Source organism: Lolium perenne, chromosome 2 (assembly GCF_019359855.2).
Source record: "Lolium perenne isolate Kyuss_39 chromosome 2, Kyuss_2.0, whole genome shotgun sequence".
Classification (NCBI taxonomy): Eukaryota; Viridiplantae; Streptophyta; class Magnoliopsida; order Poales; family Poaceae; genus Lolium; species Lolium perenne.
The window spans coordinates 26,010,826-26,082,759 of NC_067245.2; the positions used below are offsets into that span (position 1 = coordinate 26,010,826).

General features: G+C 43.6%; 5 protein-coding genes across 5 annotated transcripts in view; 4 read left to right on the forward strand and 1 right to left on the reverse strand.

The window, feature by feature from the left end:
• Positions 1-9,592: 9,592 nt before the first annotated feature.
• On the forward strand, positions 9,593-12,254 carry LOC127331527 (large ribosomal subunit protein eL19y). Its single transcript, XM_051357702.2, has 5 exons — positions 9,593-9,763; positions 10,959-11,081; positions 11,167-11,480; positions 11,891-11,952; positions 12,038-12,254. Exons 1-5 carry the CDS (start codon positions 9,652-9,654, stop codon positions 12,060-12,062), a joined length of 636 nt encoding a protein of 211 aa, XP_051213662.1. The 5' UTR covers positions 9,593-9,651; the 3' UTR covers positions 12,063-12,254.
• Positions 12,255-16,204: 3,950 nt separating this feature from the next.
• Positions 16,205-16,654, forward strand: LOC127328298 (RING-H2 finger protein ATL80-like). The gene has a single exon (XM_051354908.1). It carries the CDS (start codon positions 16,205-16,207, stop codon positions 16,652-16,654), a length of 450 nt encoding a protein of 149 aa, XP_051210868.1.
• Positions 16,655-24,985: 8,331 nt separating this feature from the next.
• Positions 24,986-26,053, reverse strand: LOC127331528 (uncharacterized). Its single transcript, XM_051357703.2, has one exon. The coding sequence runs from the start codon at positions 25,940-25,942 to the stop codon at positions 25,172-25,174; it is 771 nt and encodes a 256-aa protein (XP_051213663.1). The 5' UTR covers positions 25,943-26,053; the 3' UTR covers positions 24,986-25,171.
• A 23,378-nt stretch (positions 26,054-49,431) lies between these two features.
• On the forward strand, positions 49,432-51,822 carry LOC127331529 (uncharacterized). The gene has a single exon (XM_071825922.1). It carries the CDS (start codon positions 49,956-49,958, stop codon positions 50,919-50,921), a length of 966 nt encoding a protein of 321 aa, XP_071682023.1. The 5' UTR covers positions 49,432-49,955; the 3' UTR covers positions 50,922-51,822.
• A 16,111-nt stretch (positions 51,823-67,933) lies between these two features.
• The window catches only part of LOC127331532 (pectinesterase), a 6,957-nt gene continuing 2,956 nt past the window's right edge, over positions 67,934-71,934 (forward strand). Inside the window, exon 1 of the mRNA XM_051357706.2 lies at positions 67,934-69,025. Within this exon, the coding sequence (XP_051213666.1) occupies positions 68,050-69,025 (976 nt within the window). The 5' untranslated portion in view covers positions 67,934-68,049. The remainder of the gene's footprint in view (positions 69,026-71,934) is intronic.

The following is a 71,934-nucleotide window of genomic DNA, read 5'->3' on the forward strand; positions in this document are numbered from 1 at the left end:
CCACACCACAAGGCGGCGCGGGCCAGACCCTGGCCGCGCCGGCCTAGGGTGTGGTGCCCCCAGGTGCCCCCCTACGCCGCCTCTTCGCCTATAAAATCTCTTTCGACCTAAAAACACCGTACCAATTGACGAAACTCCAGAAAGACTCCAGGGGCGCCGCCGCCATCGCGAAACTCCAATTCGGGGACAGAAGTCTCTGTTCCGGCACCCTGCCGGGACGGGGAAGTGCCCCCGGAAGCCATCTCCATCAACGCCATCGCCTCCATCATGCTCCGTGAGTAGTTCCCCCATGGACTACGGGTTCTAGCAGTAGCTAGTCGGTATTCTCTCCTCCATGTACTTCAATACAATGATCTCATGAGCTGCCTTACATGATTGAGATCCATCTGATGTAATCGGTGTTGTGTTTGTTGGGATCCGACGGATGATACATTATGATTAGTCTATCTATAAAGTTTGTGAAGTTATTGTTGCTGCAATCTTGTTATTCTTAATGCTTGTCACTAGGGCCCGAGTGGCATGATCTTAGATTTGAGCTCTATATGTATTGCTTAGATTGTATCTACAAGTTGTATGCACATGTCACTGTCCGGAACCAAAGGCCCCGAAGTGACAAGAATCGGGACAACCGGAGGGGATGGCGGTGATGTGAGGGACACATGTTTTCACGGAGTGTTAATGCTTTGCTCCGGTGCTCTATTAAAAGGAGTACCTTAATATCCAGTAGATTCCCTTGAGGCCCGGCTGCCACCGGCTGGTAGGACAAAAGATGTTGTGCAAGTTTCTCATTGCGAGCACGTACGACTATGATTGGAAAACATGCCTACATAATTAATAAGCTGGATGTTCTAACTTAATGCTTTGAATCCTATCAATTGCCCAACTGTAATTTGTTCACCCAACACTTGTCACTTGTTATTGGAGAGTTACCACTAGTGTAGATCGCTGGGAACCCCGGTCCATCTCTCATCATTATATACTTGTTCTCTATGTCATTGGAAGTAGTATCAACTATCTTCTGGTGCCATCGCTCTCATATTGCTATTCTTTGCTGCCGTATTCTGTTACCTCTTGCTCTCATATTACTGCTACTTTCACATCACCCCTGTTACTAGTGCTTTTCCAGGTGCAGCTGAATTGACAACTCAGTTGTTAAGGCTTATAAGTATTATTTACCTCCCCTTGTGTCGAATCAATAAATTTGGGTTATACTACCCTCGAAGACTATCGCGATCCCCTATACTTGTGGGTCATCACAATGCAACAAAACTAAGATAAGGAGAGGTTGCTACAGTAGTAACAACTTCCAAGACTCAAATATAAAATAAAAGTGCAGTAGTAAAATCATGGGTTGTCTCCCATAAGCGCTTTTCTTTAACGCCTTTCAGCTAGGCGCAGAAAGTGTGTATCAAGTATTATCAAGAGACGAAGCATCTACAGCGGGGTTTGGAGTTTTCTCAACCATGCATTGTATTTTGTATACATAAGGTTCAGAGGCTCCCTTTTCATTAGTCTTGGGCTTGCTACTCTCATCAAACAAATTTTCAGGAACAAGCCAAGCATAATTATCATCTAGAGCTTCATGCATTGCTAGGAGCTTACAAGGTATTGGTGCTTTAATCTCCCCACCATCATTAACATTATTAGTGTACTTAATTCTATCCATATCCATCTTTTCAAGTGTTCTTTTAAAATCGGTGAACATACCAAGCCTCTTATGCTTAATAAAAACTTTTCTAGCTTCTTTGGCTATATCCTCAAATTCTCGCACAAGGACTTTTAAAACAAAATCTCTCTTTTCTCCCCTCTCCATATCAGAAAGTGTAAGAAACATGTGTTGTATCATGGGGTTGAGACTAATAAATCTAGTTTCCATCATGCGTACCAAACAGACAGAGGCATCTTCATAAGTAGGGACAGCTTTTGCCAGGGGTATATCTTCAAGATCTTCGTGCATACTAACATGGGTGAAAAATTCTTCTATATTATCTCTTCCAATTATAGACCCTTGTCCCACTGGTATATCTTTTAAAGTAAAATTAGGAGGAAACATGATGAAATAAGTAAAGTAAATGCAAGTAACTAATTTTTTTGTGTTTTTAATATGGAGAATGCAAACAAGACAATAAATAAAGTAAAACTAGCAACTAATTTTTTTTGTATTTTGATTTAGTGCAGCAAACAAAGTAGTAAATAAAATAAAGCAAGACAAAAACAAAGTAAAGAGATTGGAGGTGGAGACTCCCCTTGCAGCGTGTCTTGATCTCCCCGGCAACGGCGCCAGAAATTTAGCTTGACACGCGTACAGCACGCGACCGTTGAGAACCCCAAGTGGAAGGTGTGATGCGTACAGCAGTAAGTTTCCCTCAGTTAGAAACCAAGGTTTATCGAACCAGTAGGAGTCAAGAAGCACGTTGAAGGTTGATGGCGGCGAAGTGTAGTGCGGCGCAACACCAGGGATTCCGTCGCCAACGTGGAACCTGCACAACACAACCAAATTACTTTGCCCCAACGTGAAAGTGAGGTTATCAATCTCACCGGCTTGCTGTAATAAAGGATTAGATGTATAGTGTGGATGATGATTGTTTGCAGAAAACAGTAGAACAAGTATTGCAGTAGATTGTATTCGATTAAAAGAATGGACCGGGGTCCACAGTTCACTAGAGGCGTCTCTCCGATAAGAATAAGCATGTTGGGTGAACAAATTACAGTTGGGCAATTGACAAATAAAGAGGGCATGACCATGCACATACATGATATGATGAGTATAGTGAGATTTAATTGGGCATTACGACAAAGTACATAGACCGCTATCCAGCATGCATCTATGCCTAAAAAGTCCACCTTCAGGTTATCATCCGAACCCCTTCCAGTATTAAGTTGAAAACAACAGACAATTGTATTAAGTATTGTGCGTAATGTAATCAATAACTACATCCTCGGACATAGCATCAATGTTTTATCCCTAGTGGCAACAGCACATCCACAACCTTAGGGGTTTCTGTCACTCCCCTAGATTCAATAGAGACATGAACCCACTATCGAGCATAAATACTCCCTCTTGGAGTTACAAGCATCAACTTGGCCAAAGCCTCTACTAGTAACTGAGAGCATGCAAGATCATAAACAACACATAGATAGATTGATAATCAACATAACATAGTATTCTCTATCCATCGGATCCCAACAAACACAACATATAGCATTACAGATAGATGATCTTGATCATGTTAGGCAGCTCACAAGACCCGACAATGAAGCATAATGAGGAGAAGACAACCATCTAGCTACTGCTATGGACCCATAGTCCAGGGGTGAACTACTCACACATCACTCCGGAGGCGACCATGGCGGTGAAGAGTCCTCCGGGAGATGATTCCCCTCTCCGGCAGGGTGCCGAAGGCGATCTCCTGAATCCCCCGAGATGGGATTGGCGGCGGCGGCGTCTCTGGAAGGTTTTCCGTATCGTGGCTCTCGGTACTGGCGTCTCGGCGTTGATTTCGTCCAATTCCGAGAATATTTCTTTACTAGGATTTCTGAAACCAAAAACAGCAGAAAATAGCAACTGGCTCTTCGGCATCTCGTTAATAGGTTAGTGCCGGAAAATGCATAAATATGACATAAAGTATGCATAAAACATGTAGGTATCATCAATAAAGTGGCATGGAACATAAGAAATTATCGATACGTTGGAGACGTATCAATGACCAATACTGGTTTATTCCACTCTTTTGTGTATCTGTGTATACATGGTTGTGCATATGGTGAACAGAACCATCTGGTTTGTTCATGATTATGGTAATACCTCACTCCAGCTCCTAGAAAATGGTTTTGGTGTAGAGGTTTTGCTTCAGGAAATTGAGCAAGGCTTGCCATGCTCCTCCTGCTGGCTTGGCCTAATTGATTTCTGTTGGTTTTTGGGAGAGGTTGAACAACTCTGCCTGTTTTTCCTGTTCGTGCTGTTCTTGTTGTTCTTACCCTTGGAGACTCTGTCGATGATTTGCTAGGGTTTGGCTTGAAAAAGGTTATATATGGCCCTCTCCTTGCTCTCTTGGTCGACAGTAGTGCCTGGCACCATTTTGGTGACTCCTCTGGCTGTGTGTGCTGGTGTGCATGCACACAGTCTTGTGAGCTTCCTGTGTGTGTGTGGGGCTTGAAATTTGGGCTTTGGCATGCTCAGCTCGGCAGAGTTGAGATTATCCTCTCCATTTTCTCATTTCTACACTAACCTACCAGCCACTTGGCCTAATTCTTGTTTATCTGTGTTGTTTTTCTTTCCAGGGATTGAATAGATGATCCAGTGATGATTATTCAAGTGGTGATCAAGAAGTTCTTGAAGACTTTAGCTAGTAGTTTAGCCAATTGCATATCTTTGTAATTTTCATTTTCTATTTTCCATTTATTCAATTTCTGTAATGTATTGTAATATTCATAATCCAATTAGAATATTGTAAATGACAATGTATATTGTGTGATAATCAATAAAGCTCAATGTTTTCTCTAATGAGATTTTCTTATCATTTCTATTGTTTCAATTTCTCATTTACTTAATTATTTATTGAATTATCCATAATTGGATTGTAATATTCATAATGATGTTTGAATTTTGAAATTCAAACACAACATGTTACAATTCAATCATACAACTTAAGTTGAGTTGTAATTTGTTCCCCTCTCTTCTCGAAAACCCTAACTGAGTTAATTGAGGTCCAAGTTTATCGCACTCTCGAAACCCTAACCCTGTCTGGTGTCGAGAGAGAAACTTGTCCCCCTTCGATGCCGTTTTTCTTTAAAAGCGCGAAATTTCCCCAGTTTTTACGATGCTATGCACATCCCTTTCTAGATTCTACCCCTCGTTCGTCTCTAAACCTGGGATATTACAGGGCGGTCCTCTCGCCAGCGTCGGGATGGAGCAGAATTCGTTGCAGTAGCAAGGAAGGGGAAAAACTCGCGGCAATAGTGGAGGCAGTGGAGGAGCTGATCCTCTCGCCAGCGACAGGGAGGCAATGGAGGGGATGGTCGACGTGGCTCGACGAGGGAAAGAGAAGACAGTGGCGGAGGTTGAAAGTGTGATGTGTCCGGTTCGTGCTGTCATTTGTTTTCTTCCCATAATCCATAGTAGGGCATACACCTCTCATTTATTTTCTTCTCTACAGTGTGACAAAGAGTGAGCTACTTCATCAATTTATACACTTCTCAGTAGGCAACGAGATACATATTAGATTTGCTTTGGTCCAGCTAGCATTAGAATTATATTAGGATTTTAAACATTACACTTGCTTTTAAATTTTAAAATCTTCTAATATCTTTTTTCATGACTATTTTAAATTGGTTATTTTGAAAAAAAATCAACATTTTCTCAACAAATTGCATCATGCAAATTCCGTAATGACTTAAGTCATCTACGGTGTGTGGATGTTAAACTTGACGAAATATAGGACGAGAGATACTTTCTTCATATTTTTGAACATGTATTTACTTAGGTAATAGGATACTTATTTCATACTAAATTGTGATTGGAAAAAACAACTCTACCTACTACTTATTACTACTCCACCGATCTAAACTAATTTACTTTATTTTGTTTAGATACAGATATAACTAGATGTTTTTATTGACTAGATACATCTGTATCTAAACAAAGTGAAGTCAATTAATTTGAAGTACTATTTGTCAAATTCATATGTCATATTTCAAGACAATGTTTATTTCATTCGAGCTAAAATTTAAACATTTGTTTGTGGATCGTGCGATTGCATGCACACGCTTACACCGTTAGGCCATATAACTTATTTAAGTAGTTAATTAAACCACACATAGGTAAAAGGTAAAAAAAATCAATTTGATTGAAGACAAGTAAGATTCAAAAGACATGTATTATTACATTTATGAATATTAAAATATTGTGTGGACTAATCAGAAAAAATAAGTATTTCTTCAGTTATGATGGCCCAAAATACATGTGTGGAACTTACCATCGAAGAGTAACATGAAGACCTAGAACTTAGAATATCGCTGCACAACAATAATATCTTTTATTGCGTTTGGTATTATCATGTTATAGCACATTATGATATCCCTGATTTATTTTAAATTTTTATAGTGAGCTGTGAATTATATATGTGTATCGAGAAATAAAATTTAAGAACCCGTTGCAACGCACGGGCATTTGTACTAGTAGAGTGTAAAGGGCAAGAAATATGTGTGTCGAGATTGAGGGCAACCGATAAATACAAGCATTTTTTTCGCAATAATCCTAGGATGTGCCATGGCCCAGTTCGGTCCTTGCATATATAGCCCCATACGTGATACTCTACATGCTCCTAGAAGTTGAATAGGATAATCGGACGAAAATGATTTAAGATACTACTCACAATAACTACAGTATGAACGTCTTACATACTTATAAGTAGTTGTACTATATTTGTGTTTTTCTATACCAATTAGTGGTTTCATTTGCAACATATCACTACTGCATGCACTAGAGATAGTACACACACAAATCATATTCACATATAGAAATGAACATGAAAAAAATTCTATGGCATTTACATTTATACTTTATGTTCTTTTTTGTACATGCATGATGTCAAACATTTTTTCCATTAGTTACAAGAAACTTGAGATGATGGTAGAATATATGAAGAAATATTACCGCATGCCCCTATGCGATTAGGAGCCGAACACACTAACACATATTGCTTCACTATGTCTTTTTTTGGGGAAGCATGCACGCCACTTAATCTTGCAGATATGGCATCCTATAAAATGGACACCAAACTTCAACCTAACTGATGATGGACGATCATGATCATAAGGTGTCGGAACCGCCACGACATAGACAATGATGATCATAGTGTTGTGATGCACCTGGGTGTAATGCAAGAAAATTATCCTGCTTTAAATTTATCGATATGTATGATTCGAGAATATTTGGTAACCTCTAGAAGACAACATTAATTGTCTTGGTGAGTGGTGAGAATGAGCTAACGTAAAATATTCTGCGTTTTTTTAGGCAAAACATACTTATATTAACGAACAAGCAAGCCGCCTCATTAAAAACCTTCCAGTCCCCTTCGGTACCCTGGTAAGAAAAAGAGTGGGTCAGAAACTTGCTGCTATCACATCACAGTACAATTAAATCGTTTGCCAAGAGGCTCAAAAGAAAATCAGGCGGATCCTCAAACCAGGTAACTACCTAAGGCCCCTCCGCTTTACAAGCCAAAGTATGAGCTACTACATTACTTTCCCTAGGACAATTAGAGACTTTAACACGAGTAAAATTACGATCTAAGAAGGAGCAATGTTCATAAATTGCTGTTGCGCTACCAATGGAGTTTCCTCCCTTTTGTATCATGTCGACAACATCCATGCAGTCACTTTTTGACCTCAATACTATTGCAGCCGACTTGACATGCGAGAATAAGTCCCACCCGAAGGGCAATTGCTTCTGCTATCGCTGCATCAGCAACATGCGGTATGGTACTGCAACACCCTACCAGGAATATACCTTGGTCATCTCTAATGACGGCTCGTGTAGCCCCTGAGAAGCTCTCCAGAGAAAACGCGGCGTCAATGTTCAATTTCACATAATCCTCCGCTGGTTTTATCCAACCATGACGTCTAATTCTTGGGTTCCTTTAGCTTGCTCCGAAATAGTTCAGGGAAAGTGCAAGAATCGCCTGGCTCGTTCTTGCCGGTTTTTGAACATTCTCATTTCTTGTAATTTTCCGTCTCTCCCGCCACATGTACCAGCATGCTGAAACAATCAGTTCCTTAAGTCCAAGATCAGGAACAACTCTTGACATACTGTCTCTTTTTGTCAAAATGTATTCTAAGGCTACAAATCCTTCTCGTCAGCCATACATGCTTTAGAGATTATCTCCATTACACCTAGAATTTCCCAAATTTCAGTATCTCTTGGACACTCAAAGAAAGCATGTTTTGTGGTCTCACACCCTACTCTGCAAACAGGACAAAGGCTTGACATGATGATGTGCCTATTTATATACAATTACAAGGAATAGTACCATGCATAAGCCTACATGCAAAGATTTTGATTTCCGCAGAAACTTTAAGTTTCCAAACTTGTGCCTAGAGTGGGTTTATATCAGAAGCCCCGGTCCACTGGTTCTGATTAGTTTCCTTCCATGTTGATGATCCCCTTCACAGTGATAAGCTGAGTGAACTGAAAAAATTCCATTCTTAGTATAATTTAAAGATACAAAATCTTCCATCATGCCTGTTGCGAGAGGGATTTTCAAAAATTTGTTCACATCCACCGAGTAGAACAGTGATCTCAACATCGGTTCATCCCATCATCTATTAACTGAGTCGATAAGTTGTGAAACTTTGGTATAGGCTTATTCCATATGTTTATTTCTTCTCCATTACTAACCCGCCACACATATCCTTTTTTAAAAGTCTAGATCCGTGCCCAAATACTTTGCCAAGTATAAGAAGATCCTTTTTTTTAATTCTGCATTCAACAAATCTCCGGTATGGTAGTACTTTGCCGTGAGCACTTGGGCACATAGGGATTCTGGTCCGCAAAGTAGACGCCAACATTGCTTGGCTAACATTGCCAGGTTAAAACAGTGTAGATCTCTAAATCTCATACCTCCTTTTTTTCTTCAGCACACACATTTTCCACCAAGCGAACTAATGCATATGTTTCTGGACATCGTCATCTCCCCACCGGTAACGGGTCATAACATCTGTTATCCCTTTTATTACTTGTTTGGGGAGCTTGAACACTGACATAGCATTCACATGGATGGCTGGGGCCACTGCTTCTAAGAGTACCTCTTTACCACCGTAAGACAAAAGCTTTTCCTTAAAACCCTTCGATCTTTCCAGGACTCTCTCAATAAGATGTATAAAACAATCTGATCTATCAACTCCAATTTGTGAACCAACCTGTGGTTGGATGGTTAGGAGGGCAGTGACACCCCCAGCTCACTAGAGTTCAAATCCCAGATTTGACACTTTGGTGTCTCATAAAGGCGGAAAATTCTTCAGTGAGAGGCGATGTTCCCATCGACAGCGAGACGCCTGTGGTGACTTCGTTAATCTCAAGACCCGTCGAATCAGTTCTTCAACACAGTCTCTTGGAGGTGCTCATAGGGGTAGGGTGTGCGTGTATGCGTTTATAGGGGTGAGTGTGTGCGCGTATATATGAGCGTCTTTGATTGTACTATGTTTCGTAAAAAAAAACTCTAATTTGGGTTGGCAGACCCAAGTAGGTATAGTAATAGCTTATGTGAGAATATTCAGTTCTAAACATATTGCTTCCCTCATCTCAACAGTTGTACATAGGCTGAAAAAGATACTCGACGCTTCACTCGCCAACTGTCCTGACGTTTCTACGTTTTTTTTTTCATTTAGCATATCTGCAGAATGGAAAAAAGAAAAGTTCCTCTCAACAAGGAAGTTGGAGAATGGCGACATCCTTATTAGTGGGCCTAATAATCTTTAGCCCGTCGGCCCCAAAGATAGAGCGAAACGGCCCACACAACAAAGGCCCGGCCCAACTTGAGAGCCAGGGAAACCCTAATTCCCCTGGAACTATAAGGCGCCGCCGTGCGCCGCATTTGCAAACCCTTGCGCCACAACCACACGGCAAGGTAAGGGAGAGCGGCGGCGGCGGAGATGGTGTCGCTGAAGCTGCAGAAGCGCCTGGCCTCGAGCGTCCTCAAGTGCGGCAAGGGCAAGGTCTGGCTCGACCCCAATGAGGTCAATGAGATCTCGATGGCCAACTCCAGTAAGACCCTCGCTCATATCTCCTATCCTTCTCGCTTATCATGTAGATTCCGTAGATTTGTCATCGAGGTAGTTGTATCGGCGTACTTTGGTCGAAGTCGGTTGATCGATGCTTAGTTTGCTCTGCTATTACATCTTATATGAACGGCGGGTTGCCAGGATTAGTGTTCTTCGTGTAGCAGATAACTCTATGTTCTTCGTGACAGGATTAGTGTTCTCATGGGCCGTGTTTGCTATGAGCTGTGATATTGAGATTCATCCCTCCCTCTATGATTGTTTTTAGTGTTAATTAGTCGGCAATTTTTGTAGATGTCTGCGCACGCGGTTCTTAATGCTGTTAATCACCTGGATTGAGTTGCCGAGCATGCTTAGGTAGATTTTTTTTATCTAGCTTAGGCGTCTGACACTTAAATTGGCTTGCTTTTGGTCTTTATTGCTGGTGTCCATAATACAAAACCATCCTGGAACCGTTCGTGCTTAGTATATTTATTACTTGTGTACACACTTCTATAGCATGCGTCTTTCTGGTCTTTCCTCATGCAGATAATAAGTTTCCTGCGTTTTATATGATATGCTATTTAATGTATCATCCTTGCACAATCATCAAATTGCTCCCAGTTACATGGGTAACTGTTACGATGTGTTTGCAACTTTTGTTGCAAGTCCATATTTCTTAGAGAGATCATTTCTGCACTGCTCTATGCTTGCATGCATAGTTGTTACATAGGTTGCCAAAACTTCTACACCAGTAGTTAAAAACCTGATCTATAGAAGTGGGCTGGCAAAAAATTTGTCCACACATATCGGGTTTTCACTAGTAAGTTGCTCCATTAGCTTAACCAGTATAACCTCTTGGAAACTGTATGCACATTGAAGCTAGTTGAGTTTTGCTGGTTTTGGTATTGTTTTACATTAACACATGACTATTATGATTGTCAATCACTCAGTTTGTATTGGTAAATGTCTAGTTCACAAACACTTTGAATTTCAGTGTGTCTCAATAACAGCTACTCTGGTGCCTGTTTGGTGTTTCTTTGTGATATGCATTCCTCTTATGCTCCCATTTGCTATGTGTGCACTTCTTACCTGTTTGCTATTCCTGCCTTCTGCAGTGTGAAATCATTTGTTGTTATGGTCAATCCATTTGTGCTTCTAATTTGCAGTATGCTGATGTGTTACTTGACCAAAACTTGCAGGGCAGAACATCCGGAAGTTGGTCAAGGATGGTTTCATTATCAGGAAGCCTCAGAAGATCCACTCCAGGTCTCGTGCAAGGAGGGCAAATGAGGCCAAGCAGAAGGGACGTCACTCAGGATATGGTTTGTAGCCCCAACTTTAATGTGCTTTATGGTCATCATGTTTGGAAATTATGTGTTGTAATATGTATGGAACCTTTCTGTACAGGTAAGCGCAGGGGTACCAGGGAGGCTAGGCTCCCCACCAAGATCCTGTGGATGCGGAGGATGCGCATCCTGAGGCGTCTTCTGCGCAAGTACCGTGAGGCGAAGAAGATCGACAAGCACATGTACCATGAAATGTACCTGAAGGTCAAGGGTAACATGTACAAAAACAAGAGGGTCCTTATGGAAAGCATCCACAAGTCCAAGGCTGAGAAGGCAAGAGAGAAGACCCTTGCTGACCAGTTTGAGGCCAAGCGCGCTAAGAGCAAGGCAAGCCGGGTGAGGAAGATTGCCAGGAGGGATGAGCGGCTTGCTCAGGTAAGATTATGTTTCTTACTCTATCCTCTTGTGTTTTATTGTTGGTTGGCTTCAGTGATGCATGATTTGGGTACTGCAAAACTTAATTAGCAATGTTTTTACACATGTCTTTGAGAAACTATAATTTGAATTTTATTTATATCTCATAAAGTAATTAAGGATTACAAAAATGTGTGACCATCTTTCTGTTCAGTTTGGGTGACAGACTGTTCTGGGAGTTGGATGTTAGTGTTGAATCCGTTATGTGTTATGTCTGTCAGTTCATTGATTGTCTTCTATATTTTTAGCTTCAAATGTTTCATTTAGTTTTAACAAGCTTTTGTTTCCTGAAGTAAGATACATGATCAAATTTGCTTCTACTATTTACAATTGTTTTAGAGCATTTTTTAACTGTACTATTTGGCAAACAGGGCCCGAAGGACCATGCAGCACCACCAGCAGCTGCAGCTCCAGCTCCAGCGCCAGCTGCAGTGTAAGTGTCTTCAAAATGTTTCTTCACTTGAGTTTTTTTTCGTTTGTTTCAGTGAGCTAATTTTCTCCCCTTCTTATGTTAACAGGGCACCGAAGAAAGCCAAGAAGTGAAAGGTTTGATATGAAGCTTTAGCTTTCTGGTACTGTGAAGGGTTAGCCTAATTTTGGAGCATCACAAGTTGAGGACAGTATCTGTGCTATATCTAAGTGTCGGTGTCTCAGATACCTTATTAAATATCATATTCTGTTTGTTCTGTGGGATGTAGCAGAGATTTTTATGAAAAGTTTCCTTAAACTGTTAAATTTGAGTGTCTGGTTATGCTTGTACTTCTGTTGCAGCCCGTGTGTGATTTGCCTGCTGTGCCCGAATCTCTCTAGGATGATTATCGTGTCTGGCTAGTAGCCATGCCTACTGATAATCCTTTGTCTCTGCTCTAATCGTACTGTGGATCTGTGTGGATATCAGGTTTATGGAGAACTGATTTCCTGTAAACTCGTTAAACAGATTAACCACATAAAACCTTGTTTGGCTTGAGCAATAGTAGTGTTGATTAGCAAAACTTTGTTTCAGCAAAACCAGGAAAATACGTTTTGGCAAGAACGGCTATTTCACGACCAGATAACTCATCCTGTCTACACGATCTTTTGTACGGTGATTCCTGGACGAACTTCTGGTTTGCTGTCACGTCGATGTTGTATCTCGCGGTGGCATGCAGCCGTGCCCTTCCTTTCTTTGGCCCCTGACGGTCGCCTTGCCTGCCACGTACATGTCCAAACTCGTTCGGTGTTGCCGTTGATTTACTCGGCCTTTGGAAAGCTTGCAATGGATAGTCGGCACGAACGTGGCTGCTGCACGCCGCCCTCACCACCTTGCGGGACTGGCTTTCGCCGTCTTGCACGACTGGCAACTAGCGCGCGGCCTCCGTGAAAAAGCAAACCTTGCAAGAGGCTACAGAATAGATATGTAATTGAGGAATCGTATAAACCGATTTTGATCTTTTGGTATCCAAATAGTATGATTTTCCATGTACTGAATCTTAACAGACTAATCCTCAAAACTGTTTTTCCTAAAGATCAGCCTAAAATTTGTTTCCCGAAAACTGACTGCTAATCTTCTGTATCCAAACAACTACACATCGTCTTCATATTTCATTAGCTGTGATTAATGGTTCTAGTACATACTCAACTTGTTCAAAAAAAGTACTCCCTCCGTCCCAGTTCGCAAGGCAAAGTTTTCAAATATTTTGGCCCAAAGTGAATTCTCATTGGCTCTAAATTTCCATGCAAAAAACGTTAACATCGGCGCTGCAATTAATTGGGAAATCAAAAAGAACTTTATTTTCTACCCTTTAATTCACACATGGTGCATGCAAAGTACTAATGAGCCTAGTTTTACACGGTGGAATACGAAAGGAGGAGTCTTTTGCATGCAATAATGAATCAGTTTTACTCCCACATTAAATGCAAATGTGTCTAGGAGGTGAGGCATTTTGGGACAAATATTTTTTGGAACTTTGCCTTGCGAACTGGGACGGAGGGAGTACATTTTGTACTAAACCATTAAGTTTTGGGGGCCTAGCATGGTCGCATTTGCAACCCTATATACCCACGCTCGTCCAAATTCTTGAAAATTCATAGTTCGACTGGCAAGGACCCGAACTCGAGTTGGGCAGATAATGAGAAGGATTGGGAAGCAATTTGGAGTATCCAGGTGCTGGGTAAGATGAACATTCACCTATGGCGTTTCGTACATGACTGCCTACTGAGCGGTGGTTAGCTTGTTTCGCTACACATGCCACGGATGGCTTATGCATTTTTCTATGGCAGAGAGTAAATCTTTGAACATGCGATGCTTTTTTGTCAGTTTGCACGAAATACTTGCTGGTAGGATATCAAACTTGGGTTCGTATGCATCTTAGCAGGAAAAGCTTCGTTACTTGCAAGCAATGGTTGTTTTATTTCCTTGGCCACACCTCTACACTAGTAGAGAACAAGCCTTTTGTCCAGCATTTCTGGGAGCAATAATCTCGGTTTTAAAATGAGCCGGGACCAGTCGAGGGCATTGGTCCCGGTTCGTTCTACGCGGGACGACCCCACCTTCTAGTCCTGGTTCGTTTGGAGCCTTTGGTCCCGGTTTGTAATACAAACCGAGACTAAAGGGGTTGTAGTAGGGCGTGGCATGCTGTATCAGGCCTCGAAACCCTTTGGTCCCGTTTTGCCTTACCAACCGGAATCAAGTGCTCATCTGCCTCTACATATGCCTTGCCCTTGTCCAAGTGTGATCCACACAGCCATTTTCCACTTCTTAGCACAAGAGGGGTGTATATTGCTTTGCCCTCTTCATATGCACAAGAGGTGTTCGATGAAATGCCTAAGAGGTTTTGCCACTTGAGTTCACACAAAACAAGCCACACTTAACTGTCTTTTTTCTTCTCCATCGAGGTTAACAACTTTATCTTTCCATCTGTCATTGATAAAATGCATGTGTATATATATAAATCGTATCACTAATCATGATGTTCTGTAATGGTTTTTGATAAGCTTAATTATATCATGTAGATGAATTGGCATGGATGTACATTGACCGATGCTTTGACGAGTTCACTTCAGGTCTGAGTAATTTTATCGCCGTGGCCGAGGCAAAAAACATGGTGGCTTTATGTATTGTCCATGTGTTGACTGTAAGAATGTCGTAAATTACTCTTCCTCGAGTACCATTCATAGCCACCTGCTGCGGTCCGATTTCATGCCCCAGTACAATTGTTGGACCAAGCACGGAGAAAGAGGGGTTATGATGGAAGACAATGAAGAAGAAGAGGATGATGACAGCTATCCCTTGTTCCCTGAATACAGTGATACTGCAAATGGTGGTTGTTTTCCATTAGAAGGCAATGAAGACAATGAAGCAGAAGATCAAGAGACACCAGATGAGCCTGTTGATGATCTTGGTCGGGCCATTGCTGATGAAATGAGAGAATGTGAAACTGAAAATGAAAGATTGAAATTCGACCAGATGTTAGAGGATCACAACAAATTGTTGTACCCAACTTGCGAAGATGGCTAGAAAAAGCTTGGTAGCACACTGAAATTATTGCAATGGAAGGCAGAGAACGATATCACTGACTTAGGATTTGAAAAGTTGCTGAAAATAATTAAGAAGCAGCTTCCAAGGGGTAACGAATTACCCGCCAGTACGTACGAAGCGAAGAAGGTTGTCTACCCTCTAGGATGATATGTGCAAAAGATACATGCATGTATTAATGACTGCATCCTCTACCGCGGTAAGTACGAGAATTTAGATGCATGCCCGGTGTGCACTGCATTGCGGTATAAGATCAGACGAGATGACCCAGGTGATGTTGAGGGCGAGCGCTCCAAGAAAAGGGTTCCTGCCAAGGTTATGTGATATGCTCATATAATACCAGGTATTGAGGCAGGTGTGGTAATTCAAAATCATCATGTTGATATTTTCTTGTAGCCTGTCGTGAGCCCAACGTTGGTATTCTAGTGACCGATATCAAAGCTTTGGTGCAGCACTTCTCATTGGCATCTTTCTGCCACTGAAACGAAATTTGCATGAGATGCCGCATTTTTTAGCCAAGTCAAATTGTGTTAGTTGATTTGACCTGTATTTTCACTCTGTTCCGGATAGTATCCGACGAACATTTTATACTACCGTGAGTTTATCAATAAAGGGCATGTTCACTTAAAAAAAAGAAATGTCTTCGTTTGGTCATCCAATATATCTGCTGGAGATGTACTTCGGGTCTATTTGGTTTCCAGCCACACTTTATCAAGCCTAACTTTGATAAGTGTGGCAACCATAAAAGTGTGGCTAGGATTATGAAAGCTACAAAGTGTAGCAAAAGTTAGCAAAAAAATTCACTCTATGATAAGTAGCCATATGGATAGTGAAATGTGGCAGCTCTAAAGTATGGCAAAAACCAAATACATGGCAAATTACCAAACTTTGGTTTGGCAAAGTGTGTGGCTGAAAACCAAACATGCCTCAGTCTCGAAACTTCGGGACGGCCCTCTCCAGTCTTCGTCGGCTGTATCATGGTAGTCCGGCCCTAACGCACTGTCACGGCCGAAACACGCCAAGATGGCTTGTGTCGCCAACCAAAAAATGGATAGAATTGCCACGCACTGTCGCGCTCACTTCGTGCAGCCATCCAAAGACAAAACCCATCCGATACACGCTCCGCTCAACGCCGGTCTCGTTCTTCTCTCGAGCCACACACACACAGGACATGGACGGCGCCATTGCCCCAGCTCCGGTCCTGGCCGCCATCCCGCGGCACACCAACAGGACCCTCTCAGGCGCCGGAGCGACGGTGCTGACAGCCACCGGCACGGTTCTCTTCTTCCTCTACCTCGCCGGGCGCTTGCTCTGGGCGTGCAAAAAGGAGGCCTCCGCGACCGCGAGCGTTGCCGGCGCTCCGGCCTCCTCGCCGGCCGGTGTCAACGTGGTCGCGCGGCCCCTCCGGCGCGCCGTGCCGCTGTCGGCGCTCCCGGTGTTCCTGCACGAGAAAGATCGGGACGCGCCGGACTTCGAGTGCGCGGTGTGCCTCTCGGAGTTCCGGGAGCGGGAGGCCGGGCGGCTCCTGCCGGGCTGCGGCCATGGGTTCCACGAGGCGTGCATCGCGACGTGGCTCCAGCTCAACTCCCACTTCTGCTCCGGTGCTCCTCCCCTGAAATAAAAATGGGCGTTTAAAATACAATAACGGTGGAGATCTTTCTATAGATGTTCGTAAGAGGGCTCACGATCTAATTTTGAGTGTATGTCCACTGTCCGTACAACCATGTACAGACCCATATGGTTCATGTTGTGTTGTACCTCGTTTTATACGTATTTACGGTCACGTACGTGTGCCAAAATAGAAAAATGCTATAAAGATCTTACTCATGTGATCTCTTCTTTTTCCTTGCGCGACGTATACATACTGTATCAATATAGATAGGTATACATGGGCTAGATTTGAATTTCGGCGGATCCAACATAGAAAAAAATATCAACTATGACTCTTCAACTTAGTTTAGGGGGGAGCACCGGAGTAGCCCTCCTCAACTCCACGTGTCCGCTCTGCCGCGCCGCCGTGGGCTCGCCGCAGTGAACAAAAACAAGGAGGGTCTTCCGCATGGTGGATCAGTGTCGTATATAGGCGTTAGCGTTACTCAAGCCAGTTCGGCGTTAATTTGTCTCTGCTTCGTGGAATATTCGCATATCCGCGCGCAGGCCTAGTCGGTCCTAAACATCTTAAGCATAGAGATTGTGTGACATGTGCATAGTTCGTCATTTCAGTAGACATGTGTACAGTTGGTCGTTTTGGAGATCTTGTGTATAGCTCGTGTGTACAGTTGCTCGTCTAAGAGAACATCTAAGCTAGTATGTGTATCCGCTGATCAATGACCGTGTTTCACAATATAAGGCATATAAATTGGACTGCCTAACTATCATCTAGCTGAAATTGCAATTGGGCATAAGTTAGATTTCCCCTCTGATAGTAATAGCGTTTATTCCCTGATTTCACCGTCCTCGTTTCAGTATTTATCCCGATCAGCTTAACAAAAAATAAACCATTCATTATTTAAGTCTAGGTTTTATCTGTTTTTTTTTTGAATCACGACTAGCCCATCACCCAGAAACTTAGCCTTTTTAAGCGCTCCTGAAGATATCAAAACATGGTCAACTTACGCACAATGGCTGCATCTGGGTATTTTTGTGCCTTACAAAATGAACAGAAAAATCTGGGCCTTGTATATATTGGTCCATTTTATCAAGTGCCCGCACGTTAACATTTTATCTTCTTCCTCCATAGGCGGAGACAAATGGTTATAGGTCACGGTTTAATTCTGACACATCAACTAAAGATACTATGAAACAAGCACACGTATCCAGAACTGAACATATCACATCCTACGAGAAAATTCAGGAGAAACAGAAAGGGTCATCCGAGGAGAAGACCAAGACAAACTGAAATTCGTCACCAAGAAAATAACATCAGAAAAGGGGAAGCGGAAATGGGGAGCATCAAGTCGTCCTGTTCTTGGGGAGGAGCAACAGCTGGTGGTCTTAAGAAAGAAGTCGTCGTCGCTGAACCGTCGATGAAGATGAGCAGCAGGCCGCGCGATTGCAGGGATGAGGTTGCAGTGAAATGGCTTACACATTCGAATGGAAAATAAGTGTAGGTAGAGGATGATACCTAGAGTAAAAACTGAACCAAATTAGCAACATGCACGTCACACCTGCTTTACATCCCTAGGAACCACCCGCTCTTTTTCAGAAAAACAATGCACCAACACTAGACAAAATCAAGTTCTTGAAAAGAAGAAAATCAATAGATATGTACACCTCAAATTACTCAACAAATACCTAAGAGAAAACTAAAGACTAAACTATTCAATGAAACTGACAAACTGATACTTGATACTGAATACTAAAAAAATGGGCAAATCCACTAATCACTCAAGGAAGAAGACTGAAGAAAAACTATTGGATGTGGCGTCTAAATCACCTTTGGGTGCAAATGGAAAATTACAGTAGACAAATCCGGGGCAAAATAGTGATCCACTAAACAAACTGTTATAGAACAATGAGACAACAAACGAAACTTATGAAAACTTGAGGTATACATTATTCTTCCTTGATTGTGAGAGAAAACCCCATGTGATTGTGTGATAAAACCTGCTAGTACAAAACAAAGAGATTGTTCAGCAACATACCGAAACAAATAATGAAGACTTAAAAGTGAGGACAAATACATAAATGAAACTATAAGCAGCTAACTAATACTTGAGCTAAAAAAATGTGGTGAAGTAACAAGCCTATAAAAAGCTATAGCACAACAAAATAATTAAAATTGATACAAGACAAGTATGCTTCGACCATCAGAGACTAAGGCAAAATGAAGACGCGGAGGGGTTACTAAGAGGGACCAAGAAACTAAAAAAGACACCGAGAACATGAAGACTAAGAGAATGAGTTATCACACCTACATACTAATGCTATAGTACGATCGCATGTTTAAGGTAATTATTGCTAATAATGAAGACTAAAGTAACTACATAGAAAATGAAAACTTAGAGAAAGACTAAAAGCTGAAGAACACTTAACAACAAAGCTATGACTAAGAGAAGACTACACCGATCAGATGATTTCACAAATTAAGATAAACTGAAGAAACTAAGAACAAGTACTAAGACTTAGGAAAAAGAATGGAATAATTAATTCAAATAAGAAAGAAAAGGTCTAAATAGTAATTAAAACAGAGACTGAAGAAAGAGTGAAAAAATTGAAGAACTCAAAGACAAAGACAAATAAAATAAAACTAAAATTTCTTAGAAATGAAGTTGGATATTAAAATACTGATGAAAGAGAAAATTAGGAAATCGAAAGAGAATACTGAAGAAATAAATAATGAAAAATGAAGGACTGAGTGAATGAAAAATGAAAGATAACACTAAACAAAACATGACTGAAGAAAACGAGCTAACTAAAGTTGCAAAATGAAGGACTGAGTGAATGAATAACCAAAGGAATGATAAATGAGTGAATCAAAGACTAGTAAAAAAACTAAGAGGAGAAAATTGAAAACTTAGATAATATGATTAATGAAGTCTGAGACGAAAATGATATAAAGAATAATAATTGTTGAAGAAACAACAAATGATACAATAGGATGGCCGAGAAGAATAAAATGAGGACTGAGTATCTCCCTGCTAAAAAATAGTCAAACAATGCATCATCTAAAATTCTCGTCATCCTATAATTGACAATACCTTATAGTGCTACAATTGCCTAATGAATAATAATAAAAAGGACAGAAAATAGAAGGAGGGAGTTTGCAAAAGAAAAGATAATAATGTCTATTACGTCACTAGGTGAGATGTTTTGATCATGGATGCCGTCATGTGGTGACCTGCAATCGGACACGCCACCAAATGAGCTTGTCCTGAAACAAACAAGATTTATCCATCATACGGAACTGCATAGCTAGAGAAACAACTAACGTAAATGAAAAAGTACTATGGTCATGCAAGAGCAAGACAATAGCAAAATAGAAAAAAAATCCGGAATAAAAAGCCGATATGAGCTATATTTGATGAAATAAATCAAGATACAGACTGATTATAAGTCAAGGATCGGAATAAACAAACATGCACGCAGGAGCACAGAGATTCACGAGTACAAAAGGAACGGCCAACAATCTGACTTAGAGCGAATTGTGATTTCAGCTAGCCTGAAAATTAGGAGAAGTGTATAAATTGGCAAATTATATTACGCAAATGGTCAGATCTTTAGCGAACACATTGAGAACCGTCGAATCTTTAGGTGGGCCGTGGATAAAAATTTGATGAAAAAATATTCCAGGTGACAATTACATGGGCCCAACACCCGAAACTCTCGACATCACTCATGATTGGGCCGTAGAAAGTGACAAAAAATTTGTACGTCACGCTATATCGAGGGGCGGAGCCAGGATAAACTTTTAGGGGGGCAAAAATGTGATAAGTGGTGCCAATATTATTTTAAATGGGGGCAAACCAGTCTTTAGCTTAACATATTATAAGGTGTCCAAAAATTGAGTGGGGGCAGCTGCCCCCCTTGAGTATAAGCTGGATCCTCCCATGGCTATATCAACGTCCTATATATTTAGTTTAAAGTCAAAGTTTGCGAACCGTGACTAAACGTATACAAGTAAATAACAAAATTAAAATAATTAATATACAGACCATCATAATATATCTTGTGTCGTTTTGTATTAAGGATATCCATATTTTTGTATAAAAACATGATCAAAATTACACTACCTTAAATTTTTTACTAGATTTGAATGCTTTATTTTGACTTCTTTTGTGAAATGGAAGGTAAATGAATAAATTTACATGCCTTGTTTTGTTAAGTGGAATGATTAAAGTAAAAAATGACATAGGTCATTATTTTCAGACACGGAAGGAGTTGAGACAAGGTGATCCACTTATACCTATAGTTTTTAATATCATCATGAATATGCTACCAATTTTAATAGCTAGATCAAAGCAAGAGAGGTTGAAGACCAGTACAGAAGTATGGTTGATGTGAATCAAGATCTTTTCCATTTAGGTATTTAGGATATTTATTGGCTACCGAAAAGTAAAGCATGATGAGTGGAAACCAGTGGAAGACTTCTTCAAGAGAAAACTGGCTAGGCAAATTTCCTCTAAACCAGTGCAAGCTAGCTAGGCAAGTTATTATCATAAGGCAATCAGATAGCATAGATAAATTTAGTGATCACTAGCTTTGCAATGTTTACGCATTCATTCTTTGAAATACCTAAAGAGGTAAGAAAAAGATTATACTTCTTTAGTTCATTGTTCTTTTGACGAAGTGATGGTCATACAAAAATATAGATTTACGGAATGGAATGTTATTTGTAGGCTGGAAGATCAAGTAAGTGGCTTCACAAAATTCAAAATAAAGAAGTCATATGAAATGAGCTAATCCACACAAAAAACACTTCCATTAAAAAACTCTTTCTCAATTTAAATTGAACCCAGTTGATTTCCATTTTTGAAGGAGCTTATGAAAGTAAAGGAAGACTCCTTTAGTGAATGTTTTTGGGAGGATACTTGCCTAGGGATACACCTTTATCACGCCAATATATATCTTTATATAACATTATTCAAAGAAAATAGTTCCAGTAGCCAATGTTGTGCCCTAGACTCCTCTAAATATAGCTATTATAAGAGACTTAACTAGAAACAAATGTGAAGAAAGTTTCATTTGGCTCGTTAACTTATTGATGTTCCACTTATGGTTCCACATTTATTTCTGTTTCTGTGGAAGCTCATGACATCAGGATTTTTTTTAGTTAAATCAATGTATCTATTACATGAATGACCTTACTATATTTCTCTATAGATATATTTAAAAATAAAGGTACCTTTAAATTTAAGATTATAGCAATGTAAAACTTTTCTCTTTTATGCAGGTTATCACACGTACTAGCTCTCACTGAATTCGTACTTGCAGCGAAGGAAAATGGCAAGTTTTGAATAATGGGTGCAACTAAATAGATATAGTTTGACGTCCTGATTTAAGGATATCATGTTTATGTGGTGCCACCGTGTATTATCTGAGCTCTTTTAGATGGTTGATGCATGATTCAACTTCATGCGCACAAGCCGAAACTACTCCCTCACCCTGTCATCCCCGGAGGCAGCCAATGGTCAATGGGAAATCCCACGCGCCGCCCGTGAAGGGGACGGTGGGGCCCTGGCGCCTTATGGCCATGGTGCAGCGGGAGGGGCAGCGCTCGACGACGACTTGGAGCAGCAACAAGGCCTACCGCGGCTGCTTTTCCAGGCGGCACATCTCTGGTGGCTTTGCAGGAACAACGGTCTCAATAAGGGGTGTTGATCGGTCTACGGCACATGGATCAAGGAGAAGCAGCGGCGCCCCCTCTGTCGGGGATGTTTTTCTAGGAGGTGGCTCCGTGTGGCGGTGCATGGGGAGACGGATCACGGGATCCTGAGCGCATGTTCATCGCAGGAGGCACGTGGCGGCGGTAGCTTTCTGGCATCAACGGCGGTCTCGTTGATGGTCGTGGTGTGATGGACTCGCATAAGGTGGCGGTGCTCTCTACCACAGTGGTGGTGCCGTTGGCAAGCCTGCCATGCGGAGCTTTACTTTGAAGATGGACCATCGGCTGATGGTACTTTGAAGATGGACCATCGGTTGATGGAGGTGACGACTTTTGAAGCAAAAACATGAGGCGGCCACAAAGGTTCTGCTACATCGGTCATGTGCTCCTGTTTTGCTATAGGGTTACTCAATGATGTCCCCGATGCTGGATTAGCTGATAATTGTTGGTTTATGTTTTGCCCCCGATGGGCATAAGATTAGCTGATAAGTGTTGGTTCGGATTCTTCGGATTCTGTGATATATGCCTTTAGAAGATTCTATTAAATAGAATCAAAATAAATGTCATATGCATCGTTTTGGTGCAGAGCTTAGCTTCATTCTCCATTTTGGAAGAGAAGAAAAAACACACAAGTCAAAGGCCACTGATCTTTCAAGGTATAATTTCAAGGTATAAAATGACTTGTTCCTTGCATAAAAGATGTCATTCCTGTCTAGAAAGATGTTTTAATTGTGTCTAAATTTAGATGTATGTAGATTTTTTTCGATAAAGAGAATATATTAATATCAGAAAATACCAATTACATCCAGCCTCTGCAACAACACAATATCCTAATAACATTACGGATGCACACAGTCAAAAAAGAGAAAAAAAACTAATAAATAAAAGTCCCGCTACAGTATCTCAGCCCTAGCAATAGTAATAAATCTACCACCAAGACAATACCTAAAATTTAGACTCTTCAAAAGCAACGCCTCCAAGAAGAGAACAATGCACCAGCGCTGTCGTCGTCTGATCAAAGATCTTAGCTTTTCACCCTAAAGATTGTCTTCGCTCTCAAAACAATGCCTTTAACAAGGACATTGCCAGCCAGTTAAGATCAGACCTTGGGTTTTCACCCTGAAAGCTAAGACTCCGAACTTCACAAGTGTTGCCGCCCCCACTTTCATACCACAGTTGCAAAGCCCCGAACACCAAGCAAGCCCCTCAATAGCACATAGACTTGAACCTCCATTAGCTAGTCCTCCAAATCCGGCCTTCATGATATTCTCTTCTTCTGACTTCGCCATGAATCAGCTGTCACTTGGTGTCAACACAGAAAAGACCTTCGCGCAGCACCCTCTAAAACCAAACGATCGGAATAAAAGCATGAACGCGCACGACCGAATACCACCGATCCATCAAACTCCAGGCAATTGAAGCACCGTTACATTCACCGACAGCGCCTTTCGAAACTCAACACTCCGGACAGATCATGAAGGGCAGGCCTCCGGTAGGTCTTCATCTTCGCCCACGAGAGATCCTAGGACTGCCGCCTTTATTCAGGTCGGACCCCCACGCCGGCGACCATCCTAGGATGGCCAAAGTTGCCGGCCGGAGACACCAAGCACAGATCTCGAAGTCTGGAGTGCCGCACCCGGCTGGACAACGCCGCAGCCCCATAGCCAGGCTCCACCACCAGTCGCCGACACCACGGAGAAGGCAAGGAGGAGAGGACCTAGGGTTTGACCCCATCCAGCCCGCCCCAACCCGCACCTCTGCCGCCGGCCAGGCACGCTGCCGGAGGCGCCCACCACCGCTCGCCGGGCCGTGACGCCATACGCCGGAGAACCACGCGCAAGGTAGTGCCTCACCAGGTCCCACCCCGATCCGCCGCCAAGGATACGAGGGAGCCGCGAGAAACGCCCGGCCGCCACCGTCGACCGCCCGGGCTTTCTTTAAAAAGCCGAAAGATAAGGATTTCTAAAAACTTTTGCGTTCCTTTTTCTTTTTTAGGATGCTGGTCTCATGTTTGATCTGGTAGCGATTAAAGAATGAATCTTGCTCTGGCGATCATGGTGGGATTGGTACACCTCTATATGCTGTAAAATGAAGGTACTCTTGAGTTCATGCTACGACCGCCGATTGTTCCTGTGACCACACGCCGTACCAACAGAAAGCGCCCCGCAGCTTCCTCCAGCGGCGACGTGGGGGAGGAGAGTCCCCGACGGCGCTAGGGTTAGGGAAGGAGGGTCGCCCCCAGGTCGCCCTTGGCCTTGAATTGTATTTCTGGAATGTATATGTATGTAGATACTGTGGATACATTTACATTTAAATTTAATTTTAACAAAGTTAAGCTAGGTAGCGGTAGAAAATCTTAAATAGAATACTTTCTTAGAGATTTGTTATCTAGAGATACATCTATCTAGATAGTTGTAAATTTTTAAATTTAAACAAAACAAAGACATGCTTAGTGGGAGGAAAGGAGCAGTTTTGCTAGCGACCATGGAAGGCAGATCGAATCGAAAGTCGACCCTCAGCTGGTCTGACGTGGTTCTCAAAGCTTCTCCGGTTGACGAAGCAGGGTGCAAGGTGCAACCACAGCCATCCAGGCCTCCGGCAACGAAGATTCATTTGCTTAGAAGAGACAAATTTCGAGCCATGCTAGCTTGATCCAACTTTATTTCGTGGCACTACTACATACTCGGGAGTTCATGTTTATTCAAACATTTTACACCTTGCATTTGAAGATTTGATCCAGCGAAACCTACTAGCAGCCTACCGCTACTGCAGCTGCTAGCCCTGCTAGTCTACCGCCCAACGGGCAACGGCGAATCAGCTTCCCCACGGCGCGGTGCCTCCGTCACCAGCTCCCCCCTCCCCTCGGCGGCGTGCCAGCATGGCGGCGAGCGCGCGGGAGTGCGGCCACTCAGGGTTCCCGCGCGACGCGGCCTCCCGGAACATGGCCTCGGCGCGGGCCAGCGACGCGTCGGCCGTGTCCCTCACCATCGTGCCCTGCACATCGTGCTCCATCCTGTCCTCGGCGCCGCCGTCCGTGTGGCGCGTCAGGGGCTTCCTCGTGTCCGCGAACTCCACCTCGGCCAGCGGCGACGGCTTGTGCGTCCGGTAGTACTCCCGGTCCTCCTCCCTCACCTTGCGCGCCGCCGCCTCCTCGTCCCCGGGCGTCGCGTCCCCGAGAGGGTCGCTTCCCGCGGGCGCGGAAGACGACCAGTGGCGCTTCTGCGTGAACGTCGAGCCTGCCGCCGGGTCCGCGAGCTCCTGCGACCCCAGCTTCCCCGAGGGGCCGAACGGCGAGACGCGCTCCTTGGTGGTGGTGGTGGACGGCGACTCCGACGGCCGTGGCGTCGTTGCTGACGGGTGCTTGTCGTCTGATCCCTTGGTGGCTTCCTCGGCGACGGAGAACTTCGGGGGTCGGTCGGCGTAGTCGTCGCTCGGCGGCTCGCCGGAGTGGACGGCAGTGTCACCAGCGCCGGCGGCTTCCGTCGTGATGGACAGTAAGCGGCGGTGTGCCGCTAGGATGCTGCGTTGGGTGGTTGATGGGCTTGAGGCGACGAGGCGGAGCGCTCGTGCTGTGGTGGCCATCATCGTGCTCGCGGTTTTCTATAGTTTCCTTCCGGTTGGTTCTTCGATCGATTTCGTTGGTCATGGCGCCTCTCCGGCGGTGGTTCTATATAAGGAACGGAATGCTTCTTGCTCTCGTTTGGGAGCGTCGAGAGAGTTGCCGGAGCAGGACGACGAGGAGGGCGAGAGCTCGACACGTGGAGAGCTCGAGAGTTTCGAGAATGAGGTGGAAGACACGAGTCGAGAGAGCGAGAGACTGACCGAGGAAACCCCTTGTCTCTAGATACCCCTGGATGGATAAGACTTTGGTCCGGTTGGGCCCAAATTAGACCCATTTGCAATTGCACTCGTACGTTCAGCTGCACTCACACTTTTTTATTGAGGTGCACTCACACTTTTTTCTTAAGTTCAAGGCATTTACACTTTTCCTAAAAAACAGCTAGCTGTTTTGTGATTGGGGCACAGTCACTTTTTCCACCGTCCAATGTCTTCCCGAATCTCAACATAGCTCCGTCTCATTTTCCTATCCGTTCTCTGTCGAACCTGGGCCAGTTATTTTTTAAAAAGTTCCTTTATTACTTGTCCCCAACCGCTCCGTCCCGTGTCTTGTGAGGAGGCGGAGCATGGCAGAGAAGGTCGCGGCGGCACCGCATCCCGCTCGGCCGACGTCGGAGGGGCGGTGTCTGCGGGGACGCCTCGCCCTGGTTGGCCGGCGTCAGAAGGCGCGGTTGCTGCACGGACGCCGCGTTCTGCTCAACCGGCATCGGAGGGGGCTGCGATGCTGCGGCAGGGGCTAGCGGCGATGGGGAAGGTTGCGGCTCGCGTCCTAGTCCATCCAGATCGGCGTTTCACAGGCGTGGAAGACATGCGCGCCACCGGCGAGATGGGTAGTCTTATGTATTCGTTTTGCTCTGTCTTCTCTGTTGTCGATTTGGGTGGGTGGTAGCCAACGAGTAAGTGCGATATTTGTGATTGTTTTGGATCCGCATCAGATGTTGTTAATGCTTCGTATGTGGATGCAGTGCTGGTTCTGTTATTGTAGCCCCTGCTTGATTCGTTGGGCGTTAGGTAGTTCCTCTTGCATCTATTCGTAGTTCTGAAGCTATGCTACAGACGGTTATGCTGATTTGTAGTTTGAGGTAGCTAGCCAGATGTATGGATAATGCTTGATTTGTTTGTGTTCTGCTTTGTACCAAATTTGAGTTTCACTATACATGATGACTTTTGTGCTCATTTCTTGATGATGCTTTGCTCTGATGTTTTATTTCCAGGGTATGATGATGCTATCTTCAGTTTTTGGATTCGTTACGATTTCAGTTTGCTTTTGTCAGGTTGAGTGTGGTAGGCTCTAGGTTATGGTGATGATATGGATTGTGATGGGGGTCGTCGGCCGGTTGATTTGCCATCATGAGAGCATGACGTAGTGGATTTTCCCCTTTATATCTCATCATTTTATCATTTTGTCCGGGCTTCAGTGTTTTGAAGTTGTGTGTGAATTGCTTGATTCCCTTGGGTGATTATTTAAGTTAGTGATTTTTTGTGTTGATTATTTATGTTGTGCATCCTTCCGTTGATGTTTGGGTTTTGGGTGTTAGTTTCCATATAAACAAATGTTCCATGGAACTATTGAAACTGCAGCCTAGTGTCACTATTGTGTGAGTTCAGAGCGTTAGTTCACTTTTCTGTAGCCTAGTGTCACTATTGTGTGTGTTCAGGGTGTTTAGTCTACATTAACTTTCTTCAGTCTGTTTCTTCAGGCTTACTTAGAGTCTGGTTCATATGGATTTTTTTTTTTAGATGTTTACGTACTACTGTGTTTGAAACCACATAACTGAAAGCTTCTTTGCTGATTTCTCATATGAGATTTTGACTGTGTCTAAGATTCATGGTAGCTTGAACCTTGCATCACTGAATCATCATGGGATGTTTGTTATCTATGTTGGTAGGGCAAAAGCAGAAGAGAGACCAAATCTTCCCCATAGTAGCGCTTCAATCTTCTTCTGAATCCATGTGGATGTGAATGAAATTTGATTGTCATGGTCTAAAAAAGGTGGCACTCTCAGTCACCTATAATGCATGTGTGATTTATTTCGATTAGTTGTTTGGTGTGCAAAAATTAGCTACGACCATGATCCGAAATGGAGTGTGTTTGATTTTTGTTAGCTTGACCCTTGCATAAACGAATCAGGGGTGCTTTATGTCTGTTGGCTGCAGTGTTGATGTATTGTGATGCTCTACTGCAACTGTACATGATGTTCCTGTTTGCATGTGTTTCGTTTGAGTGACACGAACGATTATTAAGCTATGTCTACAGAGGCTTGATGTTTCTGTGTAACACATGTTATATTAGTCTTGGCCTAACACTTGCTAAGTAATTCTTATTCACTTTCGATCTTGTTTTCTTACTTGCTAAGTAATCCTTGTTCACCTTCAATCTTATCTTAATAAGTTCATATTAAAGTTCTTGCTTTGTCAAATAGATTAGTTTTTTTTCCTTTGCTAACAACTTTTCGTGGGCTGCAAGCATCTATTTCTTATATTGCTGCCTTTTAACTGTAGCAGATCATTATACTGTTCAATGTGTTCTCTATCTCGTCCTGTCTTTCTTGGTGTTGTGCTGAGTTAGCTGAAAGCCATTAACTTTGTGACTTTTCAGTTGAGTAGTTGCTCCACATGCCTTCTTTCGTAATACGAACTTATCACGTCACATGACTATAATAGCGCTGGTGTCGATGATGGTGCAGCTTCTAATTTCCCACATGTATATTTTGATTAGCATCTAAGAAGCGTTTTGAAACTGCAGCCTACTGTCATTATTTTGATTAGCAAACTGCTCCATGCAGGCATTTGCTCCACACAGGTGGCCAAGTTGTTACATACATGCTCGATATCATAGTTGGAGTACTTTTTTGCAGCAGCAAGCAGGAACTCTGCTAGTACAGATAGTTTTTTTTTTGCAGTTTTACTCACCCCCGCTTTTTTATCTTTGTTCATGATGGATTAGTTCACCGTGAAGATGGCATATTTTATTACTATTTTTGAGTTGTTTTTGCAGCTCTGACGTCTGCCTCAACCGGTCAACCCTTTTACTCCATAGACCATCTTGTCCTGTTGGTCCTTTTCACATGTTCTTGTATATGACAATCTGATCATTTTCCCTTTTTCGCGTGGCACCTGTAGTGGTAGCCACCCATGTATCAACGGAATTACACCATTTTCCCACACGGTCTTTTGTGTGTCAATTTGGGTGTCGACAGACACAACATGTTTATTTACTAAAGCTCTCTATTATTGGCTGTGCTCAGATAGCATGTTAAGCGAGTCCTAAACCTGTGAAATACTTTGTTCAGTTTGTTTCTTACGGCCACTCATATTTTCTTTGTTTACTTCCTACATTCCACTCATATTAATTCCTCCTTTTTTGTGTGTATTTGTATTCTTACTGTGGGGTGTTTGGTAGTTAACTCTGCCTATCAAAAAATTAATTCATGCTTAATATTGATAGCCGGTCCCAAGCCCGGGTAAAGGGGGAGGGATCACTTTTCTCATATATCATTTGTTTAGTTATTTAGTTTTAGGTTTCTCAGTACGTAGTGTCTTTTCCTATATGTTCAGTGTTTCAGCAATATGATGACCCACAAGTATAGGGGGTGTATCGTAGTATCTTCGATAAGTAAGAATGTCGATCCCAACGAGGAGCAGAAGGTGTTGACAAGCAGTTTCGATGAAGGATTCACTGTAAATGCTCACAGACAAGTATTCAGGGGGGTTTGATGTAACAGTTGAATAAAGTACGAGTATGTAAAGTGCGAGAGTAACAATTGCAGCGAGTGGCCCAATCCTTTTTAGCACAAAGGACAAGCCGGTTTGTTTACTTATAATGACCAAACGTTCTCGAGGACACACGGGATTTTAGTCTAGTGCTTTCGCTACATACAGCTAAATAATCTTCATTGTTGTGATAAGTGTTGTGTGGGTGAACCTATGCTAATGTACCGCCCTTCCTAGGACTAATACATACTTGTGATTATACCCCTTGCAAGCATCCGCAACTACAAGAAAGTAATTAAGAAATAAATCTAACCACAGCCTTAAACTCTGAGATCCTGCGATCCCTCCTGCATCGATATACCAACGGGGGTTTAGGTTTCTGTCACTCCGGCAACCCCGCAATTGGCAAACGAATACAAGATGCATTCCCCTAGGCCCATAAATGGTGAAGTGTCATGTAGTCGACGTTCACATGACACCACTAGAAGAATAACACCACAACTTAAATATCACACCATTGAATATTACTCATCCATAATTCACTACTAACATTTAGACTTCACCCATGTCCTCAAGAACTAACGAACTACTCACGAGACATCATATGGAACATGATCAGAGGTGATATGATGATGAATAACAATCTGAACATAAACTTGGTTCAATGGTTTCACTCAATAGCATCAACAACAAGTAGGAATCGATACCGGGAGAGTTTCCCCTATCAAACAATCAAGATCAAACCCAAATTGCTACGGCGGTGGCGGTGTCCAGCGGTGATGACGGCGGTGATGATGGTGGAGATGATGATGATGGTGATGGCGATGATGTCCAGCTCGATGACGGTGACGATGGCGTCGATTTCCCCCTCCCGGAGGGAATTTCCCCGGATTCACGCCCGCCGGAGAGCTCTTTCTCTCTGGTGTTCTCCGCCCCGCAGAGGCGGCTGTAACTCTTCGCGAGGTACCCTACGTGGCTTAGGTCTTCGGGACGAAGGGTTTGGCGAAGAAAAGGAGGCGAAAGGGCCGTGGGCCCCCGGACCACGTGCCGGCGCGGCCGGGGCCGGGCCGCGCCGCCCTAGGGTGTGGGCCCACCCTGGCTGCTCCTGGCTCCTCCTTCCGGCTTCCTTCGTCATCTTGAAAAATAGGATTTTTGGTATAATTTCCTTCAGAGTTGATCTTCCGAAATATTGCGTTCGACGGTGCTTTTTCCAGAGAATCCTGCTCCGTGTTCGATCCTCCAATAATGATGAAACATGCAAAATAGATGAAATAACATAAGTAATGTGTCCCAATATGAAATATATCAATGAATAACAGCAAATTATGATATAAAATAGTGATGCACAAGGGACGTATCAACTCCCCACAAGCTTAGACTTCGCTTGTCCCCAAGCGAAACTGAGCTCGATAGACATGACCACATGTTTATGGAGTGAAAAGTCGATAAATAAAATACGGACAAGAAGCATCATATTCATACTCACAGGACATTATAGTAAACAACCTCTTTATAACTCATATTGAAACAAGTATAAGGTAATCACAAGTAAAGGTGCATGAGAAATCATAATTGGTGATGGCAAACTTCGTTCTTGGTCGTGAGAACAATTAATGATTATATTTATCTCATTGAGCAGCGCTCTCATGTTAAAGTTTATAAGGCACAACTTGCATACTCAATCATAATGGTCTTCTCATAATCATTGATAACTTGCAAAGCTATATTCATTCAGATAAAACTTGTACTAAACAAGGAAGAATAAAAGACATGATGTAGCAAATCACAATATAATGGTTTGATCACAACTACTCAAATGCTTGCTTGAGATGGAGGGAAATAGGTTTACTGACTCAACATAAAGTAAAAGACAGGCCCTTCGCAGAGGGAAGCAGGGATTAAATCATGTGCTAGAGCTTTTTCAGTTTTGCAATCATATAAAGAGAATAAAAGTAACATTTTGAGAGGTGTTTGTTGTTGTCAACGACTGGTAGCGGGTACTCTAACCCCCTTGCCAGACAACCCCCTAAGAGCGGCTCCCATATTATTTTCATTTTGTGTGGCACTCCTTCCAACCTTTCTTTCACAAACCATGGCTAACCGAATCCTCGGGTGCCTGCCAACAATCTCATACCATGAAGGAGTGCCTTTTTATTTAAGTTTTATTATGATGATGACACTCCCCCAACCTTTGCTTACACAAGCCATGGCTAACCGAATCCTTCGGGTGCCGTCCATCAATCACATACCATGGAGGAGTGTCTATTTAGTTTAATTAATTTGGGACTGGAATCCCTTTGCCACTCTTTTTGCAAAATTATTGGATAAGCGGATGAAGCCACTAGTCCATTGGTGGAAATTGCCCAACAAGATTGAAAGATAAAACACCACATACTTCCTCATGAGCTATGAAACATTGACACAAATAAGAGATACTAAGTTTTGAATTGTTTAAAGGTAGCACATGAAGTATTTACTTGGAATGGCAGAAAATACCATGTAGTAGGTAGGTATGGTGGACACAAATGGCATAGGTTTGGTTTAAGGTTTGGATGCACGAGAAGTATTCCCTCTCAGTACAGGTCTTTGGCTAGCAAGGTTAATTAGCAAGCATAAGAGTCGAGGGAAACAAACAAATATACATGTGATAGAAACAATCATGCATCTTCCTTGTAAGCACAAACAATTTTAACTTCAGAATAATAAGCTATGAGCTAACAAGAAAGACAATGAAACATCTACATGTATTTCTCTTTTCTATTTAAACCTCAAAGTGTTGTTGCTATTGACCAATGCTAAGTTTGCCAAAACCAAATAGATTTATTCAATGCTCCCAAAGTGATACCAATACTAACAACAAGATGAATCATAGAGATTGCAAACTAAAATAAGATGTGCAATATGTAAATGATAAGACTTCTCATTAATATTCCATAACGATAACTCACACCAAGGGATACATAGATAACCAACTAAAGGAGAGATACTTCCAAACGCAACCCATCTTATACGATAACTTTCCTACTCATGATATGACACTACTTGACAATAAAAGTAAAAGGTAGTGATAATGTGATACCGCGGCACTCCCCCAAGCTTGGAACAAACCAAGGGGATGCCAATACCGATGGTGAATTACTCCTGCGGTGATGGTGGTGATGAATTCCTCCCGAGCTTCTTAATAAGCTCCTTCGTCCTCAGTTTCTCAGCTTGATAATTCTGCACTAAGATTCGAAGAGATTCATTGTTATCTGAAGTTGGCGATGACGACCTTGTGACGCGAATCGAGTGGTATTCAATCAATCTTCGGAGACGGCAGTTCTCCTCCTTGAGTATCTCCACTTCTCTTCTCAGAGCCCGATATTGATCACAAAACTCATCGGTAACCCGTAGAACTTCTTCCATCATGGGGAAGGAGTCGAGGCTAAGAGCTGGTGGTAAAGGTCCCTGCAGGTTATGAGAAAAAGAACGTCGAGTGTCAACAGATCCCACCAAGATTTGCTTGCTTCCTCCGCTTGCTGCTCTTGTCTTGATGGCACCTCCTTCTCTTCCTCCGAAAGCCCCTTGCCCTTGTTGTTGGAGGCCATGGTGCTTCTAAACTGAAAACAGATCCTGGCAGAAACAGCTCGAAACAAAACACGTCGAAAACACGATATACGGACCTCCAGGGGTCCGGGAGATTATATAGAAAATATTTTCGCGAAATAAGGAAAATACCAGATCGAACCAGAGTCGGAAAGGAGCGACGGGGCGGCCAAACCATAGGCCGGCGCGGGCCCAGGTCAGGCCGCGCCGCCCTATGGTGGCACCCCCTCGTGCGTCCTTTCCACTCCGTTTCGAACTCGTAATTTCTCATATTTTCCAAAAACAGCAAAAATATAGTTCGGAAGGTAAATTGCGTACTTTTCATTACCAGTACTGTTACCTATTCAAAGTCGAGTTCTGGCGGACTGTCAATTTGCCCTTTGATGAAATCTTCCGGTGTCTCCACTTGAATAATATCGACATCAACATTATAGGAATCACACCGAGATATAATGCTTGAGTCTTTGTCCATTCACCACTTGCGTAGCATTGCCTTGGAGAGAGCTAATTTTGATTGCTCTGAACGATACACCTCCTCGACAACATATGGTCCTTCCCATTTCGAGAGTAATTTCCTGCAAAGAATGCGAGACGAGACCGATACAATAGGACTTTATCCCCAATATTAAATTCTCTTTTGATAATCCTCCTATCATGCCATTTTTTAACTTTCTCTTTAAAGAGTTTAGCATTTTCATAAGCCTCACTTCTCCATTCATCTAGGGAACTCAATTGCAACAACCTCTTATCACCGGCAAGTTTAGGATCTTTATTTAATTCTCTAACAGCCCAATAAGCTTTGTGCTCTAGTTCTAAAGGTAAATGACAAGCTTTCCCATAAACCATTTTATAAGGTGACATTCCCATGGGATTTTTATAAGCAGTTCTATAAGCCCAAAGTGCATCCTTCAATTTACTAGCCCAATTCTTTCTGGTTTTATTAACGGTCTTTTGCAAAATAGATTTAATCTCTCTATTTGATAATTCTACTTGACCACTAGTTTGAGGATGATAAGCGGAAGCAATTCTATGATTAATACCATACCTAGCAAGAGTTTTTCTAAAACCTCCATGAATAAAATGAGAACCTCCATCGGTCATAATATATCTAGGTACTCCAAATCTAGGAAAAATAATTTCTAAGAGCATTCTTAAAGAGGTCTCACCATCAGCACTTTTTGTAGGTATAGCTTCCACCCATTTAGTAACATAATCAACAGCAACGAGTATATGAGTGTTACCTTCTGAAGACGGAAAAGGTCCCATGAAGTCAAATCCCCAACAATCAAACGGTTCAATAACAAGAGTATAATTCATAGGCATTTCATTGCGTCTGGAGATATTACCAACCCTTTGGCATTCATCACAAGATAAAATAAACTTTCTCGCATCTTTGAAAAGAGTTGGCCAATAAAAACCTGATTGTAGAACCTTTTGCGCGGTTCTTTCTCCGGCGTGATGTCCTCCATAAGCACTACCATGACATTTACTTAATATCTCCTGTTGTTCATATTCGGGAACACATCTTCGCATAATACCATCCACTCCTTTATATAAGTGTGGGTCATCCCAGAAATAATGCCTCAAATCATAAAAGAATTTCCTCCTTTGCTGAGCTGAAAAGGTTGGAGGCAAGTACTTGGAAACAATAAAGTTAGCATAATCAGCATACCAAGGACTGTCTCGCGAGTTCACCTTTATTACAGCCAATTGTTCATTTGGAAAACTATCATTAACAGGAACAGGATCATAAGCAATATTTTCCAATCTAGACAAATTATCAGCAACAGGATTATCAGCACCTTTCCTGTCTACAATATGTAGATCAAATTCTTGCAAAAGAAGTACCCATCTAATAAGCCTAGGCTTAGCATCTTTCTTTGTCATTAGGTATCTAATTGCAGCATGATCAGTATGAATAGTAACTTTTGAATCAACAATATAAGATCTAAATTTATCACAAGCAAAAACTACAGCTAATAATTCTTTTTCAGTTGTAGCATAATTTCTTTGAGCAGCATCAAGAGTTTTACTAGCATAATGAATAACATTCAGCTTTTTATCTACTCGCTGTCCAAGAACAGCGCCTACAAAGAAAATCACTAGCATCACACATAATTTCAAAGGGTAAGTTCCAATCAGGAGGTTCAACTATAGGAGCAGTTGTTAAGGCTTTCTTAAGAGTTTCAAAAGCTTCCTTACAATCATCATCAAAAACAAATGGTACATCTTTTTGAAGAAGATTAGTAAGAGGCTTTGAAATCTTAGAGAAATCTTTAATAAATCTCCTATAAAACCCAGCATGACCAAGAACACTACGAATACCTTTAACGTCCCTCGGATAGGGCATCTTCTCAATTGCTTCAACTTTAGCTCTATCAACTTCAATACCTCTCTCAGAAATTTTATGTCCCAATACAATTCCTTCATTAACCATAAAGTGGCATTTCTCCCAATTAAGAACAAGGTTAGTTTCTTCACATCTCTGCAAAACTTTATCAAGGTTTCGCAAGCAACTATCAAAAGAATTCCCATAGACGGAAAAATCATCCATGAATACCTCTACAATACTTTCACAAAAACCATGAAAAATAGCAGACATGCATCTTTGAAAAGTAGCAGGAGCATTACATAAACCAAAAGGCATGCGTCTATAAGCATAAGTTCCATAGGGACAAGTAAAGGTGGTTTTCTCTTGATCTTTAGCTTTAACAGCAATTTGTGAAAACCCAGAATAACCATCAAGAAAACAGAAATGAGTATTTTTAGATAATCTTTCTAGCATTTGATCAATAAATGGTAAAGGGTAATGATCTTTCTTAGTAACTTTATTAACTTTTCGAAAATCAATGCACATTCTATACCCTACAACTACTCTTTGAGGAATGAGCTCATCATTATCATTAGGCACAACAGTCATACCTCCTTTCTTGGGAACACAATGCACAGGACTAACCCATCTACTATCAGCAATAGGATATATAATACCAGCTTCAAGAAGTCGTAATACCTCATTCCTTACCACTTCCTTCATCTTTGGAATTAGACGACGCTGAGGTTCAACAACAGGCTTTGCATCATCTTCCATATTAATAGCATGTTGGCAAATAGAAGGAGAAATCCCCTTCAAATCATCAAGAGTGTAGCCAATAGCGCCTCGATGCTTCTTCAATATTTCCAATAACCTTTCTTCCTCAATCTCTGAAAGCTTAGAACTAATAATAACAGGATATATTTTCTTATCATCAATATGAGCATATTTAAGATTATCAGGTAAAGGCTTTAAATCAAAAACAGGATCTTCCTTTGGTGGCGGTGTTGTACCCAAATCTTCCACCGGTAAATCATGCTTGAGAATAGGTTGGCGAAGAAAAATTTCCTCAAGCTCATCTCTTTCTTTCCTAAAAATTTCGCTCTCGCTATCCTCCAAATGTTGCTGCAAAGGATTATTAGGAACAAGAACAATAGATGCACATTGCTCCATTTTAAAATCATTACTAGGCAAATCAGCTTTATAAGGAGTTTTAGTAAATTTAGAGAAGTTAAACTCATAAGATTCACCAGCAAATTTAGTCAAAATTTTTTCTTTCTTGCAATCTATAATAGCTCCACAAGTATTTAGAAAAGGTCTACCAAAAATAATAGGACAATAATCACTAGCAGCAGAACCAAGTACCAAAAAGTCAGCAGGATATTTAATCTTACCGCATAGAACTTCCACATCTCGAACAATACCAATTGGAGAAATAGTTTCTCTATTAGCCAGCTGAATAACCACATCAATATCTTCAAGTTCACAAGAATCAATTTCGTGCATAATCTCCGTGTAAAGCTCATACGGAATAGCACTAACACTTGCACCAATATCACATAATCCATAATAGCAATGATCACCAATTCTAACAGATAGCATAGGAACACTAGCTTGTTTGGGTTTTTTAGGATGTGAAACAATGTGTGAAGCATCTTCACAGAAAATAATATGACCATCCTCCACATTTTCAGTCACAAGATCTTTAACTATTGTAACAGCAGGTTCAATTTTTATTTGTTCTTCAGGTTCTACGGGTTTCTTTTCACTTTTATGAACCGCACTATTTATAACAGAGTACTCTTTCATTTTAGCTGGGAAAGGAGTTTTTTCAATATAAACTTCAGGAATAACATGATCAGCAGTTTCAACCACTACACATTTATTAATAGATGAATCAATTTTATCTTTATACGGTTCATGATACTTATCAAAATTCTTCTTTGGCAATTCATAATGAGAGGCAAAAGCTTTATAAAGATTTACAGCAACTTGAGAATCAAGACCATATGTAGCACTCATATTACGAAATTTATCAGTATCCATAAAAGCTTCAATGCATTTATAATCATAAATTATACCTGATTCTCGATCTTTGTCGTTCTCCCAACCTTCAGTATTTTCTTGGATCCGATCAAGAAGGTCCCTTTTAAACTCTTCTTTGTTGCGTGTAAATGATCCGTAACAAGAAGTATCCAGCAAGGTCTTGTCTTGAAAAGAAAGTCTTGCATAGAAATTATCAATAATAACATTACCAGGAAGCTCATGAATGGGGCATTTGAGCATTAAAGACTTCAATCTCCCCAAGCTTGGGCAATACTCTCTCCATCATGAGGCCAAAAATTATATATGCGATTCGATCCTTATGAATTTCACTTGGAGGATAGAACTTAGACTCACCCCGGGGCACAATATCAGTCCATTCAAGAGAATCCCCCTTATCCAGGAATTTATACCAATGCGCCGCCTTACCGGACAGCGATAAAGAGAATAATTTCTTCCTCACTTCATCCATAGCAATACCTGCACATTTGAACAAACCGCATAATTCATGCAAAAACAGTAAATGATCACCAGGATGGACAGTTCCATCCCCTTCATAGCGGTTATCCATAACACGTTCAATAATTTTCATAGGTATTTTATATGGTATTACTTCCTCACCTGGCGCCTCATCCACTACCGTTGCAGTAGTAGTAGATTTCCCAAATAGAAAATGAAGAGAAGATCTCTCCATAATGACTTATAGCAGCAAAGAAATAAAATCAGCACAACAAGAAAGGTTTTCCTTACCAATTCCACTTACCAATAGCGCTTCACTCCCCGGCAACGGCGCCAAAAATAGTCTTGATGACCCACAAGTATAGGGGTGTATCGTAGTATCTTCGATAAGTAAGAATGTCGATCCCAACGAGGAGCAGAAGGTGTTGACAAGCAGTTTCGATGAAGGATTCACTGTAAATGCTCACAGACAAGTATTCAGGTGGGTTTGTTGGAACGGTTGAATAAAGTACGAGTATGTAAAGTGCGAGAGTAACAATTGCAGCGAGTGGCCCAATCCTTTTTAGCACAAAGGACAAGCCGGTTTGTTTACTTATAATGACCAAACGTTCTCGAGGACACACGGGATTTTAGTCTAGTGCTTTCGCTACATACGGCTAAATAATCTTCATTGTTGTGATAAGTGTTGTGTGGGTGAACCTATGCTAATGTACCGCCCTTCCTAGGACTAATACATACTTGTGATTATACCCCTTGCAAGCATCCGCAACTACAAGAAAGTAATTAAGAAATAAATCTAACCACAGCCTTAAACTCTGAGATCCTGCGATCCCTCCAGCATCGATATACCAACGGGGTTTAGGTTTCTGTCACTCCGCAACCCCGCTATTGGCAAACGAATACAAGATGCATTCCCCTAGGCCCATAAATGGTGAAGTGTCATGTAGTCGACGTTCACATGACACCACTAGAAGAATAACACCACAACTTAAATATCACACCATTGAATATTACTCATCCATAATTCACTACTAACATTTAGACTTCACCCATGTCCTCAAGAACTAACGAACTACTCACGAGACATCATATGGAACATGATCAGAGGTGATATGATGATGAATAACAATCTGAACATAAACTTGGTTCAATGGTTTCACTCAATAGCATCAACAACAAGTAGGAATCGATACCGGGAGAGTTTCCCCTATCAAACAATCAAGATCAAACCCAAATTGCTACGGCGGTGGCGGTGTCCAGCGGTGATGACGGCGGTGATGATGGTGGAGATGATGATGATGGTGATGGCGATGATGTCCAGCTCGATGACGGTGACGATGGCGTCGATTTCCCCCTCCCGGAGGGAATTTCCCCGGCGGATTCCTGCCCGCCGGAGAGCTCTTTTCTCTCTGGTGTTCTCCGCCCCGCGCAGGCGGGCTGTAACTCTTCGCGAGGTACCGTCTGTGGCTGAGGTCTTCGGGACGAAGGGTTGGGCGTAGATACGGAGGCGAAAGGGGCCGTGGGCCCCCCAGACCACAGGCCGGCGCGGCCAGGGCCTGGGCCGCGCCGCCCTAGGGTGTGGGCCCACCCTGGCTGCTCCTGGCTCCTCCTTCTGGCTTCCTTCGTCATCTTGAAAAATAGGATTTTTGGTATAATTTCCTTCCAGAGTTGATCTTCCGAAATATTGCGTTCTGACGGTGCTTTTTCCAGCAGAATCCTGGCTCCGGTGTTCGATCCTCCAATAATGATGAAACATGCAAAATAGATGAAATAACATAAGTAATGTGTCCCAATATGAAATATATCAATGAATAACAGCAAATTATGATATAAAATAGTGATGCAAATTGGACGTATCACAATAATTTTCATTTCTTCAGCATGTCAAAATCTTGGTCCATATTAGTAGCTCAGATTTTCATTGTTCAATTATTTTATTTGCGAAGTGATGTTTCAGTTTTGTTTGCCTTTAATTTCCATGTAGTCATTTGCCTTCAGTCTTTAGTGTCATTCAGTATCTCATTCTGTCATCTATCTTTCAGTATAGCAGACCATTGTCTCTTCCTTTGTCCTCAGTATCTTCTATCTTTGAGTTCTTAAGTTTCTATTTTATCTTTTAGTCTCGCGTCCCTCAGATTGTTGCTCATTTTATTCTTTAGTATCTCAGTTATTTTAGTGTCTCATTTTATTCTTTAGTATTTCAGCTTGCGGTTCAGTCTCGCACATTTTGTGTGTTGTTCGTCAGTTATTTCAATCTTACTTAGTCATCTTAGCCGATCCATGTTATTCTTCATTCATTTCAGTGGTGTTCTTCAGTTAATTCTTTCTTAGTTGTCATCTTAGTTTGTCCATGTTAATATTCAGTCCTCAATTAGTTTCTCACTGAGCCTCTATTTATTAGTTTTTCAGTGGTTATTTAGTTGCTTTGTTAATTTTTTTTGGCTCAGTTTTTTTCTTATGTGTATGAGTTCTTTGTCACTAATTTCTCGTTGTTTTAAAATTTTGATTAGTCCTTCACTTTTTCATTGACACATTTCTCGACATTTCAAAATTCACTCCTCATTTCTTTGCTTTGAATTTCTTTAGTTGAGTCTTGAGTTCATCATTCACCTCTTTCTGATTTATTCACCAAGCCTCTTTGTTATTCTTAATCCTCAACACGCGGAATCTCATCCTGGTTAATCTCACTGCACTGTCATCTGCTCTTCTTGAACACGCGGAATCTCATCCTGGTTAATCTCACTGCACTGTCATCTGCTCTTCTTGGTGCAAGGGGAGATTTAAGCATTTCCTTATTTTTGTTGCACCATCCCTATGTTATTTACGTACTTGTCAGCTCTTTTTTCACATCCTGGTGGAGCATAACCTTCATTATATCATTATATGAAAGCAGAGCGCACCATCATTTTTCCAAAGTTCCATACGGGAGTATTTATCATGGCCCTTGCCCATGTACACCAAATAGATTCTAACTGTCCCTTGGGTATGTAGGGCCAGGTCGATCTTGAAGAACTACTATCATGTGTTGAGTGGCCATCCAGTGTAGTGTTGTTTAGCAATCAATGTGTCCACTTCTTGTATGATGACAAGTGCATCGGGCCACTCTTGAACCAGTTCACTCGTAACAACATACAACTATGTTTAATGGTAAGCCACCTTTTCTTTTGCATTTTCATTTTTTTCATTTTGTTGTATTTTCCTATTTTACCTGATTTCCTTCACTTTATAGCACTTTTCTGCCTGCTCAATGCAGAAAATACAAGTTGCTTCGCAGATTAACATGTAGTGCTGAATAATCTAAGAGGGTCATCTCATACTTTTAGTATCCAAGTAATGCATTCTAGTTTTATTTCAGCTATGAATTGTTCAGTTATCATTTTTGCTTATAATTTGGCACTCTCTTTATTCTGCTTCATCAGCCAATCTTTCATCCAACTTCAACATGGCGGTCTCTGCACACAAAACCTCCGATACATCAAGAAAAGAAAAGATGAGTGAAGAAGGTGGTTTTTCTTCCTCAGAAACAAGATCAGAGTACCTACAAGACTCCGATAATTTACTGAGAGCGCTTCTCGTCTACATGCGCAAAGTTCATTTAAATGTCGTCGCGATAAGAGGGATTTTCGCTTGGGAGGAAGTAGTGGTTGCATTTGACTGAGTGGTTGGAGTAGGACTTGAGCTGTTTTGCTTTGGTGGATAAGGTCGAACATGTGTTCTGGATCTTACACAGGTGCATGTTCTGGTTTTGGGGGTTTTTTGTTTCTGGATTTTTTCTGTACTGGGCTTAAAAGTCAGTACGTTCTGAAGAAATGAGATTCAACATGGGCTGTACAAAATGTGTCTGTTTCACTGGACTAAAACAGACAGTTTAGACTAACAGTCTTTTCCATTGAGGTTTTTTTAATAGTACACATGTCATTATTTGGTTGGTCAAAAAAGTGTCTGTTTCTCAATTGAAAAACAGGCAGCTGTTGTTTAGTCACTCCCTAATTATATTAAGCTAGCAAGTTGTTTTATTAAAAACTTTTCAGTTTCTTTAAGTACCTGGTAAGAAAAAGAGTACATCTAAAACTTGTTGCTTTAATCAAAGTACTGTTACATCGTTTATAAGTTTGCTAACAATAAAACTGGGAGCCTCAGCATCCCCACTACTAGAACTATTATTGAAGTTGTGTGTGAATTGCTTGATTCCCTTGGGTGATTATTTAAGTTAGTGATTTTTTGTGTTGATTATTTATGTTGTGCATCCTTCCGTTGATGTTTGGGTTTTGGGTGTTAGTTTCCATATAAACAAATGTTCCATGGAACTATTGAAACTGCAGCCTAGTGTCACTATTGTGTGAGTTCAGAGCGTTAGTTCACTTTTCTGTAGCCTAGTGTCACTATTGTGTGTGTTCAGGGTGTTTAGTCTACATTAACTTTCTTCAGTCTGTTTCTTCAGGCTTACTTAGAGTCTGGTTCATATGGATTTTTTTTTTAGATGTTTACGTACTACTGTGTTTGAAACCACATAACTGAAAGCTTCTTTGCTGATTTCTCATATGAGATTTTGACTGTGGCTAAGATTCATGGTAGCTTGAACCTTGCATCACTGAATCATCATGGGATGTTTGTTATCTATGTTGGTAGGGCGAAAGCAGAAGAGAGACCAAATCTTCCCCATAGTAGCGCTTCAATCTTCTTATGAATCCATGTGGATGTGAATGAAATTTGATTGTCATGGTCTAAAAAAGGTGGCACTCTCAGTCACCTATAATGCATGTGTGATTTATTTCGATTAGTTGTTTGGTGTGCAAAAATTAGCTACGACCATGATCCGAAATGGAGTGTGTTTGATTTTTGTTAGCTTGACCCTTGCATAAACGAATCAGGGGTGCTTTATGTCTGTTGGCTGCAGTGTTGATGTATTGTGATGCTCTACTGCAACTGTACATGATGTTCCTGTTTGCATGTGTTTCGTTTGAGTGACACGAACGATTATTAAGCTATGTCTACAGAGGCTTGATGTTTCTGTGTAACACATGTTATATTAGTCTTGGCCTAACACTTGCTAAGTAATTCTTATTCACTTTCGATCTTGTTTTCTTACTTGCTAAGTAATCCTTGTTCACCTTCAATCTTATCTTAATAAGTTCATATTAAAGTTCTTGCTTTGTCAAATAGATTAGTTTTTTTTCCTTTGCTAACAACTTTTCGTGGGCTGCAAGCATCTATTTCTTATATTGCTGCCTTTTAAATGTAGCAGATCATTATACTGTTCAATGTGTTCTCTATCTCGTCCTGTCTTTCTTGGTGTTGTGCTGAGTTAGCTGAAAGCCATTAACTTTGTGACTTTTCAGTTGAGTAGTTGCTCCACATGCCTTCTTTCGTAATACGAACTTATCACGTCACATGACTATAATAGCGCTGGTGTCGATGATGGTGCAGCTTCTAATTTCCCACATGTATATTTTGATTAGCATCTAAGAAGCGTTTTGAAACTGCAGCCTACTGTCATTATTTTGATTAGCAAACTGCTCCATGCAGGCATTTGCTCCACACAGGTGGCCAAGTTGTTACATACATGCTCGATATCATAGTTGGAGTACTTTTTTGCAGCAGCAAGCAGGAACTCTGCTAGTACAGATAGTTTTTTTTTGCAGTTTTACTCACCCCCGCTTTTTTGCCTTTGTTCATGATGGATTAGTTCACCGTGAAGATGGCATATTTTATTACTATTTTTGAGTTGTTTTTGCAGCTCTGACGTCTGCCTCAACCGGTCAACCCTTTTACTCCATAGACCATCTTGTCCTGTTGGTCCTTTTCACATGTTCTTGTATATGACAATCTGATCATTTTCCCTTTTTCGCGTGGCACCTGTAGTGGTAGCCACCCATGTATCAACGGAATTACACCATTTTCCCACACGGTCTTTTGTGTGTCAATTTGGGTGTCGACAGACACAACATGTTTATTTACTAAAGCTCTCTATTATTGGCTGTGCTCAGATAGCATGTTAAGCGAGTCCTAAACCTGTGAAATACTTTGTTCAGTTTGTTTCTTACGGCCACTCATATTTTCTTTGTTTACTTCCTACATTCCACTCATATTAATTCCTCCTTTTTTGTGTGTATTTGTATTCTTACTGTGGGGTGTTTGGTAGTTAACTCCGCCTATCAGAAAATTAATTCATGCTTAATATTGATAGCCGGTCCCAAGCCCGGGTAAAGGGGGAGGGATCACTTTTCTCATATATCATTTGTTTAGTTATTTAGTTTTAGGTTTCTCAGTACGTAGTGTCTTTTCCTATATGTTCAGTGTTTCAGCAATAATTTTCATTTCTTCAGCATGTCAAAATCTTGGTCCATATTAGTAGCTCAGATTTTCATTGTTCAATTATTTTATTTGCGAAGTGATGTTTCAGTTTTGTTTGCCTTTAATTTCCATGTAGTCATTTGCCTTCAGTCTTTAGTGTCATTCAGTATCTCATTCTGTCATCTATCTTTCAGTATAGCAGACCATTGTCTCTTCCTTTGTCCTCAGTATCTTCTATCTTTGAGTTCTTAAGTTTCTATTTTATCTTTTAGTCTCGCGTCCCTCAGATTGTTGCTCATTTTATTCTTTAGTATCTCAGTTATTTTAGTGTCTCATTTTATTCTTTAGTATTTCAGCTTGCGGTTCAGTCTCGCACATTTTGTGTGTTGTTCTTCAGTTATTTCAATCTTACTTAGTCATCTTAGCCGATCCATGTTATTCTTCATTCATTTCAGTGGTGTTCTTCAGTTAATTCTTTCTTAGTTGTCATCTTAGTTTGTCCATGTTAATATTCAGTCCTCAATTAGTTTCTCACTGAGCCTCTATTTATTAGTTTTTCAGTGGTTATTTAGTTGCTTTGTTAATTTTTTTTGGCTCAGTTTTTTTCTTATGTGTATGAGTTCTTTGTCACTAATTTCTCGTTGTTTTAAAATTTTGATTAGTCCTTCACTTTTTCATTGACACATTTCTCGACATTTCAAAATTCACTCCTCATTTCTTTGCTTTGAATTTCTTTAGTTGAGTCTTGAGTTCATCATTCACCTCTTTTTAATTTATTCACCAAGCCTCTTTGTTATTCTTAATCCTCAACACGCGGAATCTCATCCTGGTTAATCTCACTGCACTGTCATCTGCTCTTCTTGAACACGCGGAATCTCATCCTGGTTAATCTCACTGCACTGTCATCTGCTCTTCTTGGTGCAAGGGGAGATTTAAGCATTTCCTTATTTTTGTTGCACCATCCCTATGTTATTTACGTACTTGTCAGCTCTTTTTTCACATCCTGGTGGAGCATAACCTTCATTATATCATTATATGAAAGCAGAGCGCACCATCATTTTTCCAAAGTTCCATACGGGAGTATTTATCATGGCCCTTGCCCATGTACACCAAATAGATTCTAACTGTCCCTTGGGTATGTAGGGCCAGGTCGATCTTGAAGAACTACTATCATGTGTTGAGTGGCCATCCAGTGTAGTGTTGTTTAGCAATCAATGTGTCCACTTCTTGTATGATGACAAGTGCATCGGGCCACTCTTGAACCAGTTCACTCGTAACAACATACAACTATGTTTAATGGTAAGCCACCTTTTCTTTTGCATTTTCATTTTTTTCATGTTGTTGTATTTTCCTATTTTACCTGATTTCCTTCACTTTATAGCACTTTTCTGCCTGCTCAATGCAGAAAATACAAGTTGCTTCGCAGATTAACATGTAGTGCTGAATAATCTAAGAGGGTCATCTCATACTTTTAGTATCCAAGTAATGCATTCTAGTTTTATTTCAGCTATGAATTGTTCAGTTATCATTTTTGCTTATAATTTGGCACTCTCTTTATTCTGCTTCATCAGCCAATCTTTCATCCAACTTCAACATGGCGGTCTCTGCACACAAAACCTCCGATACATCAAGAAAAGAAAAGATGAGTGAAGAAGGTGGTTTTTCTTCCTCAGAAACAAGATCAGAGTACCTACAAGACTCCGATAATTTACTGAGAGCGCTTCTCGTCTACATGCGCAAAGTTCATTTAAATGTCGTCGCGATAAGAGGGATTTTCGCTTGGGAGGAAGTAGTGGTTGCATTTGACTGAGTGGTTGGAGTAGGACTTGAGCTGTTTTGCTTTGGTGGATAAGGTCGAACATGTGTTCTGGATCTTACACAGGTGCATGTTCTGGTTTTGGGGGTTTTTTGTTTCTGGATTTTTTCTGTACTGGGCTTAAAAGTCAGTACGTTCTGAAGAAATGAGATTCAACATGGGCTGTACAAAATGTGTCTGTTTCACTGGACTAAAACAGACAGTTTAGACTAACAGTCTTTTCCATTGAGGTTTTTTTAATAGTACACATGTCATTATTTGGTTGGTCAAAAAAGTGTCTGTTTCTCAATTGAAAAACAGGCAGCTGTTGTTTAGTCACTCCCTAATTATATTAAGCTAGCAAGTCGTTTTATTAAAAACTTTTCAGTTTCTTTAAGTACCTGGTAAGAAAAAGAGTACATCTAAAACTTGTTGCTTTAATCAAAGTACTGTTACATCGTTTATAAGTTTGCTAACAATAAAACTGGGAGCCTCAGCATCCCCACTACTAGAACTATTATTGAGAAAACTCTAACTATCTCATGAGTCACCTGATTAGTTTTCCTCGGGCAATATTTAAAGGTTACAGTTCCAATTTACGACCTAAATAAATACAATCAGCAAAGATTGTTGCTAATTCATTCCACCATGTGTCTTCTCCTGTACAAGCTTGGATCACTTCCACTGAGTCCGATTCGGCGACGACATTGTTGCATCCCATCTTGATCGCCAGTGATAAACCCTCTAACGAGAGGCTCCTCGACAATGCCCACCATGAGGGGCTTAGGGTTGATGAAATCATGCAGGTTAGCACTAGATATCGAATACCAAATGAGTAAAAGTCAAGATTTACCCAAGTTCGGGACCTTCGATGAGGTAAAACCCTTACTCCTACTTATCTGATCTTGATTATTGGTGAAAAAGGTTACATTGAGGAGCCAATGGGCTGCGTGGTGGTGATCTCGCCGGGAGGCAAGGTTTCTAGGGTATGTTGTATGCGGGATTGTGTAGATAGTATCTAGCAGGCCCTCTCCTAGCCTTTATATAGGAGGGCCTAATTGTTACATAGTAGAAAAAGATGAGTAGATTCATTGCCTCTCGCCGAGCATGTACCGTGATTCTGCATACTTGGTCAATTTGCTCAGAAGCGGTTATGTTCTCCAAGTTGATTAATTGTTTGCCTACTCCATGTTGCATATGTGGAACTTGTTGGTTATGAAAAGGAAAAGTACCTTTGCCTTTGTTGTGCATAGTTAATCGGTATCATCCTACATTTTTTCTTCTTTTTCTTTTTCTTTTTCTTTTTCTTTTTTTCTTTTTCTTATTTTTTTCTTATTTTTAAATTTTTTTTATTTTTTGGCCCCCAACCCCAACCCCAACCCTAGCCACCCCCAACCCCAACCCTCCTCCTCCCGCCATCACCGCCGCCGGCAGCGCCGCCGGGGCAAAGACCTCGGGGCGTGGCGGCGGCGGGGGCTTTCCCTCTTGACGCGGATGGGACGGCGGCTGGGTCATCCCCTCGACGGCGGCGGCGGTAGACCTCCTCCATCCCGTGTGATGGCGGGGCGGTAGCGGTCGGAGGAAGAAGGGGCGGCGGTGGCCAGAGTGCTGCGGCCTCCCTGCCTCCCGTCGGTGGCACACCGGTGATGGCTGGTGGTGGGACGGTTTGCGCCATCCCCTCCGCTTCTCGCCGGTGCGGGGTGGTGACCTTGGGTTTCTCCCGCGGTTCGAGGACGCCCGGGGCAGCAACCTCGGGTTCGATGGTGGAGGCGGCCTTCTTCTTCGTCGGAGGTGGTCGGCCAGGCTGGTAGTCCTATGTGGGGGATCATGGGATCTCACACAGGTTTCCGGCGATGGTGATCTAGTCCGGGGTGTCATGGCGGCCGGTGAAAACTGAGCCTCGACCTCGGTCTTGGCGGATGATGGCGGCGTCGGTCGATGTCGTTACCTTGTCGAAGGCGTCATCTTTGCCCGTCTTGGCACTACACTCGGCGAGTTGGGGATGCGCGGCTGCCGGTGAAAACCGTGTTCCGATCTCGGTTGGCGGACGATGGCGACGTGTCGCGTCGCAACCTTCTTGAAGGCATCGTCGACGCAGTCTGCGGTTTCTCACTCGTGCTGCTCCGGGGGAAACCCTAGGTCCGGGTCTCCCAGATCGGACGATGGCGGCGTGTCCTGCGTCGTTCTACCTCTTGGGGCATCGTTTTTGGAGCAGCTGTTGGATGTTGGCGGACTTTGGTGGAGTGGTGTTCATCTACCACATTGTTGGCGCTGAGTCTCAGTGGCATGGTGCTGCAGGGTATCGACGACAGATGCGGGATGATGTATACGTGCAGGAGGGTGGATCCGTCTGGCGTCATGGTGACATCGACAGTAGGTCTTGCAAGGTTAATGCGTTGATCTCTCTTGAAGATGGAGTCGAGGAAGACGGCGGGAGCAACTCCAGTGGCGTGTGCGTTGGCGTGCGCTGAGAGTTTGCTTGACTGGATGCGTTTTTCACCTGCTATTGGGCGGTCTGAGAAGGCATTTAGTTTTGGATGATTTAAGTTGGTGTATTGTCACCCTCTTTATCCCAATGTAGGTATAGTAAAGTTGCTCCGAGTTTGATCCTTTGGATGCAGAAGCTGGGGCTATATTTCCCCCATTTAGAAAAAAAAATCGGTATCATCCTACATAGACCCGCCGCAGGCTTATGACTATGTAGTTCAGGGACTTTATCTTTGCAAACTACAAGTTGTGTATGTTGTTGAAAGTAAGCCGTGACCCGGTGCAAAAGTGTGCTCCCTGCTAAGTTATTTTTTTCTGCTTCAGACTTGATTAGTTCTTACAAAAGGATAGTTACTTTTTTTTAGCAGAAAAGGATAGAGTAGTTACTTTTTTTTTTTTTTTTTTTTTTTTGAGCGTTGGATAGAGTAGTTACTTAAGCATGGAAAATGCCGACGTTTTCTATGTGAGGATGCGACACCGCGAGACACAGAAGTCCAATTGGATCGTTATTGGGCCACAGACGACCGGTGAGGAAAGCGCACGAATAAATATGAAAAGCAGTGTGAAGAGAAGAGAAGGTGAAAAAGAAAAAGACACAACGGCCCAAGGGGATAGTAGGAATAAATTAGCACGGCCCACGGTGCGCTGCAGGCCGAGTATTCCGATTCTGTTTCATATACACCTCGACAACCGATGGCGATACGCCTGTCCGTCCTTATATACCAGAGTACCCCCTATTGTGCCTGCTTTGTGTGAAGCAAAGCAAATCCTTATTCCCCATTCTCCTCCGCCCGTCCCCTTTCCAAGTAGCCCTATTCGCCATTCTCATATCGGCGGCGGCGCGCGGTCGGGATGGGATCCCACAGCTACTACAGCAACCACCACCCCCGTCCCAATTTGGGCTCCAAGCAGCACACACGTCAGATTCCCTCTCGGCGCGGCGGTTTGATTGAGGATGATTCCTCAAAGAGGCTGCATGCAGGTTTCCTATTTGGGCGCCAAGCGCGCACGCACCGACCTACACTGCCCTCCTGCTCCTCCTCATAACAACAACAACTGGTATATACGTATGTGACTTCCTCCTCTTCTTCTTCTTCTTTACTTACGCTACCACAGCAACAATTTTGATTTGCCGCCCTCGCAGGAGGGACTGGGCTAATCTCGCTGATGGCCCAGCGGGGCTCATCGCCGACAGAGTGCTTGCTTATGATGTCGCTGACTATGTGCGCTTCCGCGCTGCGTGCCGCCCGTGGCGGCAGTGTACCTCCGAACCGCGCACACACAGCAGCGGCATGGACCGCCGGTTCCATCCCTGGAGGTGGACCATGCTCAAAGAGCAACTTACTACGCCGGACCGCCGCTGTTTCCTCAACACATCTACCGGTGAGTGCGTCAAGGTTCATATCCCGGAGCTCCACGACCACAGGTTGCTCGCCCTCACCCCCGAGGGCCTCCTTGTCCTGGTCCATGACTGTAAATACATCCGCCTGCTCAACCCACTCACCCGCCACCTTACTCACCTCCCGCCACTCACCAAGCTGCTGCCCCCCGAGGACCACCACAAGCTTTCCGAGGATTATATATGTTTCGATGTCGAATTCCGAGCGTGGGGCTCTGGCATTGCCAATGACGATTCAACTGTGCTGCTCTGCTTCAACAAGCTCTGCATCATTGGCATGGCCAAGCCAGGCGATGACTCCTGGAATTTGCTGACATACCCCGATGGGACAACAATGGCTGCTCTAATGTTTCAAGGCCGCTTCTGCTGTGTTAACCGCAGTGGTGTCATGGTGCTGGAGATGGGTGCACATCAGCCACCACACCTTAAGCTGGCTGCCAAGCTGAGTATGCGTGTCTCGCCAATCGCGGATAGTGTGCACCTCATCAACAAATGTGGGGAGCTGATGCTGGTGCATCGTCGGTGCGGGCGACTGACAGCGCGGAATAAATCTGGCCGGCGCTACGACGCTTATCGAGTGGATTTCGACAGTGGGACACTATTCCCGGTCAAGACCTTGGGCGGCACTGCGGTGTTCATGGGCTTGTATTGCTCTCTTTCGGTGCCTCTAGGCGGCTTTCCATCCGGCTCCCTCAGTGCTGACACCATCTACTTGAGATTTGACATTCGTGAGAGAATGATGTTAAAAGCTGGAGCGTATCATCTTGCAGATACAAGTGTCCAACTCCCAAGTAGCCTGGTGCCAAGGCCGCATACTCTCATTGACTGTCTGTCATTTTCCAAAACTGTCAGCGAGTGATAATTTTACCAGCATGATTTATGCGTGTGCCTTTATCCTGTTTGGTTAGCTAGTATGTGAGTGTATGTATCTAGCTATGGTTTGACTCGTCATGCTTAATTTGCATCTTGAATCTGCCAACCATACAATGCATACAGAGTGGTAAGCATCTAGGAGTACCTAGCAAGTCTAGCGTAGAGGAGTTTGGTTGGCCATGAAAGGCACGCACATTGTCTTTTGACTGCTGTTGTGGGGAGGTGATGATGCTGAATAAACAAATTGTTGCATATTGTTCTAAAAAGCTGTCTACGCAAATTGTTGCATATAGTGTACATGCTACCCTTTTTATTTCCTTATTTATGCAGCAAGGTGTATGTGCAATTTAACTTGAGATGTGATTATGATCTGTATCTCCAATTTGATAAGGATTCCCGAGGACATCTTTTTGAATGTTGGTTTTTCTTTGCCATGTTTGTGGTACTGGATTTGTGTCTACTATCTACTTGATTGGCATCGCCTGATTCATCATAAGCTTCACATGACAGTCAAACTGAATATGCAGATGTGACGCCGCCACTTATTGTATCAATCGGGGTTAGATGCACAAGGTGTACCTTTGAGGCAGACATAACTAGTTGGTTACTTGGTTAGAGCCGTTAGCCAGCAAGACGGTGCTAATATAGGATCAAAACTCAGGCGGATTTGCAGAGCCCTGCCTCGCTCGATACATGTAACGTGTGCAAGCATTGGGCGTCCACGATGTCCGACTCGTAATAATAGGGAGAGATACTAATTTTGTGTAAACCAATTGATCAAATTTAATAAAGTTTGACTTAATACAGAGTTAAATGGACGCTTATTTGTGGATGGTGGTAGTATTTTTTTTCATGGAAACTTTGGCTTTATTAATTAACAGAGCAACCTACGATATCCGCCTGAAGGCTGGACACCAAGAAAGGAGGTGGCTAATCCATCCAACAACTCGTAGCTTCTATAGTGCAAGCATGCTTAGCATATACTAGATTTAGACGCGCGCATTGGCGCACGATCTCGTGGAACTCTTACCAATATAAATTTTGCATAACGATGACTTTTCTTGTGAGAATTACAAAAGCTTCAGAATTAACAAACCTACTAAGCACATGAATGGAATGCTATATCAGTTGTTTCTTATACATGAGGACATAAACATGCAAGCAAGCCTAAGGTCTTTGCCCAATGTACCGTTAAATATTAGGTAGCTTCTACTGATCCATGCACGAATCATTCATGTTTGCAGCTTCTTTGGAAGTCAACTATAGATATTTGGACACTTCCCAATTGACACAAGACTAACAAGTATATTTGCCAATTTTCATCATAGTTCGCTTACAGAATATTCAGTTCGTATGCATCAAGACCACGAAGAATTCTCCCGGCGCCAACGGGGTGACTTTCCAGTCCCAAACGCACTCCACAAGGTGCTTGAGCTCTGTGTCCAGCTCGGCCGCACCAAGGCATGTCCCGGTGAAGGAGATGATCGCCGCATTGGAGGCCCCAACTTTTGGCTAAGAGCATCCCCACTCGTTGGCGCTCCCCACGCCCAAATCCGGCGAAATTTTCGTCCAGATTGGAGGAAGATTTGGCGTGGGGAGGAGTAGTTTTCCAGTCGTGTGCTCCCCAAGCGGCGTTTCTCGGGGAAAAAGAGGATGGCTCGGGGAATCCGGACGAAAGAGGAGACACGTGGGCGTGGGCGGTTGGTTTAGCTTCATCCGGAGTCCCCGGGAGACCCCCGGGAAACCGAGGATGGCATGGGGAGTCCGGACGAAAATAGGCTCAAATCCGGACCAAAACGAGGAACCGGGGGCCTGACTGGGCCGTTTTTCGCCGTCCGGATGAAAAAAAGTGGCCGTGGGGGGCTCTGTGGGGAGACGAGTGGAGATGCTCTAACATATCATCAAGTTGCTTCTTCAGCTCCACTAGTTCTGCCGGGTTCATACTATAGGCTCTCTGGGCTATAGGTCCGGTTCCAGGGATTAACTCGATGATAAACTCGATATCTCGATCAGGGGGCATACCGAGTAGATCATCAGGAAACACATCAGGGTATCGACAAACGACCCTGATCTGATCCAGAGTTGGCTTGGCTACACTTTGGTTCCAGGTAAACTTTCTGGGCAGCCTTTCAGATATGTGTTCTACTAACACACCGGTGCTACTAGTCATGGTGATGGCTTTCTTGGCACAGTCAATCAATCCATGGTGTTTTGACATCCAATCCATACCTAGTACTACTTCTAAACATTTTGTTCCCAGAACAATTATATTGGCATAAAAATCTACTTCATGAATTCTGATAGGCACATCTTTGCAAAATTTTCTAGCTTTGGTGGTTGACCCAGGTATTTGAACTATCATGACATGCTTCAAACTGATGGGTTGAATTTTACTAGTGCATGCAAAATCTTCAGTGACAAACGAATGCGATGCTCCAGAATCAAACAACACTCTTGCAGGTCCTGAGTTAACAGAAAACATACACAATACAACATCTGGTGCTTCTTGGGCTTCTTCTGCATTCATGTGGAAGAGACGGCCGATGCGGTTATTGGGGTTGTTGGGGGTGAACTTTCTGCTGGTGCAGACACGGTGTTGCTGCTGAGCTGGTGCAGCGGTGTTGGGGGCAGTCTTTGCTAACCTTTTGGGGAACTCATTGGAGTAGTGTCCCACCACTCCACACTCATAACAGGTGATGGTGGACTTGTCCTTGAGGGCGACGGGGACAGCGTTGCTCCCAGTCCTCGGAGCAGTGTTGGTGTTGTTATTGTTGGGGGCTCTTGTCGGGGTGCGGTTGAAGTTGTTGTTGTTGCTGTGGTGGTTGCTGTTGTTGTAGTTGTTGTGGCCTCCTGGCCTGGGGTGTCCTCCACTTCGTTTCTGAAAAACCGGACGTGAGGTCTGCATCTGCGGCTTGTTGTTTCTTGGGGCAAAACATCCGCTTGAGCTGGGGCGATACCTTGGGGCATTGCCGGGCCCACTCTGGTGCATCATGCGGCATTTGCGGTTCTTATTTGCTTGGTTGAGTTTTCCCTCCATCTGGATGGCGGAGACCACCAAGGCTTCAAGGTCGGCAAAGGGGATGTTGACTAGCACCGTCTGCATCTCGTCGTGCAGTCCGTTCAGAAATCTCTCCTGCCTCTTCTCTATGGTGTCGGTCTCGTCGGGGGCATACCTTGACAGTGTGAGGAACCTGTCGCGGTATTCTACCACCAACATCCTACCCTGCTTGAGTTCTCGGAACTCGTCCCTCATCTTCTTGATTAGACCCGGGGGCACGTGATACTTGCTGAACTTGAGCTTGAAATCTGCCCAAGTCATGATCTGCCTCGCATTCATGGCACGGGTGCTGGTCCACCAGGCTCTGGCTGGTCCTGCAAGGTAATGAGTGGCAAATAGGACCTTCTCTGCGGCTTCGACTCCCGCTACTTCTAAGTTGTTCTCCGTGGTCTGGTGCCAGTCATCAGCATCGAGTGGCTCTTCTGTCTTGCTGAACACAGGAGGGTTGGTGTTCTGAAAGTTCTTGAGTTTTGATCCTGGGTGATCATGGTTTCCATGGCCCTGGTTGTTGTTTGCGATCTGTTGCAGTGCAGCTATGTTGGCTTGTCGTTCAGCTCTTTCATTCTCTCGATCTTCCATCAAAGTCTGCAGCAGTTGCATCATGGCATCTTGGATGCTGTTGCGAGTGGGAGGAGCCATCTGAACATTGAGATAGATCATGAGATAAGAGGGAATTTTCTATGGCTTATTTTGGTTAAGTTCAGAAATTTAAAACTTGAATTCTTTTGATGTTGAACACCAACACACATTCATTCATTCAAACATCACATATTACAAGCTAACACATCCATGGTTTTAAGAACCATTTTACTCGCGCTACGATACAAGTGACGGATACAAACTCACAGCTACTCCAGTGATCAAGTGCAACTACTCCTCACACCAACACACATTCATTCATTCAAACATCACATATTACAAGCTAACACATCCATGGTTTTAAGAACCATTTTACTCGCGCTACGATACAAGTGACGGGATACAAACTCACAACTACTCCAGTGATCAAGTGCAACTACTCCTCATCATCCACATCGATTGGGACGAAGTCATCTGCTCCGGCCTCCAGGAACTCATAGTCCTCAACATCAGTGTACTTGTCTTCCTCAAAGTCATCGTCATCACTCAGGAAGGCTCCTCCTCCCTGAATGTCTTCACCTTCGTCTTCCATCTCCCTCAGCTGGTCCTCTTGGGCCTTGACAGTGGCCTCCAAGGATACTATCTTTGCGCGAAGACGCGCGCTGGTAGCGTCCTTCTTGGCACGCTGCTGGCGGAGTGACTTGCGGTCCTTTGTAAGCAGCTTGATAGCATCGCCTTGCTGAGCTATGTTGGTGTGAGTCTGGTTGGCGTAAACACGGGCGTTGTCCAGCTCCTTCTGTGTCTGGAACAGCATAAAGTCCAGGTGCTCCACGTGGTGCCTCAGCTCGGGGTGGGGCTGCAGGTCCATGGGTCCTCCAATGGAGTCACGCCTTGCGAGGTGAGCAAAGCAAGACGCTAAGATTGCCACCATATTCTGCCCGCACAGACGGGCAAGTGCTTTTTGAAGAGCACGAGCGAGTCCGTCCAGCCAGTTGCTTTCCCTGAAGGAGAAGAGGATCCTCTCAGAAGTAGGAGGCTCCATCTTGCCCCTCAGATCAGCGGTGATAACCCACTGAAGTTCCCCTCCGGGCTGGTCGTTGACTTCGACTCCGTGGAACTCTGGGTGTGGGCGTCCAAGGAAATCCGACAGGGCATTTAAGTCCCTCTCGAAAATCAAACTCCCGCCATTCCCCAGCTGGTAAAACTTGGTGTTGATTGGCTCCATCTCAAAGGGAATTGGATGAGTGAGTTAGAGAAGTGTGTCAAAATTTTATGTAGATTCATAAGGAAGAGCATGACTTATCATTTTGAACAGATCTCAAGGAAAAGGGTGTGAATACTTTTTCATAAATATTCACTTCATTTGGTTTTGAAACTAAGTTTTTCAGAACGTCCATTCTAACTAGGGTCTCCTAAGGTCAAACAATCGCTCTGATACCAACTTGTCAACACCCGGATTTTTAAGTCCAGATGCCTGTTATGCCATACATCGCAATCCCAGGAAGATTGTTGTTGCGAGACATAACAGTTGATTTCATAAGTCATCATTCATACAAACCATAATCGTCTTACAAATTCAGATCACATGATCCAACATTACACAAATAGTTGATCTAATGATCAACGAACACATTACATAGCGGAAGCGTAATAGAAGTGGACTATCTAATCCACAGGCCAACGCTTGAAGTCAGAAGATTCCTAGTTGTCGTAGACATCCTGCTGGCCGTCATCTTGGTACTGCTGCTCCTCTTCATAGTCTGGCCATTGGAATAGCCAGGGACACAGCCGTGAGTACTTTAAAGTACTCGCAAACTAATACTAGTGTAAGTACTATCAATTTGATTAAAGGGGGTGCTAAGCTCTAGTTTTATTTGCATAAAGCCAATTTTAGTTCACAAGCATTTCATAAAGGACTCTTCATATGCTAACTAACTCAAGTGGGAACATTAGTGTCATTCCCACAACTCAGTTGTGATTCAAGTCAAGTCACCATTCAATTCATCCTTTCTTTTCAAGAAAAAACATCTGACACCGGAACAGTATGGCCTTTCCAACCGTCCATAACCGTGGACACGGCTATTCGAATAGATTTACACTCTGCAGAGGTTGCACACTTGTGCCGCAACATTTGATTACATCCGTCAGGGATAACCCTGAATCATCGTAACTCAGTACGCAGATCATCAAAAATAACCTTTCACTTACATACCCTAGTATAGGTACCTCTCCCCATGAGCTTGGCCTCCCAGTGAAGACAAACCGTCAGCCTGGGAACTGCACAGGGCTTGGGCCGGACATTCACCTCAATTCACATCATTTCACTTTCAACGGAGGCAGCCTCGGCATAACCCCTATGATGCTTGTTAGAGGGAACCCATACTAAGATGCATAAACTTCCAGTTAAGCCCTACTCATAATCAAGTATTGTGGGGGTACTAAATATTGGAAAGGTATCACATCTAAACCCAACATCAGTTTTTGCCAAATTCACCATATCATTCAAGTCATATTCACCTTCAAAGATCTTTCAATAGAATGACTCATCATTCCAAGGTTTTCACATTCATTTCAAATCACAAGTTCCCATCTAGAGTAGTAAATTTTATTTGTTAGCACTAGCCACTAGTCATGAGGGGTGCTAACTATCTTGTAGCTCTCTAGGCTAATTTTGATACTCTTGTAACACTCTATACTTAGACCAAAGTTAACTATAAAAGTAATCTTTGATAAACAAAGTAAAAGCTTGTAAGGGTAAAACTTGGGATGGGATTATTGCACGTAAAGTAAAAGTAATGTTGCCTTGCTCAAATAGAGCTTTGCACTTGCAAGAATATTAGCTTGCCTTGGTTGGTGTACTGATCAAAGTGGTCTTCCTCTTCCTGGAAGTAGACCTCCTCCTCCTGGTACTCCTCGGTACTAGCGTCTAAAAACGGATACAAGATAACAATCACCAATCAAAGCTTAAGAGCTAGACTAAGCACACACAAGGTTCACTCAAGCTAATCTATCATCACCATATTACTGTCATGTTGGTTGACTTTGTTTTCTTCTCAAGAAAAATAATTTCCTCTCATTACCATTATGAATTAGGGTTTCTATTTAGTTCCTTGGGGAAATAATTTCCTCTCATTGAATCTTGTTAAGATTTAATCTCCTCAAATAAATAATGTATGAACCCATGTTGACCAAGGTCAACAATTCATCATTATCCTTTGGGAAAATGATTTAAATGAGGTAAAGTACCTCATGCAATTTAACACTAACTTAATCATAATTTAACATCATCAACTAATTCAACATGAGATGATGTATACCATGGTCACTAACTCATGTTGAGTTACTTGAGACAAGATTTAAATAAGGGAAAACCTCTCATAAGTTGAAATAATAGTTTTGGACAATATCAATGTACTAGAAATAGCCATATAGCCATTATTTAATCTAGACCATGATCACACAAAGTAACCATGTGATATTTTTACATAAAAATGTAGAGTATGTGAAATGTGATTGAGAGTTGGAATCAACTTAAAAGCATTTTTGGTTGATTTTTAAATAAGTACAGGAGACTCCGAATCCTATTCAGATTGCACGGAGGGCTTGTGAAAAGGCCCTGCCTTGTTATTTTTGTCACATTAATTCTACAATGAATCTCATGATGAGACCAGTGGGGTTGGGTAGATATTTTTACAAGCTTTCATACCATATGTAATTCATCAAATTTGGTTTAGCCAATTTGATTCTATTTAATTTTGAAAAAGCATCTGCAAGCAATTTGGATTTAAATCAATTTAATGAATTTAAATTTCTGGACCGCGCGGGAAAACTAAACGGGTCGAAACGATTTAAAAGAGAGGAAGCCAGCCCACCACGCGTCTCGCACGCGTGGGCTGCCTGACATGGTGGCTCCACCCGTCAGTGAAACATAACACGCGAAGGGGTATGGGTGAATCTGAGACGCAGGATTAGAAGGGGATCTGACGGCCGTGGATCGTCGTCATCTCCGACGAGATCCGGCGTCTCTGGCGGCGAGGCTAGGGGGTCGAAGGGCCTACCGATGCTCCGGCGATCGACGACAATGTGCGCAGCGACGTTGGCGTGGACGACGAGGCTCCAGGTACACGCGTCTCCGCTCGAAGTGGCTCCGATCGACGGCAATGATCTGCGGGTATTGGCGGGCTCCAGCGTCAAATTGGCGCTGCTCCGGCGAGGATGTGGCTAAGTAACTGGTCGAGGAGAAGCAATGATGAGAGGAGAGTGGGGTGCTGTGAAGAATGGAGGAGCGGGAGGCTGCTATTTATAGAATCGGAGGAGTGCTGCGGGTGCCCGTGAAGGTCGAGCATGGCGCGGCGTCTCCGGTGCGTGAAGGGGCAAGGCGAGGACGCGGCGCTGTTCAGTGTGTACAGGCGGTCCTCCTGGTGGCAACGGCGCGGCTGGGCGGTGCCTAATTTGGTCGGGAGGTTGCGGTGTGCTGCGCGCCCGTGGCGGAAGGGTTTCCCTTCTCCGGCGACAGCGGGCGCTGGTCGGGGCCAGGTGGGTGTCTCTCGTGTTCCTGGTGCAGTGGTGAGTCGCAGGGCAGAAGAGGGGGTCCGGGGGAGCTGCGAGGCGACGAGGCGACGCGTGCCCTGGGGGTGCCCGTGAGCGGCGCCCACGCTAGCATCGGCATGTCCTGGACGTCGTGGGCGCGCTCTGGTCTGGTCGATGTGCTGCGTTTCTTCGACCGTGGCTAGGCTAGGCTGGTCCAGGGGAGCAATGTGGTGCTGGGAGACAAGGTTGGTAGGGTTGGAGAGGAAAGGAGTGAGAGATGGCATAGCATATGTGAGGCATGGCCGGCATGGCATGGCATTGCCATGTCTAGCCCCTTCTAGGTTGGCAAGCTAGTGGCATTGGTGCTGGAGGGGACCAGGGGACAAGGCTTGAGCAAGTGGAAACCAAATTTGGGCCAAACACTATTTCAAATAGTGAATTTGGATTTGGTTTGATTTTGCTCACAAGGTGTTTGATGTAATGGCCGCATGAAAAGATTTTTGAAAATTTTGAATGAAATTTGATGGAGTTGATTCATGTGATCAAAGACACACAATGGTGGTGGTGGTGTTCAAAATTAAATTGATTTGTGAAATTTCAAATTTGACACTAACTAGAATCTGTTAAAAAGTTCCAACTTTGCTTGAGCATAGTTTTGAATCTAACAAGAATTTGCAGGGGTGTGCTTTACCAAAGTTGTTCACCTTGATGTGGTCTTGGCTGAGGTGCAAAGAGTTGGATTTGTTTGGTTTGAAAATCTCTTAATACAGAGGCTAAAAGTAGGCATCAGGTTAAAATTGGCAGATTTGACCATTAGTGCATGTGAGCACAATTTGATTTCAAATTTGATTTGATTTGAGTTTCTTCGATTCCAAAAGTGTTTATAAGTGTTTAGTAACCTTATCCAACTAATGGTGCAAGCCAAAATGGTCTAGGTTGAAGATTTTAAAAAATGGCCTAAACCATATGTGAGGGTTTTGTGATTTTTCTAATTTTATTTCTTTTCTTTTTCTCCTTCTTATTTGTGATCTTCCAAATGTCAAATTAGGGTTTTAGGTGGTAAGTATCATCACACAACCAAACATCATGGCATTCACACCAAAATTTAAACATGAGTACTATGCATAGCACATGTGTTAATAAAAGTTTTTGTTGGTTCTAAATTTTGAGTAATTGAAATTCTTCTTCATTGATTTGAAATTTGGGATGTTACACCCTTGTCCCTTCTTTGATATGGATCAAATAATATCACTTGTCTCTGTTGCCTATTTGCTAATTGTTGCCTAATGCAAAATGATCCATTTATCTTGATTACGATCCAGGGATGTTACATGATTCCAAAAGCTACCTATAGATTGAAATTGATCCCTCTAATCCATAATTTAGTTATTAGGACAAATTCATAATTTCTAGTAGTTAAATTCCAATATCAAAATGCCTCATCCTTGATGATGGCGACATTTTAATCGTATCACCATTATCTTCTTTGTCTTTAGTGTTTGTTTTTCATGGAAAAGGAAACGAGAATATCAAGATTAGATTTAGGATTTAATCTTTATTATCTTTGTAATCCTCTATTTCTTTCCCAACATGTAATATTCAATAAATGTTGTAAAGGAAATACTTATGTGAAACATTATTTGTAATATTTGATTCTCATTTATAATTATATTTACTTTGTATTTATATAATTTTTTAGAATTCAAATTCCAATTCAATTTCTCATTCGAATTATGTCTTTCATATTTGAATTTGAATTCAAACTATTTCCCTCGAAAACATAATAAATAAACAAAGGTCATGTCGAAATTTATCGCACTTGTGTCGATGACATACATTAATTCCATCGACACAAGAGAAACCTTGATCACTTTGTGTTTTAGATGAACGCGTGAAAATTCCCTGGATTTTCTATGCATGAATGCAATGCACACTCTCGTGTTTTCTTTTTTTCTAGCCTCTAAACCTAGGTTATTACAGAAGATAAATGCAAGACATGTGATAAAATGAGGGAATTACATGCTCAACATAATCTCCCATGGATGATCTTTGGTGACTTCAATGAAATAATGTTCTCTCATGAAAAGGAAGGAGGAAAACAGGGACCGCAAAATTTTATGCAGGCCTTCCGTGATGTGTTGTCTAATTGCAATCTTAATGATCTCGGGTTCGTTGGGGAACAATTCACATGGCGAAGAGGTCGGATTAGGGAGCGGCTAGATAGAGCTCTAGTGAATGACTCTTGGCTAATGATGCACCCTGAGGCTTCTCTTTTTCATCGGGATTATATGCGCTCGAATCACCACCCCATTCTCATTGATACTAAAACAAGTAATGCAGGTATCCAGCATGGCACAACTCGAAAATTTGAAGCAAAATGGCTACAGGAGGAGAATTTCCGTGAAGTGGTGGAGCAAGCCTAGGCTAATGCGAGTTTGATAATCGCTGATGGAAGAGTTCTAGCTAAGCTTGAGCAAATGCATAAGGCCCTGCATGGCTGGAGCAGCCGGTTTCTAAACGGCCTAAAAAGAGATTAAGAAAGGCTCAGCGGGAGTTAGAGACAGCTCTCAACAGACCAATGATGGAAGTAAATTCAGGTAAAGCAAAAGAATTGTCTGAGATGGTAGAGATATTACTTGAACAGGAGGAATTACATTGGCTCCAAAGATCTAGGGCTAATTGGTTGACTCGGGAGATCGTAATACAAAGTTCTTTCACTAATTCCCATCTGCTCGACAGGAGAGAAACATGATTCCAAGATTAAAGGGAGATAATGACCACTGGATAGAAGGCATGGCCCTTCTTAAGCCCATGATCCTCGAATATTTCTCAAGCCTCTTCACTTTGGAGGTTGATGAGGTAGACCTGGTTGTTATGGAAAAGGTTCACAAAAAAGTTTCTACTCAAATGAATGAGCGTCTTCTTGCTCCTTTCACACCAGAGGAAGTTAAAAAAGCTGCTTTCAGTATTGGAGACTACAAGGCACTCGGGCCTGATGGCCTCCATGCAGTTTTTACAAGAATTTATGGCAACTTTGTGGAGATGACATTACTAATAAAATCCTGCAGGCGATGAATACTGGAGTTAAACCTGAGGGATGGAACGACACCACAATTGTCCTTATTCCGAAAACTGAAAACCTAGAGCTTGTCACCTAGTTTCGACCGATCAGTTTATGTAACGTGATCTATAAAATTATCTCCAAGATATTGGAGGTTAGGCTAAAAGGGGTTTTCCCAGAGGTGATTTCTCCGACGCAGAGTGTGTTTGTTCGTGATCGCCTTATTACGGACAATGTTTTGGTTGCCTATGAGTGTGTGCACGCCATTAAAAACAAGCATGGAGGAAAAACTGGCGTTGTGTGCAGTCAAGCTGGATATGCATAAGGCTTGCGATCGTGTTGAATGGATCTTCCTGGAAAAAATGCTGAGGAAACTAGGTTTTGATGAACGATTGGATATCTTTGATGATGGCGTGTGCTTCATCAGTCTGATACCAAGTACGATTCAATTCTGAGGAAACAAAGATGTTTGTCCCTACTAGGGGTCTTCGCCAAGGAGATCCTCTCTCTCCTTATTTGTTCCTATTATGTGTAGAAGGACTTTCCAATCTTTCGTTGTATGAAGAAGAAGTTAGTGGTATCGATGGGGTCAGGGTGTGCAGAAATGTACCATCAGTGGCACACTTACTTTTTTGCTTTTGCTGATGATTCTCTAATCCTCATGAAGGCGGATACGAACAATGCAACTTCCCTACAACAAGTGTTGGATACCTATTGTGCAAATTCAGGTCAATTGGTGAGTCTGGCTATGTAAAGATTTATTTTTCTCCTAATACTAATGATTTGTTGAGAGCAGAAATTTGTGAGGCTCTACATATAGATACAAAGGCTTTATCGGACAAGTACCTAGGGCTCCCGGCGTTGGTGGGTGCGGATAGGAGTGATTGCTTCCTCCATTTTGTGGAAAGGATTATAGACAGAATAAATGGCTGGAAGGAGAAACAACTATCAATAGAAGGGAAGGAGATTTTGTTGAAGGTTGTGGAGCAAGCCATCCCTGTCTATGCAATGTCAGTTTTTCAGATCCCTATTGGTGTTTGTAAGAGAATGACATATGCCATTGCACAATTCTGGTGGGGTGATGATGAGAAGCAAAAAAGATGCACTGGGCTTGCGTGGTGGAAATTATGCTACCCAAAAAATGAAGGTGGTATGGAGTTCAGAGATTTTCATTCTTCCAATTTAGCAATGTTGGCTAAACAGGTTTGGCGCCTCATAACTGAACCAGAATCCCTATGTGCTACAATCTTACGAAGCAAAGTATTTCCCCATGGTGATATTTTAAAGGCAGGGCCGAAGGCCGGCTCCTCTTTTACTTGGCAGAGTATTTTAGCAGGGCTCTCTACTTTTAAGAGGGGATATATATGGAGGGTAGGTACTAGTGATAATATTAATATCTATTCTGACCCTTGGATTTCAGCTAGCTCAGACAGGAAAATCATCTCCCTAAGAACAAATATGGCGTATTCAAAGGTCTCTCAGTTAATTGATGTGAATATTGGTTTGTGGGATGAGCCCTGATCCGAAATTTATTCTTGCCTGTTGATGTCAATCGCATACTCCAAATTCCCCTAAATATACAAGGATTTGAGGATTTTATAGCTTCGAATTGCACTGAGCATGGCCGGTTCACCACAGGTCTGCTTATCATCTTCGACGGAGATTTCGGTTTGGACCCAGGGCCGGATAGTTATCACTCCCGAGTTCATCAGTAAACAATCTAGTGTGGAAGTCTCTCGGGAAAATTCAACTACCTAGTAAAATCAAAAAAATTGCATGGCGAGCCTTGCATGGTATTGTTCCTCTTAAATTTATCATGGTGAACAGGCATGTTGGCACCAGTGGGGACTGTCCTATCTGTCATTTAGGGGCTGAAGATATTATGCATTTGTTGTTTAAATTCCCTACGTCAGTAAGTCTTTGGGATTCTCTCGGTATTAGCTCGTTGATTAATGAGGCTGCTATGACTGATCGCTCTGGATCAGCGGTCCTCGAATTTATTCTCTCTAAAAAGGAAGCATTGGTACCGGGATTCCAAAATCTGGGAGAAAAGGAAGTTATTTTGGTTGGGGTTTGGTATCTCTGGTGGATTAGGAGAAGAATAACACATGAAGAATATGTTCCGTTAATGCGACATTGCAGAATGTCTATTCTTTCAATTTGTGCAAATCCAGCCAAGATGAAAAAGCAACCTGGTAACAAAAATCTCAGGTGGTCTAAACCTGTACCGCGCCAAATAAAAGTCAATGTGGATGGCTCCTTCCTCCATGATGATCATACAGGTGTTGTTGGAGCAATCTTAAGAGATCATGATGGCCATTTTATTGCTGCTTCTACCATGTACATCCCAAACTTGGCGTCGGTAGCTGTAGGGGAAGCCATGGCATTACGAGAAGGGTTATCTTTGGCTCACCATATAGGATGTAACAACGTGATTGCGGAATCGGATTCATTAGAAATTGTTGAGGCTTGCACCGGAGCTGAAGTGTGGTGGGGAGACTCGGCTCCTGTCTCCGCGGATTGTGTTGATCTCATGGCTCTTATTGGTACAGTGCAGGTCCAGCATTGCCCAAGTGAAGCTAATGGAGCAGCTCACATGTTGGCGAAGTTTTGTTCATCTGATAAAAGTTCTTGTAATTGGGTCGACGAACCCCCTAGCTTCCTTTTAGATATGCTTGTAAACGATGTAACTATCCTGTGATCTGATAGCTCTTTTCCTTACCACGGTACCTGAGGGGACTGAAAAGTGTTTAATGAGGCGACTTGCTAGCTTAATATATTATGGTTTCAGAAAAAAAGCACTCTTAGGAAAGTGACAGACCGAGAGATAATCGTATATACACTACTCTTGAAATGGTAATAATGTATTTATTAGTGAATCCGCATGTAAATGCACTGTATAAGATCTCTGACATGCTTTTTTTGAACTATTTTATCATTTTTTTGTGTACATTAGAAAATATGTAAGACCGTGAAAATATAATAAATCTTGGTTCTCATATGGAAGTGTGCTTAATATAATTATTGTCATGAAAACGTTGCAATTCTACAAGGTTTACATGTATAGAATTTATTTTTATCACATGCCTCCTAATACAATTCTCTGGATCCTGGTTATGTGCATTTGGGACCCTGTTCCACGTGGACGTTTTGACATTTGTGCTAGCAAAGTACAGTATGACCCTGTTTCGGTGATCCAGTATTTGCACATACGCACGCTCGTGAGTGGTGAGTGGTGAGTGGTGACACACGGGTTGTCGCCAGGCAAGTTGCGTATGCTTGTACGATTAGGGCATCTCCAACCGGGCGATCAAAACGGACGCGCTGGCCGTCCGTTTTGAGCCGTTTGGGTGGCCGCGCCGACGCGCGGAGGGATCCCCGTATCCGCTCGTCCGTTTGGGTCGCACGGTGCGCCCAACGCTGCAGAAATGGGTCGTCCCGTATTGTATGTTTTTGCTTGTAAATTGACTATAAACGTCAAATAAATTATAGAAAATGGTTCAAATGCTCAAAATTTATTACACAGTACATTGTCCACGTAATTAATGATAAAGTATTATTCAAATAAAATGTAAAAACGTTACACATGCTTTAGGCTTCGGGATTTCCATCGTCATTGTTGTTTGCAGCATTGTTGCCTACATGCTGCCACATGTGCTCGATCAAATCAGCCTGCAGCTGGTTGTGTACAGCTAGATCTCGAATTTCTTGGTGTGCATGAAGAATGTCCTGGAATGATGCCTGGCCACCTTGAGGAGTAACCAACTCTCCCTGGTCCTCCCAGTCATTATCAAAGAGTGAATCATCCCGCTCCACTTCAACAATCATGTTATGCATGATTACACAAGCGGTCGTCACCTCCCACAGAGTTTGCACATCCCAGGCTCTGGCAGGGTGTCTGACGATAGCCCAACGAGCTTGGAGGATGCCAAATGGCCGCTCGACATCTTTCCGGGCTGCCTCTTGCTCTTTGGCAAACCTTGCCTCCTGCTCTGAGTTGGGTTTTCGGATTGTCTTCACGAGTGTAGCCCAAGGTGGATAGATACCATCAGCAAGGTAGTACCCCTTGGTGTAGTGGTGGTCATTGATCTCAAAATCCACATCAGGGGACTGACCTTACGCTAGCCTATCAAACACCGGAGAGCGCTGCAGCACATTGATGTCATTGTGCGAGCCAGCCATTCCGAAGAATGAGTGCCAAATCCATGTATCCTGTGAAGCAACAGCTTCAAGAATGACTGTGCACCCCTCAGAATGACCGATGTATGCCCCCAGCCAACCAAAGGGGCAGTTCTTTCACTCCCAGTGCATGCAGTCTATGCTGCCAAGCATCCCAGGAAACCCCCTGGAAGTGTTGATTGACAACAGACGAGCATCCTAATCGCTGCCGTGCATTTCTGGTACGAAGAGAGGCCTACCTTGCCAATTGCATCCACTTTCGCGCAGAAGTAGTCGTCGTAGAGCTTGACGCCATCCATTATCCGGCGGAACAACGGCCTGGACATCCGAAAACGCCGGCGAAACATGGCCGGCGTGAACAATGCCTTGGGTTGGAAGTAGTCGGTGAAGAGCTGGTCGTGGCCGCATTCTCTTTTGCGGTCCAAGGCGGCCGCGCGCCCCGGCAAGGACCCCCGGTGCACGGGGATCTGCGAGACAATGTGCTCGTGGATGATCAGCGCAGCATCCGTGAAAAATTAATCGTCGGAGTCCTCGTTGGACGACGTGTCGATGAAGTTCTTGAAGAAGTAGTCGTCGTCGCTGTCCACCATGATCTACACATGAAAAGGGACAAATTTTAGATCGTCCATTTCATCGAACACCTCGCAGGCGGAGGCCATCCAATGCGTCCGTAGGGACCTGCAGGCAATGGCCGTCCCGGCCGACTTGCGGTCTGAAAACACGGTGCACGAGAGCTCACCTCCGGCGGCAACGGCGCAGCTGCTAACGGCGGGAGGTCTCGCAACGGTGAGAGGACAACAGCGTCGGCGACGGCGTCCTCCGACTATGCTACGAAGCAGCTAAAGCAGCGCGGGGCCGCGACCTATGCTTCCGCCCCGCTTGTCGGCGTCTCGACGACGGTGGCCGGCGTCGACGCCGCTCACAAATCGCCGGTTCTTGGCTGGCGGCGGAGCGGCGGGAGATGTGTGCGAGGGGTTTGTGTTTTGGGAGACAGACAGGCGGGCCAGGGGCGGACAAGGGGAGGACGCGAGCGGCCAACATTCGGCGTCCGCGGCCACGCAAACTCGTCCCAGATTTGGGCCGGGTTTGGATCGTCCCGGACGCCGCGGCCATCCGTTTTAAGGATAGGTCCGCGCGCTGGGCCGCGTTTTTATCCGGCTCGATCCGAACGTGCGGGCGCGGTTTGGGTTGGAGATGCCCTTACTGCCCATCCTGAAATGCTCCTACCACTGCGATTATTAATGTAGTAATAGCCGTTGCTGTTCGTTTGCAGTCTTGCAGCACAGCTCTGTCAATCAGTAATCGCGGGTAGCTGGAGCTTGTTGAAAGCTCTGGTCAGTTCATGAATGCAGATGGCAAAATCAAAAATAAACCATGCGAAAGCTCAAGCAGTAAATCATGTCAGATGGTCCTGAACTCTTGATCACCCTGCAATCATAGGCTCTTCATAGCTCTAGCCTTGCACCGAAAAATTAGTCAGATTCTCTCTTAACAAATGTGAGGCAGACCAAATGCACGAGCATCCCGTTCCGTGCATGACAGCTGAATACGAGCTTCAGTCTGGATAAAATTCGATCAGCATCTATAAAAGTCAGTCAGGCTCCTCCAATCCTCTCACTCGCACCGACGCGCACCGGCCAGTGTCCCTGTCACCTCCGGCCGGCCCCGCTCGCTCCCCCCACAGTGATCCCGCGCTTCCACCACACGATGCCACCTCCGACGACTGCAAGAATCCAGCGACCGGACGCGGCCAAGCTCCTCCTCCTGCTTCTCACATTCCTCTTGGCCCAAAATGCATTCGCCGCCGCCGGCGACGAGGACTCCGAGCACGCGGCGGCCGTGGACCGGCATTGCGCCGGCATGCTGCACCGCGACGTGTGCGTCTCCACGCTGTCCTCCATCCCGGACCTGGCGCAGAAGCCGCTGGGGGACGTGATCTCGGAGGTGGTGGGCCGCGCGGCGTCGGCGGTGCGCGCGGCCGCGTCCAACAGCACGTCCTACCTGTCCCGGCCCTCGCGGCTGCGCACGCGCGACCGGCTCGCGCTGGCCGACTGCGTGGAGCTGTTCGGGCACACGCTGGACCAGCTCACCACGGCGGCGGCCGAGCTCTCCTCGACCAACCGCTCCGCGGAGGAGTCGGTGGCGGGCGTGCAGACGGTGCTGTCGGCGGCCATGACCAACCAGTACACCTGCCTGGACGGGTTCGCCGGCCCGTCGGCCGAGGAGGACGGCCGCGTCCGGCCATACATCCAGGGCCGCATCTACCACGTCGCGCACCTCGTGTCCAACTCGCTCGCCCTGCTCCGCCGCCTCCCGCAGCGCCGGCGAGGCCGTGAGGCGTTCGAGGAGTATGGCCCCGTGCGGCGCGGCGGGTTCCCGTCGTGGGTGTCGTCCGGGGACCGGAGGCGGCTGCAGGGCTTCCCGGGCACGGTGCCCGACCTGGTGGTGGCCAAGGACGGGAGCGGGAACTTCACGACGGTGGGGGAGGCGGTGGCGGCGGCGCCCAACAACAGCGCGACGCGGTACGTGATCCACGTCAAGGCCGGGGGATACTTCGAGAACGTGGAGGTCGGGAGCGAGAAGACCAACATCATGCTCGTCGGCGACGGCATGTGGAGGACCGTCATCAAGGCCAGCCGCAACGTCGTCGACAACTACACCACCTTCCGCTCCGCCACCCTCGGTACGTCGTCGTCAACTCGAATGCTTGTTACCTAGCTCGCACGTGCTGCTCTGGTAGCTCCACTTCATCACTTGCCACTCCAGTGCTAGACAAGAGTCGAGTTACTGCTATCCCTGCTCACCACGAGCCGCTGTCGGCGCGCCGACGCCGACGCCGGCATGGCCACCCACCGGAATAGTGACGTAATGCACGCGCGCGCCTAGCTTGGTCGTTTGCGTCAGATCCGAGCTCGTGAGCGAGCGTCCGTGGTACATTTTGTCACGAGTGTCATCGTGGTCATTGATCAGGTAACGAGGGGGAACAGGGCATGGTTCTTTTACTCTTCTTGGATTGGAAAGTACCGTACTAGGTGCAGCAACCGGACCACCTGTGACTAGTTACAGACAAATACCTGGATTACATGATTGAGATCACCGGACTGATATACTTGGTGCCTACCATTCAGATAAAAAATATAAAATTGGTGCCATTCGGACTGCATTATTATTGTGCTAGTTCACCACGAGCTCATCAACGTGTCGACCAAGAATTAAATTAGTTGTAGATTATAAAACCGCACGAGAATTACACGTGGATGTGCAATTGCATATGTTTTCTCCCCGTTGGACTTCAAATTGGGTGACCGGGGTTTTAGGTCGAACTGCTGTGTACCGTTATCGGTTCTGAAACAATCTTCTTTAGCGCAAACTTGATCCTGCCAGTACCGTTATCGGTTCTGCTACTGTGTTAGAGAGCACGGTCCTTGATCCTTGGCATTTGCAGTTATACAGCAGCCCGGGAATTAGGTAAGGTATATGGTGGGTGAGCCATGAACGTGAGCGGCAGAATTGGTAATGGAAATGTGAGCAAGCTCTGCCGGTGTGTGGCCGCAACACCGCAGGACGAGATCGGGGAGGGCAGCAGAACCCGATTCTATGATCTGACCGCATTCAACAGCCACTACCACAATGGGCGACCAATTATAGCACGATGGAGTGCTTTTTGGGGGGGCGCTTCGATCTCCTTTTCCACTTCTCATCTTTTCATGTCTTGTGCCGAGCTCTGATCTGGTCCCCGTCGATCGGAGTGCGGGTTGGATGGCCCCAAACTCATGTGTTTTTGTAGGCACCGACATGTAGATTCGGTTGCGATTTGCGAAAGGTTAGCACCCGATCCAGTGGAGTACAACAGCTAGCCGTGAGCATGCCTCAAACTGGTATAAGAGCACATGCACGGAAAAATCCGGTTTAAACCTGGGTGCATGTGAACTCAGGTTGAAAATGCATTTTTCAAATGTTAAAAAATTCTAAAATAAAAATAACCGGGTATGTACGTATGTACCATGTGTGCGTAGAAAGTTTTCGCGGAGAAAACACTTTTTTATTTCAGAATCTAAAAAAGACAAAATACGTCACATATATACTGCTATATAGCCTTGCAAAATTTCACTTTTTTGCCGAGACAAAATAAAAGGTTTTTTCGTCACGAAACTCATGTCCAGGGCACATATTTGAGATCATCTGGGAAATCATTTTGTGTTTCGATTTTTAAAACATGTTTTGACATCACGAACGGAACTTTTCAAAAAGTGGGTTCACATGCACCCATGTTCTATCTATGCAGTCTCTGCATGCACGCCTCTAAGAAAAAAAAACTCACAAAGCGAGGATGTCCTTCCCCTGAAAAAGAAACACTCGAGAACGAAAGGGGGGGTCCACTTCCACCTCTCCTCCCACCGCTCTTGCTCTCTCCCCTTGGTAGCCACACAAACTTTACCGGGCCGCCCCCGACTCCTATCCGGTGGCGCTGCCGGCCGGAGATGGAGAAGGGGGGCGCCGGAGTAGCTAGGGTAGTTAGTAGTATTGGCCATGTGCCAGTAGTGGGCTTTTTGCCCGGTAGTTGGAGGCGAGCATCACGTCTTGGCGCCCAGATCTTGTCTGCTTCAGGGTCTCTCTCTCTTCTAGAGATAGGGTGTGGAGCTGGAGATGATGAGGGAAACCACCGTCTCCCTAAATAAAGAAGTGGTTGCTGGCCAGCTTCTAGCGATAGGGTGTGGAGCTCCTCTGTTCTTCCTGGCCGGCCGAGGTGGCGAGGAGGAGGGACGGTGGGACGCCAATCATCCAGGAACTTCGGTACCTCCGGCCGACCGTGGTGGCGAGGAGAGGCGAAGCAGCCCCTGGATGGCCCTGGCGTTCAGTGGTGGTCTTTGCCCTCCAGCGGCGGGGGCAGTTTGTTCAAAGCAGCGGAGGAGACATGTCGCGTCCCTTCCTCTTTCAAGTTATCGAGGTGATGGCGTTAGGGATGAAGGTTGTCCTCAATCTGTGTCTCTTCCTTCTGTTCCGGGGATCGACGAAGAGCAGGCTTGGCCTTGCCCTTCTCAAGCTGCAGTTCATGGTGAATCCAAGCTTCGCGCGAGACGAAGCTATCCGCGGCAGAAAAGGCCGCTTTGTGCTCGACAGAGTTTCAGCCTCTACTTCCCAGAGACCAAGAAGTCCAAGGGGAAGATCTACTGCCACGACGCCGGACCAAGTGGTTTGTCCCCGGCGTTGGGGTGTCCGTTCTGTGGCGGAGCAATTCGACGGCAAGTTCCATCAAATGCGGTGCAGAGCTTGGAGGACCTGATGGCTTTTTCCATATTTTTTCTAGGGTCTCTTCTGTAAAAGCTCAGTCCTTATCCAGAATCCCCATGATCTGTAGGGGCTTTTCTGTAATATGTAACCACCGTTTCGTTAATACAAGCAGCTTCTAGGGTCTTCGGACCCTATCCCCGTTCAAAAAAAAAAGAACAAAAAAAATACTCCCTCCATTCCGTAATTGCTATCGCAGATTTAATGTACTGTATTTATTCGTGTTTTTTTCCATTACCCAAATTGACCAACAAACGGTAGCAATAAGTAACGTATAGAACTTATTCCCACGGGGCCAAAAAG

What these genes read in the sequence shown, in the direction of transcription:
- LOC127331529 (XM_071825922.1), top strand. Translation starts at nt 49,956, where the DNA reads ATGGACCGCCGGTTCCATCCCTGGAGGTGGACCATGCTCAAAGAGCAA.
- LOC127331528 (XM_051357703.2), bottom strand. Translation starts at nt 25,942, where the DNA reads ATGATGGCCACCACAGCACGAGCGCTCCGCCTCGTCGCCTCAAGCCCA.
- LOC127328298 (XM_051354908.1), top strand. Translation starts at nt 16,205, where the DNA reads ATGGACGGCGCCATTGCCCCAGCTCCGGTCCTGGCCGCCATCCCGCGG.
- LOC127331527 (XM_051357702.2), top strand. Translation starts at nt 9,652, where the DNA reads ATGGTGTCGCTGAAGCTGCAGAAGCGCCTGGCCTCGAGCGTCCTCAAG. An exon ending in GGGACGTCACTCAGGATATG is followed by an intron (nt 11,082 to 11,166) that starts GTTTGTAGCCCC and finishes CTTTCTGTACAG; the next exon opens with GTAAGCGCAGGGGTACCAGG. An exon ending in GGGATGAGCGGCTTGCTCAG is followed by an intron (nt 11,481 to 11,890) that starts GTAAGATTATGT and finishes TTTGGCAAACAG; the next exon opens with GGCCCGAAGGACCATGCAGC.